The sequence below is a fragment of the Rhopalosiphum maidis genome, chromosome 3, assembly GCF_003676215.2.
Source record: "Rhopalosiphum maidis isolate BTI-1 chromosome 3, ASM367621v3, whole genome shotgun sequence".
NCBI classification, from domain to species: domain Eukaryota; kingdom Metazoa; phylum Arthropoda; class Insecta; order Hemiptera; family Aphididae; genus Rhopalosiphum; species Rhopalosiphum maidis.
Window position 1 is genome coordinate 65,939,475 of NC_040879.1, and position 72,089 is coordinate 66,011,563.

The window sequence follows — 72,089 nt, forward strand, 5'->3', positions numbered from 1 at the left end:
ATTCGAATAAAAATTACAATATCAATTTTTATGACAGTAGTACCTAAACATTTTTACTTTTGATTTTTTTTTTTAAATAAATAAAAACCAGGCTTTTTCCTTGACTTTCTTTTATTATGATTCGTTTTTATATTAATAAGACCTATTTTCATTTCAACGTACTAAATACCGATCCAAGTGATCTATCTAATTACCTACGTGATATAATATGTTTTTAAAAAAAGTTTGGATTCCTTATATTGTATTATCGTCTTATTTATATTCCTACTCATCCAAAAAGCAACTTTTCAACAAATTTGAACATTTAAATATCAAAACCTGACTTTTAAATTGTAAAATTCTTAATCATTAATGTTATGTACAAGTACAATTATGTTCGTGCCAATAAATTATGGTCTGAAAATGATATTATCAATGACCACTACGTACAACATGGTTACGTGATAACACTGATAAAGCGTTATCTGGTGTACATATTCAGAGGAAAATCAGAATCCATAATCTTATCACCGCCTTCTTGCCTCTCGATATCAATTATTAATATTCACACTACAATATATTAATTATTAAGCACACTTCAGTATTTTACACATTTCAAAGGCTAATCCAAGTTTTTTCCTGAGGTTCAAATTTCCAGCAGAGTAAGCAATAATTTATTTTAGAATTTCAAACCACCGCTTTATAGTGCTTTAGTAGGATACAATATTTAAATATTTTAAGACTCATTTGTTCGAAGCTTACTATTTTAAAGTATTGTTTTACAATACTGCGTTACTGTGATTTGTTCATCATAGTGACACTAGTAGTTTTGAGACAAATTTGTTTTTACCTTAGACCTTCATTAAATTGTAATTGTGCCATAACTTATCTATTGACGTAAAATTAACTTTATCATTAATTATAATGTAAATAATTTTTGTTAAATTAATCAGTTTGATTATAATCATGCGTTGATTAAATACATATTTAACAATCTATTGTTAAATACTATTTTATTTATTTATTTTGTTTATTAATTTAGTTTTTATAATTTTATTTAATGCGCATATTTTTTTAAGTAAAGTTTATTAATTATTTATCTGTATTGTAAAGAATGTGAAGTATAAGGTTATGGGTTTATTTGTATAAATAGGTTCTGAATTATTTACAATAGATATCAATTTATAAATGTATAATTAAATAGTATGTACTTAGAATTAAAAATGAGAAGTTTTCCTTATTAATATCTTAAATATTTATCAATGTTAAAGTTGTAAAAAAATTTAATTTAAAGGTTTTTATTACAGTATGTTAAAATCACTAATATTACTTAGAGGAATACATATATCCAGTACAAACTGGTCATCTACCAAAGCACAGCTTTTAAAATTGAGAAAGAAAACAGGATATCCATTTGAAAGCTGCAAAAAGGCTTTACAATTAAATGATAACAGTTTAGAAAAGGTAAAATGAATTAATTTATATAATTTGGTAGGTATAATGTATATAATAATACATATTTTTAAACAGTCAGAAGCATGGTTAAAAGAAGAAGCTCAGAGGCTAGGTTGGGCAAAAGCCAACAAACTTGCTAATCGTGCCACTGCCCAAGGAGTTATTGCATTTGCAATTGATAGTCAAAAAGAAGTTGCTACTATGGTGGAAGTGAATTGTGAAACTGACTTTGTTGCACGTAACAAGTGTTTTCATTCTGTTGTAGAAGTAGTCACTTCGTCTTGTTTAGATTTTGCTAAACAACAAAAAGCATTAGAAAATTCATTTTCAAAGGTACCTACAATCATAAATTTAAGCTAAAAAAATTTTGTTATGATATAATTTATTTTATTTAGGTTAATTTAAAAAGTGGTGATTTAATGGAGTTAAGCGGTGCTGAAGGTAAATCGTTAGCTGATCATGTTGCAGTTACAATAGGTAATCTTGGAGAAAATGTTACTCTCAGACGTGCCACATGTTTAAACACTAGAGACACTGGTTTGAATATTATGGGTCTTACTCATCCGGCTAATATAACTGGATCTCATTTTTTTTCCGGTAAATACGGATCACTTCTAATTTACCGTAAACAACTAGATGCTGAAAAAATTAACCAAAGGTCTATGGAGAGTTCTCATGATGAAATTCTTCGTCAAATGTGTCAACATGTTATCGGTAAATAATTTGTTTACTTATTTATATTTAATTTAAACTAATCTAATTTGTAAAAATCAGTTTATAACTTGAGGGGCCTAGTTTCAAAGTGTACAATATCCATTTTTCATGAAAAATGAGATAGATGTTGTGTCATATAGAATTGTTATCGCTGAATTCAAAAAACATATTATTGTCAAGCAAAATGGTTAAACTCCAATGTATTTTTAACATTAAAAATAACAATTAGTTTCAAAACGTACAATCTCCTTTGACAAGTATGTTTAATGTGTTTTATTACTGTGATATTTTTTTGGTTTTCTGAAAATTCAGTGAACTTGGGCATTGTACACTTTGAAACTGGACCCTTCATTTATATAAAATAAATTAAAGCATTTATTTTATTTAGGTATGAATCCAAAAAGTGTTGGAGTACTTAATATACACGAACCCATAAAATCTCAAGAAGTGGTGGCTCCTAAAACATTGAATGAAAATGATGATTCATCCATGGATAGTATAGATGAAAAAAGTTCGGAATCAACTATTGAAGAAGATGGTATGCTTGAACAAGCTTTCTTATTGGATCCATCTATAACTGTAGGACAAGTAGCAACTGATTATGGTATTGATATACTAGATTTTGTGCGTTACGAATGTGGTGAATCATAATTACTATATATGTTTATGCTAAGTAATTTAAATTTAATTTTAATGTAAAAAAAATTTTCAACTGCATTTTATTATAGTTTGACAATTTTAGAAATTATAAGATGTTTTATTTTTTATTTTTAGTGTTAGAAAATAATTTTTTATTATTATGATTATGACGGTTATACCTTTATTAATCATTGGACATCTTGTAGACTAAGAACTGATTTCTTACTTACAGTGTCTTCATATTAGAGTCTTATTTTCTGTGCTGCTTTGATTATTCATCAAAAATTGTTTTTCAATTAATTTTCATTAGAAAGCTTAGGATGTAAAGGTATGTTTCCCTGCAACGTACAATAATGGAACAGCACAGCATCTTGACACTGGGGTAAACGTATCTTAAAAACAGATCTTTTAAACATACATGTATATTGTATAAGATTGTATTTTCGTAATTAACCCACAAAATATTACTCGCATAGTTTTGGAAGTCGTAAAACAAATTTTTTTTTTAAATATCACTACAAATGGTAGTTTATAGAAATGGTAAATACATCATAATAATTTGTTACATAAGTGGATTTTTATAACTTATCTATAAATTAATTTTTTCTAAAAAATTTGTAATATATTGATTTAGTGAATGCTTTTTGCATAGTCTTAATAATTTTTGTAACTTTAATTTTTTATTGGTCATAAAGTAAACACCATTCATTGCGTCATTTTCAATATAGTCGTTTTTAGCAATTTTGCAGATACTTTGTCGATGAACACAATTTAAAGATTATAAAGGTTTTTATAAAGTTAATAAAATAAAATAACTTTTTAACATTTTATTATCTAAAAGAGAATCTAGTTTACAAATCTACAATCTATGGAATAATTTGTTTATTTGTATGTATTAATATTTATTTTTAATAGTAAATATATAGATTGAAGGCATAAATAGTTTCAGATGAAAAATAAAAGAAACTTATCTACGATCTATCAAGGCGATTATGTGTTGTATCAATGTATCACACAATTTAATTATTTAGTACAATTAATTATTAGGATTTAAAACAAACTAATTTAACTAAATTAATTTGTATCATGATCCTTATGACATGCCCATTGTTCAGAAATGTACTAAAAGATTTAACTTTAAGTTATTATTTTTATCGTCCCTTCTACCTTAAAATAAATCAATGTTTTACTTAGAAAAACATTAAGTAGAAACTTTATTAAATTTGTAATTTAATAAATTATAGTTATATGATGAAAAATTCAGCCCATCCAAATATTTTAACCAGCCATATTTTTCTAATAAATCAAATAATATAATGCAACAAGCATTAAAACTACTAAAAAGAGTTAATAATAATTATAGCAATTATAAATTAATCAAATATTATATACAATTTATTATATATTATAATTTATAATATATATTTTATTTAGAAATGTTAGTTACTTAATACATTTATGGCAAATAACAATGATATGAATGTTTATTAATATATACAGTAAATTCCCATTACAACAAATACCAATGCAACTAAAAATGCCATTATAACAAAAGTCATAGAAGTCTCCTTCCTAAAAGCAGCGCTTATAATGAGCTTATTCAAATTTTCGTTATAACAAAAAAAAATTTGGTCCCCAGGAGTTTGTTGTGACGGGATCTCTCTGTATAATAAATTGTATTTAACTGATTAAGCAGGTTATACTATTAGTAATTAGTATATATTAAATACCTTTAAAGTTTAAATTTTTAGTATTTGTTCAATCAATTATTTTTATAATACATATAATTATAATTTGCATCCTTAAATTTTATTACTTTATATTTTGATGGTTATATGTTTAACTTATCTATTTTTGTTTTGTTAATGGATGTAAATATTTATTTAAAAATAGCACTAATACTTCAAAAAACAATAGCAGGATCCTATTTTCTTTTGACTACTGTAAATACACCACTGGATATGTAGTTAAATAAATAAACTTAATATTATTAAATTGGAACGCTATTTTCAATTAAAAATTGATTAGAATCATAATATTCTCATAAGTCACATTATATTTAAAAAATTATTTTATGAGTAAGTATGGGTGGCACTAGATCTAAAAAAGTTGATGCACAACCATAAGAACATTTTATACCACTGCAATTAGAAAAAACATTATTGGTAGTAAAACAAAATTTAATGTCTGAACGTGAAGCAGTATTAGAGTTTGGAGTTCCAAAATCTACCATCTACCGCAAAAGAAATAATAAAAATGTATTACCAGTCGGTTGGAAATGTGTGTTTAATATTAAAGAAGAACAAGATCTTGTTAAAGGTCTCATCAGTACCAGTAAATGGGGATTTCCTTTAACTGTTATGAAGCTCGTTTCATAGCAATGAACTTTTAGGAAATAAGGGGATAATTGAAAAACAATTTTTCTGGTTATGACTGGGTGAAAAATGAAAATATTGCTCAAGTGTAATAATTTAATGTTGACAGTACGATTGTCAAAAAATATTAAACGGTCCACTGTCCAGGTCAAGTATAAGAGTTGAAATTTTATCACATTTTTATTATGAACTGAGTGAAACATTAGATGGTATAACTTCAGATTGCATACTAAATATTAAATAATAACAAAACTAATCTAACAGATGATACAGGTAAAACAAAAGTAATTTGTTGACATGGTGCTAAACATATAGAATATTTGATTCCTCCAAGTCAATCATTACCTTGGTAATGTTTTGTGGTACAGCTTTTGGTAATTTTCTATATATATATATAGTTTGAAAGGCAGAACATTTATAGCTTAGTTGGATTTATAATGCTTCTTAAGGCACTCACTTCAATAGATTCAAGAGCGCTTGGTTCGATATGAAAGTTTTTGGTAAAAGTTTACCTTTAAAATTAAACAAGTAAGAAGTTATTGTTTTGTTGAATGCTTTAATAAAGAAAATTCACAGTTAAATTAATTATTGTTTAAGTTTTAATCAAAAAACCTAATGGTGTTAATAATTTATTTTTTTACCAACTGAAATTATCTAAATACTCTTAACAAAAAGTATAAATGTAATAATATAATCTGTTAATTGGTATAGTAAGTTCCTACACGGTGGAAAAAATTAAATATGTATATACGAATTTTCAAAAATAAATATATTATGATGATTAAAAAATATAATAAAAATCGCATAGCGCATTATCACAAATAAGTATAATTAATAATAATAAGTAAAAACCGTAGTTCGAACTTATTGTCTTATTGAGACATTCTGTACTAAAATATATTGAAGTGCCATAGCACCAACAGGTGCTATCAATATAGTATATAAATATATCATCAGTACTCAGTGGCGTATATCTATGGTCTCAAATAATGCAGCTGCATGAGTAGTCACAACTTTAATTTTTAAGGAAGCTAAAAATTAAATTTTCTAGAACATACTTTGGTCTGTAAGTGGGTGTATATTTGTTGATGTTGCATGGCCTTTTAAAAAACCTATATACACCACTGATCAAGTTAAATTCTTATAGTTTATATTGCTTTGTGTTTATAAGTAAAATGAACCCACAAGGTCATAGCAATCCTGTAAAGTACTTGAGTAATACTGGTAAGAGTATTAAAATACTATTTAGGAAAACAAGGGTCGTTTAAATTCCGAAAATAGTCATGCAAATTCATGTTAATTAGTGAACTATTTTTTTTTTTTTTTTTAATAAGTTTATTGAGGGGGTCAGTGTAATGTACACATAACACGGTATTATCAATATAATATTGCTATCGCAAATATAATTACACGTATTATAATATCGACGGATATTTTGAGAATAATACGATATGATATAATATTTCGACTTGACGTCATAGCTATACATTATTAATTATATTCACCTATATATTATATTATATTATCGTGTATACGAATTGATTAGTAATAACAGCACTGAAACGAACTTGATTAGACGCGCCCGACATTATGCGATGATTTACCTTTGACTTTTGAACCATCGGATCGGATCGGATGCGGGTATATAATAATATATTATATACAATTTATACATACACAATACTAAAATATACTATAGTATATACATAATACATTATTATGAACCACCACAATGATAGACGCCGCTGCACATGGAAAATAACAACACTCGAATATACGTAAACTTCGTAACCACACAATTGATTTTCTTGTCGCATCAATGCATATCGCGTATTGTATTACTATGTACCTGTAATTCATGATATACCTACGCATTTTCTTATTTATAATATATAAATGTATTGAATTTAAATAATCATTTTGATATAATATTATGCATTAGAAAATACGCTTAACCAATTTTCACGTCCAAACCTAATTCCGTAAAAACATTTTTTTCCATAAGAATTATTTGAAAACCTACAAGTTATGTATTTCCCCACACGGATACCATTTTATATAAGCATATATTATTGTGTAATTCGTATTTTATATAAAACGATTTGTTATAATTCACAACCAAATAATCACAGAAACTTAAAGTTTTCACCATTTTTTATATATATATATATAGAATAGTTTTCAAAATATTTTAATTTTTTTTCAGTTATTTAAATACACAATTGAAATTTTTGTTGAAAATGTATAAATAGGTAAAAATGCTTCAAAATTGAATATAAGATTCCAACAAGTTTTTCATTTTTTAATTAAAAAATATCAACAATTTATAATTTTATAAAATGTACAATATTTTTTTATAAGCATTTAAATTAAGAATTTTTTAAAAAATTGTCTAAATATCAATAATTACAAATTATGTAGTATAATTAAAAATTCATAAAAAAAGGTTTTTTATCATTATGATTAAAAATTTAAAACAAGGTTCTTTATACATTTTTCAACCTATATAAAAATTAAATTTTAATTAAATCAAGGACATATTTTATGACTGTTTGAATTTAAAAATTTTACAACAGATTTTCATTTGTTTAATACCTATTAATTCCCAAATGAAACCGTTATTTGTTTCAATTAAAAAATGAAAAACAATTAACAGTATAGATATTTAACATTTTCACAAAACATTTATATTATCATGATCTATACATGGCAATATTTTAAAACTTTTTTTGAGCTATTTTTTGAGCATGTCAAATTTTTTATATGAATGTTGTCAAAAAATTATTCATTAGGTCAAAATTCTTAAACATTTAATACGGGATTTCTAATAAGTTGTTCTTATCTTGTAAAAATTCAAAATTCAAATGTATTATTATTTTCAATTTTTGTTATCTACCTAAATGGTTTTAAATCGATTACAATATTTTTTACTCCATGATATGTAATTTGTTATTTTATGACCGTCTTAAGTTGTATGCTATCTTTTCCTAACAATGTTGGTATACTAACCTCTCTTTGTACGGTCAGTCCATTTAGTAATGTGTCTATGTAAAAACCACGTTAATTTTTAAGATTTTTAATACTTAGAAATAATAAACTTTTATTATTGTTTCTATTATATTATTTTAGGTGAGTATTTTAAACATATTAAAACATAATAATTAAAATGTATTTAACAATAAAACTTATATTATTTTAGCAACACAAGAAATTGTTTATTATTAATTATTATCGCCTACCGCTTACGTTATAATAAATGCGCCGAAATTAAACATCTTATATATTTACCAGGAAAAATAAATGTTATAGGAGACTGTCAAGGTTAAATGTTAAATTAAGCGAAGAGGAAGATATACAGATGAGAGATGTAGTATTTGTAGTTATATATAATATACAATTTAGTGAAGAGAAGTTACAACTGTATTAAAAAGAAACTATTTAAGATAAAGATCTGAAATTAGTTCATAAATATTATTTTGATTATTATTATTTTTAAGTGGAAATGAGAATGAATGGAATGCTGTATGCCCATATGCTGTTCTAAATGATAACAATAACTCATTAAAGTTTCACAAATTGTGTAAACATACTTGTTTTAATTGTATACAAATTATTGTTAATGCTTTTTATGCTTTTTTTTTTTATATTTAATATAAACACATTACGAGAACTAGTTATAAGTGAGTCTGTAGAAGGACAAAAAATTATGTTTAGTATGGCTTATCTTTAATAATTCACTTGCATGTTTAATAATTAATACTTCAATTTATATTTTGTCAGGCGTAGAAAGTATAATGTTTCAATTTGCTCAATCCACTTCAATAAATTCTTCTAGTTCACAACCCGAAAAGCCTGTTAATGAAGCAGATCCGATCTCTGAAAAAATTAAAATGGAATGTAAAAATATCCTTCTTGAATATGAGCTACTGACAAATTTAGATGTGTGTATTTAAGGCTAAAATATTTAGAGTATAACAATTTATAATGTATTGTTTGAATTATAATATGTATTTTCTGATATAGAATATAATTTATTCATTATCGGAAGATGAATCTTCGGTAATTCGCACAAGACATGAAGAATTTGTGAAATCAATGTCACTTATAACTTTAGATAATAATCCAATCACTCGGACAACTGTGGTAGGAAAAATGTTTGCAGAACTTTTATCTAAAAATATTCTTTCGATGGAGGCCATAACTCAAGGGTGAATTTATTTTTTACAAACTATATAACATACTAATTTTATTGTGTATTTTTTTTAAAGAATTGATGCTGTCCTTAAAAATTGGAATGATTATTTGATGGATAACCCTCTGTTTTTCTCCTATATTGCTGCCATTATTGGTAACTTTTTATTTATACACTTAATTAATTATTTGATTTATATGAGAATTTTAAAAACAACATTTTTTTTTTATAGCTCCATTATTATTATCACAAAATGCTTCCTTTGATTTTAATAATTTAAAAGATTCGTGTACATCAATACGGCCAGGTAATTCTAGTAAATTTTTCGTAGAAGTATTAAATGAAATTCTTAACTCCAAGGAAACACAAAACATAAAAGAAGTAAGTAATAGTATTAAATTCTGATTAGAATTAATATTAGTTTCAAGAGTCTAAAACAAACAAAAATGTTTATATACTTTTTTTTTATATTTAGATCAGAGGTTTCCAAACTGTAGGTGACGTTATATTTTCAAAAAGTACATTTTTTAATCATCTATTACTTTTTGTTGATGTTCAAATTCAGTTTATCTACTAAAACAACAAAACAAATAAATAAAGGTCATTCATTGATATTGTAGGTCACCAAATTTAAAAAAAAATATAGGTCGTACAATAAAAAGTTTGGGAACCTCTGGTTTAGATATTCGAAGTTCTACCCAATATGTTTGAATATTTAAATAATATTATGCTTTTAGTTGGTCAAAGGATATGAATTTTAAGTCTAAAAACTTTTTTGTTATCATTCTGTACCTAATTAAAATTAAACTTTAATTAATTTATAGAACATGTACTATTCATTCTGATGTGATACATAATGTTTCTATTGAGTATAAGATTAGCTTAGCATTTAGACATCTTCTCAATATTATTTGTAACTTATATTTTGTTGTTAATTTAATCATTTATTTCACTATATCTAATACATTTTTGACCTGTATGAATGATATTTTTTTTGTATTTTTAGCAACAAGGGGGTATATTGTGGATTTACAATAAGTGGAGGACGTCAAAATATGTTTCTCTTGATGTATTTATGCCTAATAACCAAATAAATAAGTTTTTTAAAAATGATGTAAGTTTTTAAATCTTTTTATGTTATTTTTATTTTATTTATAAAATGTATTTAATTTTAGCGAATTGGAGCATTCCTTTTATCTATTGCTATGTATGATAAAATGAAGCTGACTAATAGCATACTACAGTACGATATATTAAATAATTGGATAAATGTGAGTACAGTAATTAGTGATTTAAAATGTTGCACTATATTTTTTTATGCTTTTTGTGTTTGATATGGTGTTATAACTTAATTTTTTCTATTTAATTAAGGTTAATATCAGTGAAGAAATAATAAATTGTCCTCAGTTTGTGCGAGCATTAACTATAGCTATTGTCATAGTAAATTTCAGTAAGTCATTATTTTTGATACTATTGTATACTAATTATTCAAATATTAAATTTGAACTTTTAGAACCGAATCATTCTTATGAAGATTTCTTTGACCATGCTAAAATGAAATTATTGAATTATTATATTCGGGCTGAACCACTTCCAGAACCTGAAATCCAGGCTCGAGAAGTTCAATGTCTGTGTGGCATTCAAATAATATCTGCTGCACTTGGGCATTCTGGAGGTAAATTGCTATTGATTTAATTTTTAGATGTATTATTAATTCAATTGTTTTTCCACTAGAAATGGTATTAAGACTATTCCATAACCTCTATCAGGATAGTATTATAAGTCGAGAATCGTTTGAACTATGGAAAAAAGAAGACGAATTCAAAGCGGGATTTGATGAAGACTTGGAAACAAAATCCATGGCTGTTGAAGTTTTAAATTCATTCTTCCTTTCACTAGCAGTAAACGATTCTGATTCTGATGAAACATATGAGTAGTGTACCAACACATCTTGTAGCTGCATATATCCATCAATCGACGCAAATTCTTCTATTTTTTTTTATTTTATTGTAGATACCATGTTGTAACAAATTTATAAAATTAAGAAAAAAAATTCTAAATACTTAGCCATTTTTCAATATATAAATTTGCAAATATTTGTATACAGTGTTTTTTTTGTTAAGGGTTTTATTTTAATTTATTTATCTTTTGTACGTCTGGTTTTACTTTATATTTAAGCTAGTTTTTTTAACAATAAAAATAATAAATTACTTAAATCATTACCTCTCCACCTTTCTCTTTTTGACAGTGGGATTATGACAAATTAATTTTGCTGGTATATTTGTATGAATTATAATATATAATATAATTGTGTGTTTATTATCTACATTAGTTTTTAATACATGCAGTCAGGGCAAGTGAGGTAAGCAGCGCATGTCCGATAAAAGTAAAAAGAAAGGGATAGGTAATATAAAATGTCATTGCTCGTGATTTAATCAGAAGAATTTATGAATACAAACAATAATATAATTTATAAAAAAAAAATCAAGAAAATGTTTTACTGTGTAGGCAACTTAATATACATAGTCAAGCGCTCAGTTTTTTCCAGACTACCTATGCTGTAGTATTAGAATGACTGGGTGTGGTAGAGAGGGATAACGACGATTTTACATGGTCCTCGAAAGCGCTCAGAGAAACGCTTCTGATGCGATTTGATTAGCCACCGCCACCATCACATTATATCAACACGTTCTTAACTATGGCATAATTCGTGGTAGTCGGTAGAACCGGTCATCGGCGATGTTTTAATTCTTATTAATTCTTATCTAAAAATCCAAATTAGAATCAAAACAGACGTATGTGTACTTTTACTGGATTTTGTTTATAAATAATTTTGATTTTATTTAAATTTACAATACTTATAATACTTGTTTATTTATTATATTTTATTTAACAATAAACTTGTTTGGTAATAAATATAATATTCAGTAAAATATTAACATGAGTACATTTTTATTGGATTTTAGGTAGGTAGGTATACTTATTTTAACGCTTGCTGGTAATGTTTTACTACCTCACGCCACTGAATACATGTTTTAGTAAATATGGAGACTATGCTATTTAAAAATTAAATTAAATTTAATGTAATGTGTCTTGATACAAATTCTTATAAAAGTTTCGAATTTACAAAATAATAAATTTTATGAAGATAATTCATTTGAGAAAATAACTATATTTTTCTATATATGTTGATACCACTGTCGGACTATTGTGTACAGATATTATAAATTAATAATGTATAAAGTTGCGTTTAATGTTATTTCTAATGTATTATGTACAAAAAAAAAAAAAATGTAAAAAATAATTGACTAAATATTTTAGTTTTAAACAGGCTCTTTTCAATATCTGTATATATTTTGATCATAAATGTATACTATTTCCTGCCTGATTATAAATAAACATTTAATAGTTTATTTCTAATTTTTATTGCTAAAAGTGACCATTTTCATGTTAATCATGGTCAATATGTGTAATCAGTTGTTAAAGTGTATTATGCTTGAGCGATGTAGAAAATTATGATCAGTGGGCAATAATTGTGATAAAAAAATAGAAAAACAGTTTCTAATTAATCTACAACTATTTAATCTTATGTAATATGAATGTTTAAAAATAAATTCGCGACATAATATGTCTTAAAAACTTATTTATAGTACTGAAATACTTTATTATACAAAATGATATATTATGGTTATAATAAACTATTAAATTATTTAACTTCTATTCATTTCTGTACTATTTAATTAACTTCACCATACAATTATAATATGTTTTCTCTAAGAATATTACATTTTTATAAAATTTCTATATTACATCTCTGGCTTAGGTTTTTATAGGCATACCCTCTAATAAATCTGTCGATGCAAATGATTATCCATAGAATATAGATACAGAAATCTAACTATTACTTTGACACCAACGTGAGTATATCGTTGACTGTCTTCAGCTGCTTAAACAGTGGTTTTTAATTTTTATACACGGCGACTAGAAACCGCGTCTACCGTTTTGCTTACACATATGCATGCGGGTTTTAGTGAGCAGAAACAGTCGACCGCCCGAAATTAAACATAAGCGGGTTTTCTCATACAGATATACGTACAAATTGAATAACCCCATGTTGAGTTGTAGGCGGATATAAACCACTACGTATGTAACCAGCTTTACAATTACGTATCCCACTTCACTACTTAGTACTCAGTACTTGTAATTTGTATAGTTATATACTCGTATTATTATATTTGGTTTAATTAAGATACCTACTCGGACACTCGGTGACTGACTTGTACGCAAATGGCAAGCACACTTGTGTGCTTACAAATAGTTGATTTGTTTCTGTGATAGAACTGACAAACGGGTGTTCTATGACCACTGTCGTCAAACACCTACAAAGCCACCGATTACGTAAAATTTGAAGTATTTGAACAGAGATATGGATGTCTTAAGATTTATTTCGCTTGCAACTTAGTCCGGCAATACAACCAATTGATAAAAACAGATTCGGCTTTGCTTAAAATGTATTCAATGTAAATTATTCACTCTGAAAGTAAATTTATCGACAGTTTTAGTAGAAACCCGATGTTTTATACTTTATAATTAGGTAATAGTTTTAAGAGTAGTAACAGTACACACCAACTGTTTGGCTCCTGACCAATGACCATTATATTGTTATTCGTGTCAATTTAATTGATGTAAAGAAATTTCTATGTACCAAAATAATGTACACTGTCCCAACGAGAGAACATGTCGCGGCTTGCCGAATATTGGTTCTTTTTCAATTGAGCGACACTCCGCAGTGGTAAAACTGTTTTCTACGGCAAGGGTAGTGTAATCGCGTTTGGATGCGTAGAAGTGATTAAAATGTTAATGTATTATACAATGTGTTCCGGGGGGAAGTGACCGGCCGACGTCATTTGAAAGTATACCGTATAGGTACCTAAAATGATGAAGAAATATCCTTTAAAGAGGGGGTCTAACTTTAATATTTTTTAAGTTATGGGTAATTTAACTATTTTTTAAATAAAACCAAACTTACCGCGCAATTTTTATGTTTCCTCAAAACTTTTCAGCATTTTAACATAATTTTTTTTTAATTTAAAGCTATTTAATTATCCTATTAACCAACATACGCAATTAAACAAGAATTATGCAAATTATTATTATTAAATTGAAAAAAGTAAACTTTTATTTATCAAAATTTAGAATTTTTAAAAATAAATCTCGTATTACTCTAAATGACTCAATATTTAGTATAGGTTTTTTTGGTTGTATATTATTTTACTGATTAATACCTAAAATACTTTATAAGTTTGGTTTTTTATTTTCCATAATTGCAGAGTTCTACGCGTTGTTAGTGGTTATACTATCTTCATTTTTTTAGAATCGAATATCGTTCGTTAAAACAAAGAAACAAAAAGTGTTTCATTTAGAGCACAAGTTGGTTTATAGTCAGGTGGGGAACTTTGAAAATCTGATTAACTAATTAAATAAACATATTTATTTCTTTGTTATTTATTTTTATATTAAAATTAAACTACTTTATTATTATTTTGTGTTTTTTTTTTTCATTAATTAGGTTCCATTTTGTATTTAAAAAATAAACTAATACTTATTATTTTATTAAACTATTTATATTACTTCTGATGAGTTTATACCTCATGTTTAGTAAAATTATAAATAGCCAATAATTACAATTACAAAAGATCTGTAATGTCGTTGCGTATATAATTCTGCAATGATGGAAGACATAAAAACCAAACTTAAAAGGTACTCTTAGTATGCGTTTTGTGTAAATCGATTATATTTAAAATAACAAAAAGTTGCCAACGTTATTATTGTACATTAACGTTCGCTACTTGTGACTTTATATTTTTAAACTAACGTGTAAATATTATAAACATTTACGTTGTTCGACATGCCAACGAAAATATTGTTTACGCATGACTTTATATTGTACTATATTAGTACCTATAGGTGTTATTTGTATACAGCAATATAAATTGAATATGGTATATTTGACAATTTTTATTTCAATATTTTTTTCGTCACATAAATCGGACGTACGGTTTTCGAGTTCTTTGTACAAATCGTATTACATACCTCTATCAATAGTGGTCTCTAAACTACAAAGTATATATTATATTATATTATAATAGTATTGCAATTTGCGAGCAGTATGTCGTTTTCGATTTGTTATTTGTATTAACTATGAGTATTAAGTATAAATATATTACATTATTGATTTCGATACTGTTAAATTTTGTCTGAACGTAGTTATATTTTTTGTAGCTTGAATATTTTTCTAAACATTAGCGTAAATTAGCACGGCCATTTTTGAAATTTACCCGAATTTTATTTACGAGTAATATTTATAAGAAATCATGAAAGCGATGGAGTAATGTTACTTTAGACCTCCCCTCCCCCCCATAAATTTAATAAACACTTTTTACCATTTTTTTTTACTACATATATGTTATTTGTTATAGTGTTATTGTTTATAATTGTCATATCAGAAATTCACATTTTTTACTAGGAGATGCATTTGAAATGACTTAATCAAGTTCAGTGGCGTATACCTATGGTCTCAAATAATGCAGCTGCATGATGGGTTGTCACAACTTTAATTTTTAGGGAAACTAAAAATTTAATTTCCTAGAAAACACATTGGTCTGTGAGTGGGTGTCTATTTTTTGGTGTTGCATGGCCTTTTAAAAAATCTATATACACCACTGTATATAATAATTTCAATTTTTTATTGAAACTTTATACGTTGGTAGGTATAGCTAACTAATATCATATTAGTAATAAACATTCAAATATACTTCATTTAAATCAAAACGTATATGAAATTACGTTAAAATACGACAAGCTACAAGCTGATAATAATATCCCAACTCAACGTAGGGTGAAAGATAAAATATTTTATTATCTATATTTTTTGACAAACAAAATATTTATTTTAATAATAACAATATTAATTAAATATAATTAATATTCGTATTATTATATTATATTTATTTGTGGCAATGCGCTATGCGATTTTTATCATATTTTTTAATCGTTATATATTTATTTTTGAAAATTCGTATATATACTATACATAGTATGTATCTTTTTCTGCCCTGTAGGAATTAACATACGTACCTGGTTTTTACCGTGTAGGAACTTACATATTATGTACCTTTTTCTATCGCGTAGCAACTAACGTATGTATTTTTTGTACCTGTTATACTCCGTTGTAGGAACTTACATTCGCCCCTATACTCTACACTAGGTTTCGATGAGGTATCTACCTTGACCCACCTTGAGTTGGTAATCTACCTACTAGTGACACGACCTATCCGATACATCAATGACATTATGTACGTGACGATAATATGATAAATATATGACCGATAACTTATGTAAGCTTAGGGACCACAGTTGTAGATTTATATACGAAAATCAACAATATTTACCTTCTACATTCTACAACCATAGTTTTTGGTTTTGTTAGGTTACGTATATTCAAAAGCCTATCATTACCGTTAGTCTGTCGCTTAAATATTTCGTTATAAAATGAGTACAATACACGTGATACAATTGAAGAGAGACATATGGAAATGTAAAACTGTGATGCACAAACGGCCTATAAAAAGGTTATTAAAAACAAAATCTATGGGAAAATACCCTATGCCTTTTTTTAACAAAAGCGATGCGCAAACGTCCTACGCCCGTTTCGAGCGTGTCGCCGTATGTAAATTGGCCATTGGGAATGATATTTCCACGGGTTTTATTATTTGTTTTTTTAGATAGGTGCTCACGACTAATGAATAAGTAAAAAAGTATATAGTTGACAATAAAAAGTTGGTCCATAGTACTATAGTAGTCGTAATAGTTTGCTGTAAACATAATATTATTTAAATTAAACAATTTTCAATATTTACTGATAATTAAAAGACATTTAATAAATATCGAGTTGTTATATTATATCATGTATCAAAGCCCAGAGGTATGCTAATGAACTATAACATTTGTTTTTTCAAAGGCCGAGTTTAAAGAAGACGGGTTAGCGATTGCCATAGTCATGCGTCAGGCATTTATCAGGCAAATGCACTAGTATAATATGCGTTGTATATTTGTACATTATTACACAGATATTAGTTAATATAATTTTTTTATCGTCTGTCAGCTATTCACTGATAATACTAATATTACTATCATAATATAAATAATTTACTAATACTAAAATAAATAGGTAGGTGCCTATTTTACAGATTACGAAAAATACATACGTATACGAAACACGAACAGTGTATGGATCTGTATACTGTATTATACTATGTAGGTATACCTACTTCAGTGTTTGTGTACAATGTTTAGAACCGATGCTATTCAATATTATATTTATGTGTGAGCCTGTAAGATATTATCTATTAAGATATATATCTTATATACAACTGCGAGAGTATATTCTTTATTATATTATTCGTTTTAAACTCAGCAATCATACGGGGAATGTAACATAGCCGATTGAAATCAACCACACCTAAAACGGGTAACAATAGACCACTGACAAACTAAGAAACGAAGAGCCCATCTTATCCCCCCATCAATCGAGAATTTTATTTCACTCGACCTAAACGCTATCTGAGGTAGGTATTTTTGATCAGCGGCAATAACAGGCTTTATGTGAGCATAATACCGGGTTGTCCACCAAGCACGCTCACTGCGTCCACCCTAATCTATCTTATAATAATGAATTTATTCAAATTCTACCTATTTTTTTTTTTTTCTGTTGCAATTTTTAAGTATACTTAAGCACTATATTTTCGAGTACAATATTTCCATATACCTTCATACAATTTAAGAAGTGTACTGCATTTAAACATTCATTATTATATGAAAAAAGTGTGGAAGAACGTGCCAAGTAAGCTACCACCCTGTATTTGTAGTACACCGCCTATATAGTTAAAAAAAAAAACCAGTTACGAGTCGAACCCTCCGAGTGTGCTCGAACAAACAACCCCATTCGCATATTATGTTGTTTCATTTTGTTCATTAATCATTATGTATTTTAGTGCACTTATACTTAGGTATTTCATAAAAAAAAAAAAAAAAACAACATGCCAATATCATCCGAATTTAATATATAGGTGCCTATACAACAAACAACACTCTCGCAGGCGTTGATTCATCTGAATACTTATTACTTACTACATTTTCATATTGGAAATTTAAACATAATTTTGTTGTGTAGATTAAAAATGTACCTACCTATTATAAAAAATTATAAAATTCAAAACCAAAATTATCCGTGTTTTTTGTGTGGTTGATTTGATGTTTTGAGTAAAAAGTAGCAAAAAAAACAATTTTTGAATTTTAAAATAAAAAACTTGAAAAACGCGAAAAGAGCACAGATGACAGATTGATAGTTTCATCGTTTTTAATAACCTAACCCACAACAAGTAATGATAATCAACAAATATATGAAGTGTACGTGATAGACGTAAGCAGTTCTGACTCCTGCCAACCAGTTTTAAACTTTTACACAAAAATATTGTTAAATGGTGATAAATATTTTTATGCTCATCCATAAGGCATAAATCATAAACATTCAATATTCTACAATAAATTTCTTCATAAGTGGCTCACATACAATATATTGTTCTAATTTTGTGATTTTAATAAATTAACTGAATTTTTATCACAAATATGTAAACATTAAAAACAAAAATATAATATAATATATCATATTCATATACATTTTATATTAATATATTATACATTATATTTATTTTAATTTTTACAATTTTGTTTTTTTATTTGTTGCTAATGATTTTACCTCGTTCAGCCATAGCTCATAAACTCTAAAAACAGGAAAAACGTATCTTCGACTTCTTTACAACTTCATAATTTTAGACCAAAAAACGAATTAAGCCGCTTTCCTGGGTTATCAAGTATATTTTAAATATTTATTTGGACAAGAATGATGTTAATACATTAAGAATATTATTTTATACCCATTATGATCTAGTTTATTATCAAGAATTACTAATAATTCTCAATGTTGAAGCATTTATGTCGCTTCAAAACGTGGTTATAGACACAAAGAGCAAAAAACAATATATTTCTCGTTCAGCTCATAATCTTAAATTGTTTGTGTTTTAACTATTGTATATTTCTATAACGCGTTACGATGATTAAGGTAACTTTAATAGGATACCAAAGTCCAAAATTATATACAGGTAAACTGTTACGACCTGAGAAAATAAATAATTTTCACCAAAATATAATAGCAAATATTGTTTGTCACACATATATTTATGATAAATCATGCAAACGGGGCCACTATTTAACTTTTTTTATAAATTTCATTATACATGTTAGTGAAACATAATATAATCATACTGTGAGGTACCTATAGTATAATACACTACTAGGCTTTAAATATACGCAATAGGCCTTATCAAAAGGTACCTATTTAAATGTTAAGTTCCGACACGCTGATCATCGCAATAATGATACGTGATGTGTAGAGGTCAGATTTATATTCTCTTAAGATCCTTAAATTATGATGTTTTATGTTCTTAAAAATGCAAAATATTCTATCAGTATTAAAAAAAAATATTTAGTTTAAATTTATTATTTATTAACTTTTGGTATTAATTAATTAATTAAATTAAATTTACAATAATTTGGTTTTAAATTTATTTTAATTAATTCATTTTCCGATAACAATTAATAACCATATATTGTTTCATATGTTCCGGTGTCACTTTAAGTACGCCGATTTGTAAGAATGTTTTTGTATATATGCAGAAGGACCGTTTGACATCGACCGAAGTCACTGGAGAATATTGCAAGTCGGGCTACCATAGTCGGTGAATAATTTTTCCGGAAGTTGTACTGTGTTATTTCCACTGAGAACTTGTCCTATATTTTTCAAAAATTTGTATCCTTTGTTTTTTTGTCGAAGTTGCAATATTTTTGTTTTTACTATTTCTCCTTTTTCTCCTAGTACTTGATCAAGTTGTGTAAAAGTGTTTTTGATAATATTTATCATATAAACTAAGGGCGTATTTGATTTTTCCAAAATTTTGATAATTGTAACAATTTGATAAGGAATATCTGGTGATTAATTTATATTAAAACCCAGAAATGAATCGTATAATGAATATTCTATTTGTCAAAATGCCGACGTACGTGAAATATATTGATAATAACGATATTACAAAAATAAATATATTCCCTAATATTCCTTAACGTGTTGAATATTCTCTAACCACTAAAATATGATTTTTTATGCAAATTAAATTTTTTTTCTATAAATTCTGTGTTTCATGAATCGTAATGATATCTTACTCCCATTTAACTGCACACACTAAAAACGAATGTGTAAAATCATAAAATCCGACCTCTAGTGATGTGTTAAGCGTAAAAAAATGTTTATTTAACGACGTTGACTTAGAATACAATAATATACAATATGTAAGATATATAAGCATTATAAGCTGGTATGTGGTGTTACGACCCGACCCCGGGTGTTGTTTTACAACTTGCCCTTGAAAATGCCTAAAATATTTAACCATCTGCACAGCTATTTCATGGAACTCCCTTGTATAATACAATCAGATCATAAATGTGGTGGTCGTTTTGGTGGCGTCTATACTGTCACAGGGGGTCTGGTAACATGATTAAGTATGCATGTCGATTCGTATCCTTATCCGCGGGACATCGAGTTTCGATTTTTCCAAGAAAAAACGGGTGAATATACCTACTTTAATGGTAAAATTAAATAATGCAATGTTCACGCTCTTCGTCGTGTGTTATAGTTATATCATTTGATTTATATATATATATCATAGGGTTCGTGACATAAATTACTAACGAATATCCAGCACAAGCGTATCAGACATCTATAATGACGATACATCGACCAGCACTTATATGATATCTATTATAGTTTAGTCTGTTTTAAGCCGTCAAATAACGATACACAATGTACACGATGGCATTTATAATACCCGAAAAACGGAGGGTCAAAATGTATAAACTCTTTATAGTATGTTACATTAGTAATATTGTTAACATCCTTTTGCTCGCAAGAGTAGAATTCGTTGAATATGAACAAATGAAACACAAAGGAGAAAAGCAGTTAGATTTTTCCATCTGTATGTCATTATTTAAAAACTGTTGTATTTGGCTAATCTTTATTATTTATTGCATTATATTATTAAAATAAATATTTTTATTTTTTTTATTATTCATTTAGATTTTATTTTTTTCGACCGTATATGTGTATTTTACGTATATTATATACTTAATTATTTGATTAATATTATAACATGTGACATCTATTAAATTGAATATATTAATACTATTAAATATTTGAACCACTAATTTTTACAGATTAGTTATTCTGGCGGTGGAGTATATCTTATCGCCCGTGTTATTCTTATTAATTTTAAATTTTGATTGCAATTATATCGGTCGGAGGATACGACGTTAGCAAGAAATCAGTTGTCGACTATCCGGTCTCTATTAATAATAAAATCAGGGGCGGAGCGTCAGGGGAGACTTTGAGACTGCGTCTCCTCAATAATTATAACATTGCAATAAAACTAATTTTTAAGGTATTTTAGGTATTTGTGTAATCCGTGTAGGAATAATACCACTTTTGTCAACTATAATCACTATATATATATATATATATGTGTGTGTATAAATATTCTCTCCGTTGTGGTGTGTGCATACGTTATACGTTTTAAGAAAATAGCACTAGGTACACAATTCTTGGAATTAACGATAATGATTAACGACGGGCAATGAGGTCGTAACACGAATGAGACAGTCGTTCAACAGTCTCCAGTCTAATATTATAGATGGCATATAAAAGTTCGGAGGGGAAATCACAGCGATAATGGTTTTTGTATAGAGTCCGTGAGACAAGTCTCATTAGTAATATTTGCCATTGCCCATTAGTATATACGTAATCGGTGTGTATATTTGTAAGAGTGTCGTACGCTTATAAATTTAAAAATATGGAATTAAAACATTGTCCTTTAAATGAGTTATTGGACAAAGATTTTCATTTATTTACTTATGATGAAAAATGTAAATTAAAAAACAAAAAGCCTACTCCATATTTAGCCATTGAATATAAAGACGGAAAATTTACCCGTAAATTTCAAATCAGTTGGTATAATAAATTTACAAGGCTTAGTGGCTGTGATGAACGCGACGAACAATGCAATTTATCTATATTTTTTCAGTAGTTCAAATTAATAACTTAGAATGAAGTTGAATAAATTATCTATCAAAAATATAGATAACTATATTCGGAATTATTTAACAAATTTAATCAGTTATAGCATTGATTAAAATACTAATATTTTAAGTAAAAATGTATATAAATAGCTAATAGTTAAACAAAAGTTAAGTTTCCCCGTAAATTGTATTCACGCACCGCTACTGAATAACATATATTATTGTATTAAATTTGTGATCAAATTTCTGATGCTCTTTAAATATTTTTTTCCACAAATCTCAATTTTTGGTATTATAAATTCCTGAGATGAATGTGTTACATTTGATTCAACGATGTAAACGAAAAACGATCCTGAGCGGAGACGGTCTAATAGCATATTATTATACTAAATATATTCATGTTATGGTTTTTGTTATTTCTTATTAGGTATAGACGGTAAATTATGATTTATTTTATTATTAATATTAAGGAAGGTTGAAATATTTTTTGGCGAAATCATTGTGTTCGAAAACATCATTGTGGGTATAAAATATAATAATAAACGTAAATTGTGTATGTCTTCGCGGCTCGCGAAGTCACAAATAATGTCTTGTAAACTTTAATAAAATAATGAGTACTTATTGTTATTTATAATTTATAAACATGCGATTTCGTCCAAATTTTAATTTTAGATGATTATAAAAATAAACTGTATGGCATCTATGCATTTTAAATATTTGAACATAACTATTTGTATAAGACGTTTAAGAACAACTTATGTGGAATATTGTATAAAATTGTCATGCATTTTTACTCTTCCCCGCGAATTTTTTTTAATGACATTTATAAAAATAAAAATTTCAAATGTCTATTAATAGCTAAAAAAGAATCAAAATATTTTGAAATTTATAATATTTAAAGGAAATGATAACATAAACATTTTGTGATAATTTTAAGTATTTTCGGGATATTCAATATGGGTTACTTACACCTTACACAAAAAAAATCAATTTTGTTAAAATCTGATATTTTGTATAAAAATATGTATTTTTCTTTAATTAGTTTTTGGTTTTATTCAATTATTTTGAAAAATACTAGGCATTTTGCAAAAACATAATAGTTTAAGTTTCCACGAATAATTTTTTAAATTATAACAAAATAATTAACATATGACTATTTGTTGTTTTTATTAAAAAAATTTAAAAAAAAATTAATTTCGACAAATTGGAAATTCAAATGTCTAAAAAATAATAATTTTTTTAAATTTTTATACATTTGTCAGATTTTACGATTTCAGTAAGAATTACTTAGGAAGAATCTTTATAACATTTTCAAAACTTAGATATAAAAAGAAATTTATCTTATGAATTTTTAACTACAACATTTTTTACTAATTTTCGCGATTTTTATGAATTTCGACCAAATTCTAACTTTATTGTTTTTAAAAAATATTTTGATTATTATGCGTAGATTTTAGACATATTTAAATTGAGAAATAAAAAACTTATGAGTAACCTTGTATTAATTTTTCAAGCATTTCTACTTAGCAAATAATTTTTTATCAAAAATCTAGAAAAAAAATAAAATAATTGAAAATTTCTTATACTTATAAAAATCTCAATAATATGGTAAATAAACACGGTACATTAACATTTGCTAAAAAATTCAAGTTTTTACGGTTTTCGTTTTCGAATTACATGAAAAAGAAATCGATTTTTAAAAATTAGATTTACGTAAAAATTCTAGTTTTTCATTAATTTTCGGTTGGTTTTTGCTTTATATAACTGCTATTTAATGCTAAGAATTATTATCCAGTCTGACCTCTCTATAATACAAAATAAATACAACTTGATATCCAAAATTTTCTATGCGGATGTGATTTCACAGATAATTATCAAGACAAATCAAAATGTGCTTATTGACAGAGTACAATAAACGGACAAGATAATATGCCAGACCTTGAAAAAGATCCAAATGCCAGTTATATTTATCGACGATTGTATGAAAATGTACCAACTGGTATTTATGAGTGCAATCAGACATGCAAATGCAACAGTTTGTGTTTAAATCGTGTTGTACAACAACCAATACCTAATAACTTACAGTTGTTTAAGACAGAGAAAAAAGGTTGGGGCGTACGTTGTTTAAATGACATACCACGAGGAACTTTTATATGTTGTTATGTAGGAAATATATCAACAGACTAATGCCACAGAACAAGGTAAAAATCATGGTGACGAGTACTTGGCAGATTTAGACTATTGAAGTAGTTGAGAAATGCAAAGATTATGAAGAATATGCGTATTCAACTGAATAAAACACTAAATCTCAAAACCTGTCAGAAAAAACTATAGATATATTGAAAAAATAGCCTTTCATGGTAATAATTTCTATTCAAAAAAATACTTATAATATATATTTAGTATTTATTTTTTAAATCATTGTTATGAGAGAAAAAGCATACAGAGAAAGGAAGTGGCTTGTTATTGTGGTTCAGCTAAATGTAAAATAAAACTTATTTAAATATACAAGCATTTTTTAAGGAAAATAAAGTTGTGAATTTTGGTAACACTAAATTAATATAATATAATTTGTTAAATACAGGGCAACAATTTAGCTAAAAATGTATTCTCTTCATTGGATATGAATTTGTATTTATAATTCTTGATTATCAAATGTGATATGCTAATCTATATTTAACCAGTATTGTGGAATTTCAATTAAATACACTTTAATAATAGTTTAAAATTTTTATAATTTTAAATATAGTTGATATTTTGAAGATATTGTATAGAATATAGATAATAATTCTGGATGTAATTAAAAAATAGTTTTTAAGCTTTTAGAACAATTTAATTGTATTGAACTGAAAAAATCATTCTTTCGTTAAATTTAAATCCAAAATCTATCTTAAATGCTTTGTGTAATTAAATTAATAAATCAAAGATAATTCAAATTTTTACTTCATAAATATATTCAACATTTTTTAGTCTTTTGATTTTTAACATAGTAATACAAAATTATTAATATTTAATGTAGTCTTTTCCAAAAAAAATTTAATATACATCAATAAACTTTTAATGGAACATTAATACAAAATTTATGGAAAAAAGTTTTTATTAAAAAAACAGTTAGCCTATCTTTCAAGTAGGTAAAATAAAAAAAATAAATCAATATGTATAAATGTATGAATAAATAAACTTACTAAATAGATGTATATAAATATTTATCATGTTTTTGCTGAGATAATTAATAAAAATTATATTAAGCAATGTTTTATGCCATCTTTTTAAATAAACATAGTAAAAATTGTTTGTAAAAATATTAACGACCATTGTTATATCCCGGAAAGAAATACAAAAGTGTGTTAGCCAATAAAGTATTTATGTTCATGCGATAAGATTTTCCCAATTCAGCTCTACATGATGGGCAATGGTAAACTTCAGAAGCAAATGATCTTTTCAAACACCCCTAAAAAAAAAACCATAGGAAAACTAATTTTTCAAAACAAAAAATAAATATTAGTCACAAACTTACTTTACAAATATTGTGGGAACATTCTAATGTGATTGGTTCAAATACAATATCTTGACAACATATGCACATAAAAGTTTCTTCAACTCTATCCAAAAATGCCTATAAGGGTAATATTAATAAATAAAATATGTCAGCAAAATTATCAATATTAAAAATTAAATAGGTAAATACTTTCTGGCCATCTTTCAACAACTCCTTACAATCATCCCAATATTTTTTATTGGCAGCATCAGCTTTGATGAATTCTTCTCCTTCTTTTTCGAGTTTAAACTCTATTTTTGGTTTTTTTACAGAGTCTTTTTTTTCATCTTTCTTTCCATCTGATTCATTGTTTTCAGTGTCTATATCTTTTAGTGTTCTTTTTCTGTTAGACTCCGGTAATTTTGTATTGTCAAGTTCAGTAGGAGGTATATAATTTTCTGGATACTAATAAAACAACCACACAAACAACTGAATAGTTAGATATTTTATTTTTTATTTACATTAATCAACTCACAATTATTTCAAGACCTAGTTCAGCTATACGCTTTTTGCCTTTTGCTGTCCAAGGGGCTGGAGTAGGATCATCTCTTTTCAATACAAAACGCCACACAATAAATCCAGATATTCCAGTTTCTGGATAATACTTCACAACTTTGTAAAGACCATCATAACTTTAAAATAAATGTTTTCTAATTAATCAAACTTATATAATGAAAAATGTATTGTTTTGGAATTATTAATTGACATTATATCAAGCACCTTGATGTTTGGTTGCAAATTTTTCTTGCATATCAATTATATTTATTTATAAGTATTACTTTAAATATAAAGTATTCATACCGGTTGCCCACTTCAGGTGCATACTTGGAATGTTTATGAAGTTTATAGTTCCGTACAACTCTAACCGGTTTGCCTTTTTTCCAATCTACAGCTGTAGCTCCTTTCTTATCATTGATTTCTGCATTACAGTTGAGAGCTAAAGCCCTAAAATAAATATAACAATAATAATTGAGATTGACAAATTTTTATTTAATAATTGTACTGTGAATTACCTGTTGTAACGTGTCAATTCTTGGTCACAACTCTGCAGAGCGGTGCGTTTGTTACCCGATAGATCTCTACCACCTGAACCAGTATACATGAAATCATCACCATTGTCAATGTCATCTTCATAACCACCACTCAATACAATACTAAATGCTCCTTGATTATCACGGCCATGTATTCCTCCAACTGGTGGACGGTGAATACCACTTTCAGATACCTTAAGAACAACAATATAAAAAAAACCATTTAATATGCTCCAAGAGAGATTTTGCCAAAACTCACTTGAACGCGGAATAACCACGTAGTGCCGACTTCAACACCAGGAATGGCACCAAAATGGTTTGGTGGAACAATGTTGCATGTTTTTGTTCTACCGACACATGCCATACCTTTTCCCCAATCACGTTTTGATGTTGACGCCAATGTCTTTTTTTTTGAAGCCTTCAATTTTCCACCAGCTTTTACAATTTCGTTTTCATCATTTTTGCATTTTGGGCAATACCTAGTACAAGTATTTTGCATATTAACATATTCATAACAGTAAAATTAATTAATGTTAATACAATGAAACCCAACTTAACGGACACCTATATATCAGATCCTGGCAAAATGATAGGCATTCCAATGTATTTCGACCTGTCTATAACGGACTCTTTTAATTAAGGACACGGACACTAATGTTTTACCCCAGTGAAATCATAACGATAACGGTAAAAAATCCTAGTTCAAATCTAAATGTAATATCATATTATGAATATGCGTACTAAGAAACAGCGTCAGTACAGAACGCAATTAAAAACACAGATTTTGACAGATTGCAATATAGTCGATTTTGATAACGTTAACCGTGAGTACCTATTGAATTTATGAAGTTGAGATACAATCAAACAGAAATAAACTGTAATAATAAGTATAACAAAAAAAACCATAAGTAATTTTAATGTTTTTATTCAGTTTCTATCAGTTTGCATTCAGAGTTTACATGTTTTTCTTAGCAATGGCACTTACCATACTGCGTAAATCTTTCAAGTTAAAACAAAAAGTGAACATTATTAATTTTAAAGAGTCTAGCAGTGTGTCTATTTGCTAACTTGCTGATAAATATTAAAATTAAATTTATTACGTAGGTATATGTAAAATAAAATAATATAATAATAATATGTACAATATTAATATAATATATATACAACATTTTAATTTTTTCTTAAACAGATATATTTTTAATTTTACTTATAAAACACTGAAACCTGTCCATAACGGACAATTTTTTTGGTCCCGTGATTGTCCGTTATGTATAGGTTTCATTGTAGTACTATACCAACAATTTAACATTTGTCACTTACCAATCATCATCTTTGGGGATTTCTGTCAAGGGTGGTGAAAGACATGTTATATGAAAACCTTCATCACATTCATCACACATTATCTGATTATCTTCATCGTGTTTGCCACCACAAATACTACACCCACAGTCATAACATAATTTATTAGCGTTATCTTTGCATTTAGTACAACTCAAAGCTCTCGCTCCTTTTCAAGAAAAAAGATTAATTTAATAGTTTTTTAATAAAAAAATTTGGTTCAAATTTGTATTCTTACTTTCAACAGAAGGCTTTGTTTGCATGATCGCATCATCTTCTTCTGTCCTCTCTGCAACTAACTTAAGTGGTTTTATTTTTAAGATATCATCGAGGAACATCAATCGACAATCATTCAATACTGCTTTATTCGATCCAAGCGTTACATCTCCTATTACTTCTCGATTTCGTCTATTAACTGTTATTTTTTTTACTTGCACGTCATACCAATAACCACGTTCTTTAGGATGTTCAGAATTAAAATTCATAAGAACTTTATCGTTGATTTTTAGTTGATCAAATGGCAAATTTTCAGTAGAATATGGTCTTATATCTTTCAATGTAACTTTGGCGGGTGGGTCCTTAGGAGCTCTAATAAATATTACTTAAATGGCTTAAACATACAAATTAATTTTAAATAAAAACATTTAAGACATACCCTACATCCTCTACAATATAAATAAGTCCATCATTTTCTTCTTGATTATCAAAGGAAGTTTCTTCATTTTCTACAGATATATCTTTTTTTATCTTCACTATTTTACCCATGTACCATACACCGTATTCAAAATCTCGTACATCAACATAATCGCCTAATTTAAAATACTTGCTTTCCTCAGAAATATCCTCTATATTGTCCTAGAATAAAAAAAAGTTATAGCATATGAAGATTTTATTATTATAAAATATTTACGTCTTCTGTTATAGAACTGGTGGCTGTAGAGCAACTTTGAATACATTTTTCATCTTCTAAATTCTTAGGAACCTTTAACTCTGATTTTTTTGTAGAGTCAGTTTCAGTAGTAGATACTATAACTATTAATTGTATTACTTCGTTTATATTAATACTATAATCAAAGAGGCTATATTGGTTTTCAAGCTGAAACATTTACACAAAATGAGGTACCTATTATTAAAATAAATATTAGGAGCATTATTTAAGTTAAAACAGTTTAATGATCCTAGTAATAAATATCCATTATTAGTGTTGTCAATAGTCAATTTAGGAATCTAGAAACTTAACACAGAAATGTGCACAAGCGCGTACACAAAAAATATATTTCAGAGGGGGGGGGGGGGTGATTTAGAGAAATTAAATACTGTTAAATGAAGAATTTATGAGATATAATAGCTTTAAACGAGGCATTAACATTTAAAAATGCACTAACAATTTAAAATTATCAAATATTCACAACTCCCTGCAAAATGAAGACATAAAAATAATTAATGAGGTTCATTATTTTTACTTTTGAATTTAATAGTAATATTAAGCTTAAAAGAGTTAATATATTTTTAGAAATTTGCTGTTTTAACTTTATAAGATAGAGACAACGTACAAGAATGTTGCATCCTTTTAATTATTAACTAATTGAGACGAGCTATATCACTGATCAACTAAAATAATAATTGCCTTGTCTTCTATGGTTCAACTTTCAAGACTTACTGATTTTTGAATTAAAATAGTTTTAAATTGACCTTTTATGGGGTAACTGAAATTGCCTATGATTTAAATTATCAGTCATCGAATTTTCAATAAAATACATTTTCATTTAATTGTAATAAATCTTAGTGTATGGCGCGTGGGGGGGGGGGGTGTCAAAGTCTAGAACAATTAATACAATTATTTTCATGAAAATTTTGAAATTTTTTTTCCATATAGATTAATTATTTTTTTTAAATAATAGACAATAGACCATTTGTTAATTATACATTTATACCCAAAAAATTAACCAATTTACTTATAAAATAAAAATACTAACTATTTAATATATTTCATGAATTAAAAAAAAAAATTAGAATTTCAAATGAATTACATTTTTAATAAATACCATTTGCATTCTTGCATTACATACCTACATAATACCTTATATACCTATATATTATATTATATTATATAATACAATATATTTATTACAGGAAGTTAAAAACTAAATATTACAAATTTTTAATACTATTATTACACATGAGTATATGGCTAAGTTGGAAACTTTACTACGGCATACGCCTACCACCTTATATTCTATAAAAAAAAATTGAAAAATTGATAAAACATGAAAAATTTCAGTCGTAGAAAATCGTTACTGAAAATTGTAATGAAAAAAATGCTTACAGCTCGACGAACAACACGACGAGCGGTTGATGATAATCACCTGTTTGCCCGCGAAGAACAATCGCTGGTTTTCCGGTTTGACGTCGAACTTCTTCTCGACGAGTGTCTTTAAGTCGCCGATCTTCGTCGTCCTAGACGTGGGTATCGCGACCGACACGCCGGTGTTCATCATCCTCACTAGCACGTGCATGACGACGACTTATTCTTGGCCAACAACGACGTTTTCTCTGCGCAGTGTCGGTACGTACTTTTAACGGCTACGGTCGAGCGCACGCGTGTTTAAATCACGACTTCTAGTCGCTTTGCTCGGTTCTACGCGTTTTTACGGCGTGGACGACCGGGTTTAGTCGGAAAAACTAGCGTGAAACAACGACAACTGGGTACCCGCACAAACGACGCGTCTGACGAATAATTATGAAAGCATGCGAGTATCGACGACGGCGACGGTCGTCAGCAAACGCGGCTTTTGGAACGAGTAAACGGCAGTACGGGACGAGAACACACGAGTCGTACGAGGTGTATCGTGTACCGCGTGGTCGCCGTCCGATGTTAGCGCTGTGTAGACAATTTAAACAAGTGCACGACTAATGATTATTATCGTGTGCATGTGCGTGTGTGTGTGTGCTATCGATAATATTTTTATTACGAGCTAATGATTAGCCGCTTCGCTATTAATATACCCGAAAAACCCGAAAACGACGTCGACGGGCGACGACACTCAACCGTCTCGGACGCTGTCGACAGCGCAGGAGTGAGGCGCGGGGGCTCGTCACGATAGACGCGTTACAGTGTAATAAAATAATAATATTTAGTATTTACAACATTTACAACGCGATATCGCGTTCGCGGTACCTACGCACTCGCGGTCGCGCCTCATAATAAATTGCAAGATCACGATATCTTATAACATAATGTTTGTGTATATTATCGCATAAGTTTACACCTAATGTCGGATTTAACGGGCCAATTGTGTCCGAGCCGTCCAAGAGAACTCGCTATTCACCGTTGATTCATTGATACAATATTCATTAATATATTTTAATGGTTATAGTCATTGTGTATTTAGTCTAACAATATTATTGTAACAAATAATACGCATTTGTATTATTGCGATTATGATAATGTGTACCTAGTGCCGACCCGCATGGGATACGACGGAGTGATTAGGAATTTTCCATTTAGATGTAGTGGGTCCAGATAATTTTCCAAATACTTAATGGAGGACTTCGCACACTACCCACCCAATTATGCACTATATCATTATGCAGTGGCGGATCTAGGATTTGTTTTTGAGGGCTAAAGTTTTTCATATTATTTTACATCATACCACATATAATTTTGTAAGCATAATATTTAGGATTTGATGTTAGGTCTTACAAATATAATATAATATAACTATCGGAATCCGCCACTGACTATGTGTCGAGTACACAATATATCACGAAGGCATGAACTTAGTTATACCATTCTACACCTCTAGGGTAGTACCGTAAGTAAGTAATGACTCAAAAATGGCAACAATATTACTTATTTAAATATTATATGATGTAAATGTTATGTACAATATAATAATTAAATATTAAGAGGACACTGGCACACTGTCGGGCGCCGGCTCCCCTCGTGTATAATTTCTCAGTTCTCTGTCTTCGTTAGGTAAATCAAAATTCTAAGATCTTTATTGGTTCTACTGAACATAAATTAGCTGTTGTATATAGTATATTACAATATTATTATATGGTAAAGCACTAAGTAAAACTATTAATAAGACGGAGAAAAAATGTGAGACGGCGACCTTTTAATCGTATAATAAATGTTACGTTTTCGACAAGTTGAATACCATATTGTCCATATAATACTTAGTAAAACAAATTACTATAAATTATAATATCAACATAAAATATACTTAGACACTTGGCCTTAATGGCTTAATAGTATAAGCTGACAGATTGTCCTGCTTTCCCGAGTCGTTTTTCATATGCAATGATTGAATCAAATTTGGCACATTTATTACAGAAGTGACTTACTCAATGAAAAGTTAGTAAGTTACAATTGGAGGACCTAGTCCTACTGCTCCTTTTTACCTTATAAACATCCAATGACATAATATTTATATTTTAAATACCTGTACAAATTTGATACAAAAAAGATCCAAAATATTTTGAAAATCATAGATCTAGAAAATACTGTTACCTATTTTAATTAATATTCAACTATTTACGGTTATTCATTTTTGAATTACAATAAAATAACAAGATCGTTATTTTAAATGCGAATATCCGATTTCATAAAAATTTAAACTGCAGATCGCGACGCTTATAAAAATATTTTAGGTTTAATTTAACTTTGTTTTTAATTACAATAATAATTTGTTACAGTGCTAATTCGTATTTGTAATGAACAGCGAACGAAATCCTTCCCGTAATCCTGATACCAAATTTCCATGTTCAGGCCTATCTTTTTCGTCAAATTTTGTATACAAATTAAATTATTCATTTTCTGTATTCAAGAGAGCAAAAAATTGAACGAAAAATTGTTATCATTATCCGTTTTATGTACTTATTGAAAATAATATTTCGGAAAACATTATTCATAAATTTGTTATAAAAAAAGAATGGGCAAGTGGATATCGTTCTGCTGTATAGACGTATAGTAGAGATGGAAAGTAGGTCACTATAATGGATGTGTTAAATTTGAATACAATGTCGGGTATCATTGTATACGGAAAACGATTCTGAACGGAGATGATTTGTCAGTCTAGGATATATATTACCTATATTGAAATTGTAATAGGCATATCGTTATTTTACGCGATTTTGTAAAAAATTAAATTTTATACGCTAATAAATTTATTATTAGATTCTGAACGGAGTGATGAATGTATTGATTTTACAATGATGTATGTTTTTTTTTTTGTGTCTGTCATCATGTTTTGGAGTAGTAATAATGCTTCGATTTTTGACTTCAGTCCCTCTTTGAAAAGGAAAATTCATCTAGTTGGTACTTTGGAGGGGTCAGAAGTAAAAAAATTCCAGTAGTTTTCAAAAGCGTCAGAAAAAACGGGAATTTTTACGCATAACCACTTTTCGACAAAATCGATTTTTTGATTTTGCTGTAACTCAAAAACGAATCATTGTAAATACTTAAAAATTTCACCAAATGTTTATATTAGCGTTATCTATTTACGATTAAGTTTTCAAAATATTTTGACATTTTTTAAGCTACTTATAGACAATTGAAATTTTCGACTTTTTTAAGTTTTTTTTCTCGAAATGCCGATAAAAAAAAATTAAGCTTTCCAAAAAATCTTTAAAATTTAATACAAGGTTTATTATAAGTTGTACTTATCGTAGTAAAAAAAAATCAAAAATCGTTAGACATAATGTTTGGTTATAAGCATTTGAAGTTCAAATATTTATGAAATATATCAAAATCGCGAAAATTTGCAAGGAATTTTGAAGTTGAAAATTCATAAAATTTTTGTGATTTAAACCTAAGGTTAAAAAACCTAATACAAGGGCATCCATAAGTTTTTCTTCAAGTAAGTGTAAAAATTAATTCCAGCGTCAATATAGAAAAATTTTTATAAAATTACATTTGTATGAAATTTAATTTTATATAAAATCGCGTAAAATAACGATTTCTTACAATTTAAATATAGGTAATAATATAATATATCCTACTAATTATCATTGACTGACAAATCATTTCCGTTCAAAATCGTTTTTCGTATACAATGATACCTTTCATTGCATTCAAATTTAACATATCCATTATAGTGACCAGTGACCTACTCTCCACATCTATTATACAGCAGAGCGATACCCACTTGCCCACTTTTTTATATTGACAGTAGAAATTTTTTTTAGAGTAACTTGAAGGTAAACTCATGGATAACCTTGTATTAGGTTTTTTTTACCTAAGGTATAATGTATAAATCACTATAACATTTACGAATTTTCAACTTCAAAATTCCTTGCAAATTTTCGCGATTTTGATATATTTCGTAAACATTTAAACTTTAAATGCTTATAAACAATAATTGTGACTAAGGATTTTAATTTTTTTTTACTGCGATAAGTACAATTTATAATAAACCTTGTATTAAATTTTAAAGATTTTTTGGATTGTTAAATTTTTTTTATCGGCATTTCAAATAAAAAAATTAGAAAAATCGAAAATTTCAATAGCTTATAAATAGTTTAAAAAAATTCTAAATATTTTGAAAACTTAATCGTAAATAGATAATGCTAATATAAACATTTGGTGAAAATTTCAAGTATGTACAATGATTCGTTTTTGAGTTACAGCAAAATCAAAAAATCGATTTTGTCGAAAAGTGGTTATGCGTAAAAATTCCCGTTTTTATCTGACGCTTTTGAAAACTACTGGGATTTTTTTACTTCTGACCCCCTCAAAGTACCAACTAGATGAATTTTCCTTTTAAAAAAGGGGCTGAAATCAAAAATCAAAGCATTATTTCTACTCTTAAATGAGATGACAGACAAAAAAAAAACCACACATCATTGTAAAATCAATACGTTCATCACTCCGTTCAGAATCTAAAAGTTATTAAAGAAAAATAGTTTGAATTCCCAAAAGGCTTAAACATATGTATACTTACATACTATTATTTATTTCTACGGTTTTTATTTTAAATTAATTTAATGATTTGTTGTTGTTATGTTAAATTTTATTAATTTATTGTAGTGCTTTAAATTTAATATTTGATATATTGGACATTTTTTGGAATTATCAATTAATTTCTACAGTTCACACATAAAAAACAATTTACATGTTGATCTTAACAGCATTATTATAGCCTTTGCAAAATATTTTATTTAGCTTAGGTCGTTTTTATTAGTTTTCATTACAAACAAATATAATATAAATTATATTTTACATAATTGATTTAGTTATATTGTATGCAATTAATTATTTAATAGGTATCTATATAAAATAAATGCTAAATACCTGCAAATTAGGTATGTACCTTGAATTTTTATATAATCCCTACGTGTTATTTTATTCGATGAAAACTTGTCAATAACGTTTCCAATGAGCTCCTGTTTTTATTTTTAGTACGTAAAATACCATAATATATAATTAATTTTGATATATAATGTTTCAGTATTTTTGATATTTTCGGTATTCCGTTTGATAAATTTTAAATTTAACTACTGTATAATACCGGTATTACCGTCAGCAGTTTGTAGTTTACCTGTTCGTAAAACCTTCTTCGGCGGGTGCTGTTTAGGAATAAGCAAATAATGGATGGGATGCACCGACCAAGGTTTTTGGAAACAGAGGCGTTTCGCTTTTGTTGGAGACGCCAACTACTTTGAACGACATGACTACGTCGTCTTTTTTTATCAGTGCATCAGTGCATGCGCGCCAGTCACATTATTAGAAACATCTATCAACACCGGATCCTACGATCGACAACTGAGTCTCTTTTTAAACGAGTTAAGACAGTTCTGTATTTATTTGAATTCACGTGTTCAGACTGTTCAAAAAGTTCTTAATTTGTGTCACCTTAATATATCACTACATAACATAAATATATATGTACTGCTCCGAGTCAGGTAAGGCGTGTGATAATAATATATTTTATTTTATCATTATAATTTATACTTATACTTTATATTATTATTATAATTTATACATATATTTTATATTATAAGGAGTACTTTATCATATTCCCGAGCAAATGTAAACTGGGCTCGTGGTTACCTTTTTTGTTGTAAACTGGATCAGGAAATTTTAACTATTAAAAATAGGTAGGTTGTAATTACGGCCCAGAAATTCAAGATCATAAAAAGGTCGGTAGAAAACTCGGCTCGATAATTTTGACCAATAAATAAAATAATTTAACAATTTTACTTTATTTTTTGTACTGAATACTCATATTCAATACAACATTGAAACATTTTATCTACATTTTTACGAATTTTATACCATAAATTATAATATGAAAAAATGAAAATAATTTTTGGAGGATAATGAAAATTATACTTTCATTTTTATTCCGATCGATATTACATGTCAATAATTTTTACCTGAAAAAAAAATGGCCTGAGTTTACAATAGATCTTTTGAATATATTTTTTTCCTCGGGCCTAGGTACAATCGCGATACCCGTTTCACCAAAAGTGAACCTTTCCCTTTTTCACCGTTACCTGTTTCCACCAAAAGTATACCTCTCCTTTTACACCAATATCCGTTTCCATCAAATAAGATAATTGACCACGTTTTCACCAAAACAATTGTAACTACGCTGATATTAAATGCTATAACACAATTTATTTTAACGCACGCTATTATGTAATGCACAATTTAAACTGTGCAACTTTTTCACTTATTCATAAAGTATTATCTTGGCTAATCAACATTAAAGGTAATAAGTACGGCAACGGTTTAACGTAAATCAAAGTTGATAAACGTACAATACACAATTCAGGTACTGTTGCCGTGATAAAATTACACCGGCTATAGGATTTAGTATTAGTGAACCGTATGATGTATAGAATAAAATAAATAATTAATTTTGTTGTTTTGATATAATATAAGTAATATAAGGTTAATTAAAATGCTTTTAATTATATTGCAAGAGCGGAGTCAGCACCTTTATAACTTTAAATACTTTCCGCGACTGACTATAATAATAAAATCAAAAACCCATCGGTACCCTAGACCGGCTAGGCCGATAACAATATCGAGATACAGATATAATTGATATAATATAATATATATATATAATAATATGGTTTGACAATATTGATATCTATACGTAACAGGTACATTGATTATATATTTGTATGTGTATATATACACTTTATACATCAATCCGAAAAATTAATGAAAAGTTTATTTTACAATTTAAAAAAATACGTCATCCAATTATATATATATTTATATAAATATATAATATATGAGTACTATATACATAATAGTTGAAGTATCCTATACTATAATAAATAATTTTTTTAACCCAGCATTAGTATGTCAAATAAACTTATTACTGTATTAAAGGTTTTAATGTATGAATAGTATACAAATTGTTTTGGTAAATACGTTGTTAAGTTAGGTGGTTCACATTTGGTGGAAACGTGTTACGCCCACAATCGCCTATGTTCTCGAATACACGACCTCGAGAGCCTTTCGAACATCAGGAAAAAGGTAATAGCGTTAACTTGAGATTAATATGGGGTTGATTTTATTTTTTAGCATTTTTAAGTGTGAGGAAGACCTGGGCCCATTACTAAGAGGCCTGTGACCCTTTTACCTTTTAACTTTATTTTTAAATTTATATTTCTTTCCTCTTTATATTTTTACGTTATATTACTATAAGTGCCAAGTGGCACTCATTATATTATTATAATTTTTTTAAATAAACTAAAAGCTGATCAAGATCAAGTAAATCTTACAAAAACTAAATACCTATCTTATATATTTTTTTATAAGAATAAAATAAACATTAAATACGAACATTTTTACATGTCTAGTAAAATTAAAACGTTAATTAAATCTTAAAGAATTTATAAAACATAAATAGATTTATAAGGATATATAATATACACTCATATTATTCATTATAAAAATCAACATATTTATTATAAAAATATAATATTTAATTAAATATTTAAGAGATTACTAACACACACACACTTATATATATATAATGTATAACATAATGTAGATAATAGGCATAGAGTAATGATTATAGGTATAATTATTATTATTAATATTTTTTCTATTATTTGTTATGAAAAAAAAACCATTCGTAAAATCATTATAATTATATATTATGTACTAACATAAAAATAAACAAACAAAATATAGTAAAATATATCAAAACAAATATAATTAATAATAATTAGAGAATACATCATACGAAATACATCACATGTAGAATAGTGACAAAAGTTAATTTAGATTTCATAGTATATAATATTATTTCTACAATATTCAACAGACTGAGTTTATAAACTATTAAAAAAAAATCTTCATTGAAATTTTTTACCGTTTAACTTTATTTAAAATTTGTATTTCTATTAATTCTATTTTAAAATTATTACAGTGTATACTTACATATAACAATAATTTTTATAACATGAAAAATTAGGTAAGTATCAAATTAATAACAATCTAAAACTATGTTTTTTTTATAAAATATTTTAAAAATAGGTAAATAAAAAATAATTTTATAGTATACTTGTCTTAAACAACATGCTTTTTTTATTTACCTTTTTATAAATTTATAATTTATTGATTGATACTTATTGATCTATTATATACAAATTTACTTATTTAATTAAAAAAAAAAAAAACAAGCAGATAGAACTCTGATTTTCGGTAAAACAATTTAAAGTAGTTATTAGCTTTGGAAATGGACTATACGTATCTACGTATCTCGAATCTTCAAGATTCTCAATAAGAGTCTTTTATTTGTTCAACATTAAAAAAAAAAATATTTTTAAATCGTCAAAAAGTTGAATTCCATTTTAATTATAAATCGTCCTTTAATTATATGCTATATTATTATAACGATGATTTCGTAATGTTTTAACTTTTAATAAATTGTAAATTTTAATATTCTACAAAAATATAAAGTTTACTAATTTCTAAATTGTTCAAAACTTTAATTTTTTCGTATAATTGGTTGATCTATCGACTATCACTATTAAAAAATAATTTTGATAATATATTTTTGATCAGTAAAAAATGTATGTGTATTTTTCTTTCATATTGAAACGGCTTAATTATTTTTAGAGCTCTTGATTATTTAATAATTGCCTGAGTTTCGATCTGTTTATATATTTTTTTGATAAATCAAACTTATTTTATAAAATTATTAAAAAAACCTTTTAGACCACTTGACAACTGAACATGCCTCCGCTCGAGGACTGATGTATAATATATGTTTTTTATTCATTATTAGTTATTCTATTTATATACCAATAACAAGTGTCCACTATTCGTGTTCTGAAATGAATATTTTAACCTCATCATATAAAATGACCTAGAACTCAATATACCAAAAACAAAATAAAAGAAAAAACGATAAATTATCATTATTCATTAACATACGCTGTACGTTTTGTATGGCAGTGAAAAAATCGTTGTCATATTCATACTGTTTATTATAATTTTAAAATGTACGTATGGCAAATGTGGGGTTTTCACTCCGCAACAAATTGAAATTTGTGCACAGGTAGATAGGTCTACTTTTCTATTTTTAAATTATTTTAGTTATAAATATTTTTAATTTTTGAAAATTTAAGGTTTTAATAGGAACGCATTATTTTATCATTTTCCATATTTATTGAGGCTCTAGGAAAATCCAATTTCCTCCAGAATTTTCCAACATTTTATTTCTACATATTGATATTTACAAACATTATACTACGATAGTTGTATACTTGTATGTATTATAAATTATAAAGAAATCAAAAATGATTGTTCATTATAAATTTCGTTTTAAAATTTAATTATTATTAATCTGAAAACTTTTATGTATTGTAAATAGGTATATAAAAAATGCACATGCATGCGTAAGCAGCGGTATTGTACCATCATAAGCATAAATAGTATGTCATTTTTTAGGCGATTAAATTTGTTTTTATATTACAGATTTACAAGGGAATCTCCTCTATTTATCCTAATAATAAATCATTTAGTATTATGAACTAAAGTTCATATAATAACAGTATATCTGTGATTTAAAAAAAATAAGTAAATATTATTTAGCTCATTACATATCTAATATTAAATTAATTCAAAAGTCTATTTATTGTTAAAAATGTATCAATAATTATTTTAGTTTTCAGTCTATTAGTTATGTCTCCTTCGATACTCATTATTGATGATGAATTTAAAAATTATTTTTGGTTCATTGTCGTTTTCAGTCAGTTTTATTCGTGTATTGGAAAAAAAGATATTTCACAGGTTGTTGAATTAACGGAAATACTGAAAACTACTCGTAGTAATATTTATATAAATTTGGATACACATCTTCAGTACTATTTAGTTCTTACTTACATTACATATGAAGCTTGTTAATGTTCTGTTGTTTATGATAGTTCTTAATAAGTGTTTATGTGAGCCATTTTTTATATTACTAGATAGCAAAATTAATTTATAAAATATTATTGATTAAGTTGACGTTTATTTTTATTTGAAAAATAATTTTAAAGATTCTAGTTTTAATAACGAATAAATGACTCTCAATTCGTAATATATCATCATAATAATATTTTTTAGCGATGGACAGGTGGGTGAGGGGCGAACAAATATTTTAGGGGAGGCTTTGTTACCCTTTAGCTTAACGTTTATGTTTATGCAGTTTGCGCACTATGTAGATCGAAATTGGTTATTTATTGCAGCAATGTAAGCGAACGCACGATTATAACTACCTACCAGAATTTTGAATTTTCAATAAAAGAATTATAATAGTTATAATACTAATGCATATTATTTATTTTTTCAAATTTATAATTCATATTCCTATTCGTTCCGTATTATATGCAAAATAAAACTGCATATTGTAGAGTTGTTAAAAACCGATATTTTTTAGATTTTGAGTGGAACAATGAATGTAATCATTTCGTAATTTTTCTTTTTTTTTTTGTGTCTGTAACAAGTAACTCTACGAATATGTCATCATCTTTAGAAAAAGTAAAAATGCTCAGATTTTTAACATTGATAACATTGGAAGTACTTTCTGGATCTTGTTACTTTTGGGTCAAAAATAAAAAGTATTATTTAAAATAGCCGGTAAAAAAAATTAAAAAAAACTAATAAGCTTATGCAAATCCAGTTTTTGATATTGACTTTTTTATTATTATTTTTAGGCTATTTATAAACAATTAATATAATTTTAAACTTTAATTTTAATTTATTTTTAAATAACAAAAAAAATGTTTTAGTTAGGTAAAACAAATTGATTATTTAAGAACTGATAATTTAATAGAGATTATTCCTTATAATTAGTTCAAATTAAAATTAAAAATTCTAAGAAATATATAATTAACAGTTTTTTAAAAAAACAATTTGAAGTTTAAAATTTGACGAAATTAAATATTTAAATGAAGAATAACGAGTTAAATTATTTCATCGGAATACAAAAAATATTATTCACGGAAATTATAAAAATGTTCGTTTATATCTACAGTATTAATATATACAAATTATAACGAAATTTTCTAATTGATCAGTCGATCTTCTTTGAGGAAGTAAAAATGATTTATTTTCAACGTTAACCGTGATTGCTAGTAGTAAATTGAATGTAGGTACTACTGAAGTACTTTGTTTAACGATACTTATTATTTTGCGTACCTAGTTTAAAAATATTATTTGTAGTAACCTAAAACTTTCACGTATGTTATGAATTTTACTAAATTTAATGAAAATTTCAAAATACGTAGATTAATTTTAGATAATACCTATTTATACCATTTATCTATATTCTCATATTGTTTTTTAGTAAATGATATTGTCTTAAAATTAAAAGTTAATAACTATAATATAACATAGTATAAAATATATATTATTAAAACAATTAAATATTATTAGTATTTATAAATGCAATGTTTTCGGAAAAAATTTAATCAACCTATTTACCTATCGTAATAATAATGGAAAAATAAAAATTTAACAGCAATATAAAAAAAAAGATTATGAAATAGGTATACGGTATATACTTACTGATTAGTTCCCGCTCAATTGTTGTTCATATGCATGTAAAAATAATAAGTATAATATATATTTTCAATACATGAATAATGATAATATATCATTGGATTCAAATTTAATACATCTATTACTAAAATAATTTACCTAATACACACCTACTGCAAAGCATAGCAGAATTCATGAAGCAATCTTCATTTTTCATTTCTTTATAAAAAATTGTAGTCATAATAAAAAATAGGCAAGATTTTCTCTGTAATATAAACATTCGGTAAATCTACTGTAAATATTGTGTTCGTAAGTTTAAATAAAGCACAAAACTTTATTTTTTACATAATCTCATTATATTATTTACATATATTTAAACGATTATTAACGATATTAATTATTTTTTCATAGTTTAATTATGATATAATTTATATAATAATTTATTTATTCGCGGGAACTTAAAACTGTTACGTTGGTATGTTATCGGTATGATTTTTTACTATATGCATAAACACGACATTTTTATAAGCATTTAAATTATGAATTTTGACAAAATTTATATTATCTCAATTATTATTCTGTCATATTGTTTTGTAATAATAAAAATAAATACAATTTTTTTTTATATCTGCAGATTTGAAAACTATATAGAAGATTCCACATTAATTTTCTACATATAATATAACATCATAAATAAAAAGTTTTTCAGATAGTAACATAGATTTTTTATGACCATTTAAAGCTCAAATTTTTATGACATTCATTCGTATAACAATAATTAGGACGTCATACCCGAATGTGTTGTCTCTGTCTTACGAACGTAAAATATAGCAAATTTGCGTTCAGAAGATTTCATTTTATAATATTAGCTTTAATATTAGAGTCAATTTACCTTTTACCAAACTTAAAAGTAATAATATTATCTAAGGCATCTCATAGGTTTTTATTGATATCTTAATTTGAGTTATAGTTACGTAAAAGATTAAAACTTTAAAATGCTCGTAAGTCACTTAAAAATTAAAATATCAATAAAAGCCTATGAGACGCCCTAGATAATATTATTACCTTTAAGTTTGATAATAGGTAAATTGACACTAATATTAAAGCTAACAGTATAAAATTGAATCTGCTGAACGCAAATTTGCTGTCTAACGTTTGTAAGACAGAAACAACACATGCGGGTATGACGTACTCTTAAACGATATTTTGTTTTTTTGTAATTCAATAGGTATACAAAATAATCATTGATACTTGGAATATTTACCAAATTTGTTTGTTAGCATTTCCTACACATAGTTTAATTTTCTAACTATTTTAATTTTTTCTGAGCTATTTATAAAAATTTTAAAATTTTAAGTTTTTATGGTTATTCTTTTTTGAGTTATAACAAAATAAAGAAACAATTATTTATCTTGTCAAAAACGAGTTTTGTGTAAAAATTTCAGTTTTTTTTTTAATTTAATTTTTTTACTGGATATTTTGAAAAATGTTGGGTACTTAATACTTTCGACTCCTCGAAATACCAAATAGATCCAATTTATTACCAGAATTCATCCCCAAAGTTGAAAATCTGGGCATTTTTACAACTGTCCATCGTCATACATACCTTTTTGTACGTACACATATTATTGTAAAATTAATAAATTCATAACTCTGCTCAAAATCTTAAAAACAAAAAAATTATTTAATAATTAACCTTAATATATTGGCTGTTGAAAATGTATGCTATACGGTTTGCCTAGATGACGTTCTACCTATGGGCTATGACAGCGATCGCAGATAATTATGAGTGAAGAAGAGTGTAATTTATATTAGTAATTTAATCTAATAAAAACTGATATTCGTGTATGCAAATCTTCGAAAGTCAAAATAAATTTCTTTACCCAAATAATGCTTAGAATAAATCAATAAAGTATTTTTTAAAAATCGGTTTTTCGATGATTTTTGTATTAGTTTTTAAAAGTTATGAATATGAAACATATAAAATATTTGAAAATGCTCATAATTCACTTAAAAATAAAAATATTGTAAAAAACCAACGAGAGAACATAGATAATGTTCTTACCTAAAAGTTTGATAATAGGTCAATTCAATCTAATATAAAACCAAAATTCACACTATTGAAACTAGTGAACGAAATTTTACCATGTCGTACGTGTGAAGACGGAGACAACACATATGGGTATGACGTCCTCTAAAGGCGACGGTCCCTTGAACATTCTAGCATATTTATGTAAATCCAAAAATACCTACACTGTGAAATAGAAGGAAAATTTGGTTTATTTGAAAAAAAAATACCGTCAACATGTGGCCGTGATTATTAAAATAAAAAAAAAAAATAGACCGTTTTTCGGTTTTTATATGCTTGTATTGTATAGCCGGAGATTTTAGTAGTTGTTACAATGACCACTGCACAGCGGTGTCATCCTGCCTTATGGTGACTTGCGTTTAACGGGGGTGTATCGTCAATCGTTTTTGTCTGCTGCTCGCCTACTCCAAACGTGTTTAGTAGTGTTTACTGTTATTCCAAATCCAAACGTGAAGCTCGGGCTGCATTTCTCACGGACTCTATTTTTTGTTGTCTGACGATTTTTTTAAATATACACCACCATACTTCAGTAAGTATTTTATAATTATAATTATTACAATGCTCTATATACATTACTATATTTTAATATAAAACGAATTTAGGGAAATTTGTTTCTATCAAATATTGAATTTACTAACGTTTCATTCGCAGAAAATATTAAAATAGATATATGTATTTTGGTTTTTGAGAAATATAAACACAATTATGTTTAGTCCCTAGAATATTTATGAATTTATGATTAAATGATGTACTTATGTCGTTCAGTGATTTAAATTATTATTTTCATAAATTTCTTCGATACATTTGAACAATAAAAAAATAATATTAATTTTGGTAATCAATTCGATTACCAATTGTTCATTATTTCGTGAAAATACAAATCAAGTCATTATAATTAGAAACAGATATACTATTTTATACTGCATAGAATGTAAGTACCCATAATAACAATTTAGTGATTTTATATTATTTAAGATTTTAAGAAACATGAGTGATTGACGTAAAAGTTGTATGTGTAAATTGTGTGGTGTGAGTTATTTAACTTTTAATTATTGATAATTGTATTTGTTTTAGTCATTTCCATTAAAAAAAAATGCTTCTATACATTTTTAGATTTTGAGCAGAGCGATTAATGTATTTTATGTACGGTGGATTTTTTTTTATCAGGAAATACTTTTTAGTTTTTACCGTGAAAAAAATTTGTTTAAGTTCAAATTTGGTCGAAATTATTTACATAAATAACTCTATTGGTTATCTTGTTGTAATTTAAACATTATGCATGGAGATTTGAAACTTTATTATTGCATTATACAATATAAGTATTGTATACAATTTATATTTAGGTTAATACTTAATTTAAGCCTATTTATATCACGAAGCTATTTACATATATTATTTTTATGGTAAGTCGGTATTGTTTTTATTGACTAAAAAGTTAAAAACGATTTTAATAACAATGATGTAATTATATTAATGTTAGATATAACATACCTGTTACATAACTTGACCTTATAACTGATATTTTATTAGATTTTTAGATATAATTAAGTAACACATATTATTTTTACTATTTTAATTACAAAGGTAAAGTCATTGGTATTATATGGAACTTTTTCTGAGGTTGGGTAAATGTTAATAATTATGATACATATCAGTGCCGTATTGTTTTTTGGGGGCGGCGGAAGGCACTTATTTATTTTTTTAAATGTTCGCAATGTTAGTATAACTAATTATTATCTTTTACTTTATGACCCGTTTGTTTATAAAGTGTTAACTTCACATCTACTTTTCTATTACTATACTTATGCTAACAACACTATGGACTATAGTAGCCATACATTTGACATATCAATGTAGAAAATAAAATATATAAATTATAAATAGCTATAAACCATAGATTAACGTACTAATACATATGCATAAGTATATAGTATATCAATATATATGATGTAAACATAAAATTTCATTTTTTGTTGTTCGAATATTATTACTATTCACTAGCAAGAATACATGATCATAACTTTTAATTTTTATTAAATATATATATAATATAAGATCAGTTATAGCTGACCTTACACGAATAGTATAGTTCAAAATAAAGGAGATTATGATAAAGCAGCTATACAAATTTAAATGATATACAGTACACTCTAGATCATCGGCGGCGGTCTTCTGCGGAACGAACCATTTTAGTATACTATAGTATTTATAATTAATGATTATAGATAAAAAAAATTATCTTTATCTTTATAACACATATTACTATTATGTACAGCATTACGGCTTTATGAAACAGTCTAATTGGGATGCGATAATTGATACCCGATAATGGGGTTGTACGTTAAATGCATTTTATCGTTACTTAGGCCTGGCACACGGTTTTCATAATATAATTATTGGATTTTCGTTTTAATTTGAATTTAGTAGATTATCCGTGGAATTCGCTTTTCCGTGGATGCCACGCTATACCCTATACGCGGATAATCGAAAGTACAGTGTACATAATCATGTACGTATAGGTATGTATAATCGCGTTCACAACAAAAATGTAATCCACGTGTATTTTTTTATCTAAAATTCATGATTATCATTACTATTTGACATTTGTGAATACAAATAATTTATCGTTATCATAGATTTACATTGAATCGTATAAATATGTATATTAACCTGTCGTTAGTGTCGCTAATATTTTTACACCGTTAGTATCGTGTTAGCGTTTCGCTCACATAGTCTCATATTAAAATGCACGTGTGAGCATAATAAATATACCATGAAAATGACAAATGTCAATATTAGACTGCTATAGCCTAATAAGATAATAAGATAATAATGAAATGACAAGATAATAAACCGAAAATAAAATCAGTATGATTATGAAATATACGGCGAGGCGATCAGTGACGGGCGAGGTAAGTCCTAACGCTAACCTAACTACACGGTATTATTACGTACACGGCAACATTGGACTCCGATAACTTTATATATTTATTTATAACTTTCAATATTTTTCCGTAATCATTTTCGTAAATAACTCAAGGAAACATTTAGGTGTATAATATTGTCAAAATCCAATAATATTTAAACCAGTGGTTCTTAAAATGGCAATTGTGTGAGTGAAATGCTCATAGCGATACCAACGACGGGTTAACGATATAGGTAACTTATAAAAAAATTCTGTACAATATATTACGGTCAAAAATGTATATTTTTTTTTTTGGTGGGAAGTGGGGTGTCCCAAGTGCTTCCCAGCAACGACACTGATATACTAAATATTATATAACCTATATATAGGTATACAACCCTCTTTTTGCCATCCAATTTTATAAGTAATATATAGGTTAGGTTAGGATTTTTTACTAAGAGTTATTAAGTAAACGATAGAAGAAAAATATATTTATTAATAAATCTGGTGATATATTGTAAGTACCAAAACACGTGTGTGGGTAATGTCATAGAGCCCCCGCTGACTCCGTTAAGATACTCAACCATTAGATTTCTATACAGTAGAATGTTGTTAATCCGATACATATGGACGATATTACTGCCAGATTATCAAGAAAACTGAACTATCGAAGAACTCAGATGATTAAACGGAAATCGGATGAAAACCAAAATGTTTTTATTCTCATTATATTTTTATTAAATTACGCGAGTAGATTTTATTAATATCATCGATAATTTTATAAAGTTCATTGAAATTCCAATAATATTATTAAAACAGTTATTCAAAAATTAAATAGTAGCTCGACATGGTAAATATATATATGCCGGTTTATTGAGGATGCCGGACAGACGAAGTGCCGGAATATCAAGACATTATTGCACTATAGACAACATTGAAAATACTCACGGTATGATGTGAAACAAAACACTTGACCATCATATTTTAAAACATATAATATTATGCACATTGTGTATATAATATTATATGCATTGTACAAACGTGCATTATGTGTGATAATAACAGTTGTTTTATACTTTAAAATACTTTAAATTTAAATTCGTTTTTTAATAATATGATTTTGTAATTATAAATTATTATCATGCCCGTATCCGAGCATCGTATGAGATTAACGGACGTAACAACTAGGATAAAATCGGTTTCATCAGTTTTCTAACTTAAAAGTAATTTTTAATGTTAGTAAATAACGTTTAATAACGAAATTAATAATTACAAAAGTAATTATACATTTTATTTTTAATAAATACGTAGGTATTATTTTATTACTTAGCGGTTTAGCTTATATTTACTTCAATAGTACGAGTACTACTCTACCAATAGTATATTATAATTTCTCGATTCCGCTGCATACATTTTCCACTATTTGAATACATCCTGGACACATTATACACCTATATTCTTCAACAGACACCCAATCTTTTTTAAATAAAACAATATCGTCTAAGTTTAAATTTACATTACAATACAATAATGCTAGCATTGTTACCATTCCCATTCACGCGTCCCTATAAAGTTAGTACCTATATATAAACATAAATATTATGCAAATTAGAAAAATAATAATATGTATGATAGTGTTGATATATATTATCAGTATAAAAATATTTTTATTTAAATTGATTATCGGACTATATTCAATGACTGAAACATTGTTGATTTATGAACCTACATGTTATTCTAGATTTGTTAGCTGAATTCCGAAACATTTTTTAATGTACTTGTTGTATTCCAGGGTTATTTTTGAATAATGGTCCAGTCTATTAGTGGGTCTAAAGCACATTGAAGGGGGTGAACAGTTATCATAGGCGTAATTACATGGTAATTCATTATTTGCTAACAAGACTGAAAACAAAATCGGAGAAGAGGATACATATTTCTTTAATACTATACACTATTTTTTTGTGTTTTTTCTACTTTTAAATTAATTTCCAGTGAGTTCAGTTTCCTGACATTTTTCTTTTTATTCAAAATTAATACAATCATCTGAATGTCAGTGGCGGCTCGTGGCTTGGACGACGGGACGATCGCATCCCCTACTAAAATTAATTAAACTTAAACTGCAATTTTTAAATTTCTAGTATATTTTAGCATATTTCGTCGTATGCGAACATTAAATTTGTTTCCTTCAGATACCAGGAGCATATGGTACGCGTGCATACACAAACAGTGTCGGACGACCGGCAGCGTCAAACAATAATCGAAGGATCATAAATGATCGTGTCATTGTGTATGCGTGTATATTTCAACAGCGGTCTTATATATGCGTTTTTGACAAGTGCTAGCAGGGGCGGATAGGGCTGTTTTATATTACCGCGGGAATTGAATTTAAGAGCCCAAACATTTTATGATCGCTTCGCTCGCAATACATTTATAAAACAAGTCTATATAATTCTTACTCTAATACTATTTTATTTTAATACATCACTTTATGCAGCCACCTTATCAATAATATCATTAGGGTTAATTTTAGTTAACATTTCTTTTTTAATACCGATTAACATTAAACTTTCTAAATGCTCTTGTGACATTGAACGTTTTAAATAATTTTTTATTTACTTAAGAGAAAAAAAACCCAGTTATTTTATTGCACATAGAAGCGCTTGTCATTAAAAGATCATTCTTGTTATTTTTTCTTTTCTGAGCACCACTCATCCATACGATACATTATAATTAACAGGTAGTAGTAATATAGGTATTCATTATCCATAATATACATAGAAAACGGGCATGAACCAATTGCACCTAAAACAAAATTTTCGTTTAGGGTCAGTATACCAATCGCGCTTGTATAATATATACTAAAATGCTTGCAAATTAAAACTTATTAATTGATCGATTGATTACTGTTTAAGTGACTGGGTAAATACCCAGTATAACAATATCAGGAATTTTATGAAACGAATTATGATGTAATATAACTGGTATTTTATTTTGAATAATTAAGAATCAAAAAATAACTTGTACAATGCGAAAAAAAATTAATTATTTATTTATTCAACTTATTATTATATAAAGGACACACTATAGAAGTATTTAAAAACATAATAAAGTGTTTATTTTATTTAGACTGGAAAAATGTTAAACAATATTTTCAAAAATATTAATAGGTCTGAAAATAAAGAGTGTCGACAAAAAAACCACCCTTTGGAATAATTCGTGATTAAACTAAATTAAAAAAATAAAAATTATTGTTCGAATCATTGATAAATAAAATATATAGAAATAAAAATATAAACATAAAATATAGTAAATACTAAATATAAAATTCCTTGTACACGAATGGAATAATACAACCCCTCAAAAAGTAATCATCTTATAGTGTGTACCTACTGTGTATCTGTATAGCTTATATGTCGAGTCTCAGAAAAAATAATTTTGAATTTATGAATATTACCTGTTATGTATTGTTACTGTTTTCAAACCACGGAGTGGACCACCATAAAAACCTGTTTGGTAAGTTAATTCTATATGTTGAGGATGCCACACCCTTATTTATTATCCTCGTCTGATCGGAGCGTATTATACCTAGAAGATCGAGTTTAGCATCGAGAGTTTTAATTTTTAATATAAGTGTAAATTTACTTTGTCAAAATTTAAGTTAATAATATTAACTGTGTTTAAGTTTTACGATGTTTTAATTTTTTATCATATTATGAGCATATTGAATTTAAATTATCAATGTTTTACATACTATAAGGGTATATATTATTGGCTCGTTTAAAAATATAAACACCAAAAGTAAACCGACTACCGACGTACAGACATAAAAAGAGTTGTTTTCTTTAAAATAATACATTAAAATATTATCACTAATCAAATATGAACTGTAGAGCGTAAATTTGTAACCTAACCTTACCTAACGGAGATCATAAGTCAACAAATGTGCAGGTATAGACGGTATAGTATTCTTTTAATAATGTTAAATTCATTGGCGTGGTGAACGACGTTCGTCTAATGCAGTTGTATAGCCCTAGACATTTATGTTGAGTTTCAAAATTAAAATTTGTGTGGATAAATGATAGTTAATTAACATATCATTTTTTTTATATATTAAATTGTTGATGATCCTTTAATGAAAATTATAAATTACCATAGAGTTTTAGTTTATATATAATGTTTTAGGGGGTATAGTCATAGTGGGTGGGTCATTGTTAAAATATTTTGCTAATATAGTTATATAGCTCAAATTATACTCGCCACGCCATTTACGTTAATCAATTTTATAATTTACAATTTAGTATAAATGACGTGAAGTAAAAATAGTATTACATACATAAAATAAGTATTAATTTGATTTCCATAATTTTAATTCCCATATATATATAAACAATAAATAAATGTTTGATAACGAATCAAGTATATAGTGAGCTAAAGTGATTCGATTAAATTCATTAAAAATTGGTAAACAAGTAACTGTCTTTATGCAATCCAGCATTATACCTATACGTAGTGTTATTATACTATTATTAACAGATTTAATGCTTGAATTTAATTCTAGTACAACATTCCACAATCATCAATCGTTAATATCAATCATAATATACAAAATGAATTACTCTAGACATAAAATCTTTAGTCCAATTATTAATTTGATTAGCTTTAAATAAAATAAATTCTAAATATGTCATTGTAAATTATTATAGGTAGTAGGTACTATAACAAATACTGTTTAAGTATAATTCACTAAATAGTAGATGAAAGAATGATACATAATTCCTGTAGTTTTTTCTGTCCAATAAGTGGTATAAGTAAAAAAAACCTTAGTTGTATAAATAGGTGTTATTAACTTAACATATTATGGTGGACACATGTATAATATTGGCATAATAAATAAATCACGATTAGAAAATATGTGCATCCAAAAAGCAATTGTTAAATACGAACAAAAAATACCAAATTTCAATAAAATTATTAACGACATAAAAGACGATCATTTCTCAAACTCTTTTTATCTGCAATGCGTCGTTTTCGTTTAAACAGGTTTCGGGCATAATAAGGTATTGTTGTTAATGGATCGCTGTCTCATGTGTACGACAGTGAGGTGGTCATGGGGGGCGAATGAATTGTATGCTTTAACATGGGAATATAGAATCAGATAAAACATCTACCGAAAACCCGACATTATAGAGAAACCTTTACGAAAGTAACACCCACTGCGGAGACATTTATATCATTATATACGACTTCAAACTGTTTTTAAAAATCATCAATTTAAATAATGATGTAGTGTATTGCCTGAGTAATTTATGCACCCGTGTATGGGTAGCCGTATATACCGATATGGCCATACACGATACACATCGTAAATTTAATATGTATTTGATAAGTGTTATTTATAACTAGCGCTTTTAGATTATTGATTTTAACTAGCTATTCAATTTCTCCAAATAATCGAGTTGTATACATATAAAAATTAATTATCTATTTAAATATAATTTAGCTGAAGCTCATAATTGTTCATTTGTTCCACATTGAATTTTAGTGAATTATTAAATTAATACATTTATAGTAATAGTATTAGTATTTTTGTAGTAGTCATTATACTGACCATAAGAGTATTTAACATCTAAGGTATAAATTAAATTTCTCTTAAATAGTTTTAAACAAAATAGTACATTTAGTAATTATTGAAATTTGGAGATAAATAAAAATACAAATTTTACAATTAATTTATCTAAAAAATACACATAATTCTAGATCTCAGAAGTCAAAATAAATTTTATAAAATATATTGAAAAGTGAAATTAAAGTCAGTGGTGTACGGGTGGTGACAGAATATCTGAATACAGCCATCTCTATGCAGTATTTACTTACCTACTACGTTAGATTGTTTCCGTGTGTAGCTTGAGAGGGCGTTATACTTACTAATGTAGATCATACCAAATTTTCGTTGAGCAGAACACATTTTGTGATGTTAGCTTTAATATTAGAGTAAATTTACCTATTATCAAATTTAAAGGTAAGAATAATATCCAGGGAATCTCATAGGCTTTTATTGATATCTTAATTTTTAAGTGAGTTATGGTTATGTAAAATATTAAAACTTTAAAATGCTCGTAACTCACTTAAAAATTAAAATACCAATAAAAGCCTATAAAATGCCCTAGTTAACATTTTTACCTTTAAGTTTGATAATAGGTAAATTTACTCTAATATTAAAGCTAACATCACAAAATGTGTTCTGCTGAACGAAAATTTGCTATGATCTTCATTAGTAAGACAGAGACAACACATGCAGATATAACGTCCTCTTAAGTTGTTACACTGTTTAAGAAATCACGATTTTCAAAGACTGGCAATTTCACCTTAGAAAATAATACGTATTCTAGAAGTCAGATTGATATTCACTATTATCATCTATATAGAGTTATAGGGAAATATAATAAATACTAAATAGGATGTCAGTGTACTGTTCATTTTCTCTTTTTCCCATCCGCAATATTGAAATTCTGTGTATAACATAACCAATTTTGTGCTGTTAACTTTGATATTATAGTTATTTTATCAATTATTTTCTTTATCTTATCTAACCTTCGTATTATTTAGAAAATCTCATAAGTTTTTGTAATGATTTTTAATTTTAAACGTGTAATATATTTCATAGTATATAACTCACATTAGATTAAAATATCAATAAAAGCATATTATTCGATATATTATAATTCTTACCTATAAACTTGATTGCAAGTCAATTCATTTTGATTTTAAAGCTAACAACATAAAAGTTCAAGTGAACTTAAATTTTGCTCGAGAAATGGAGAGAAAATAAACAGTTTTTTGATAATATTAGGAAAACAGTTAACATTTAAAGTTAATACATAAAATATAGTAAAAACTAAAAATTCATCTCCATACTTCATTTATTGTCTTTATATTATTTATATTAAAATAAAATAAATTGAGTCCAACTAAATTTATTAAGCTCTGCCTATTCTGAATTGAATTAAATAATTATCGTATTTTTCGTACAATTCTACTCGACTATTATATCGTAGATGTAATTATTTTTCTCCAACTATAATACGTACAGGCGGAGTAATTGGTATGATAAGAATAAGTGCCGTATATTAATATACTGTATGTTTTCTTTAAAAGATTATACGAAATATTTCAATATAATAAACTCGGGTCTCGGATTGATATGCAATGGTTGTGTAGAGATAAAGAAATACACATATTTTGATGATTTTAAAATGTTTAGTCCGTTCAGTTATCAGTGTACACGTGCAATTTTTTTTTTTAAGTATCAAATGTTTTTGATCTCAAAATCGAATAAGCCGATTTGTTTAAATAATGTTGACATTTTAAGCATTAAGACCAGAGTTGACTGGATGACCACAGTGAGTTTATGTTTTAATTATTGTAAATCATTGAAACACAATGAATTTTATTCTTTGAACGCGTCAATTATCGTTAGATAGGTATAAACTGAACAGTTGCTAATTTTCAATATTTAGGTATTTTAGTTAAATAAATACTAATATTTTTTGCGCTTATTTAATGTCAGAAAAAAAAAGAATGAGTTGTTTTAATTTTCGACTATATAAACTAAGTTTATATGGTCGAAGGTTTTAATATAATAACTTTTTATAAATACTTAAATAACTAAATAGTTATCATACTTTGCTCATTATTTACACAATTAATATATTTGTTGTATAGGTAAACATAATAAAACATACAACAGGTACTTATTTTAAAAATAAAACATACCTATTTAATATATTAAAGTTAGTGATAACAATTTAATGATTTTTCGTAATTTTGCTTTTGATTACATTAATTAACACATCGTCTCATGTTTAGAAGGTGTATGTTAGTCCAACAAATTTTATTTCAGTTTTCCCGTGTTCCCGTACTTACCCCGTGTACCTATATCATAGACTTAAGACTTTTCACGTGAGTTTTTTGATTTATGTTTATTTTACGTTACCTACTGCCGATCGGCTGATAGAACATTATAGCTTTGTTGTTCGTAGTACTACGCGCAAGGTACGACCATCACCATCAATTAGTTGCGTCTCAATTTTTTAAAGGTGCTTTATCTTACTTTTTAGTTTTCTTCGTGAGAATTTTACGGTGACCGCCATAACCACGATTCGAGTAATACGGTTGTCCGGCCAACTAATAATAAGATGGTTTTATGATGAGCATTTTTAGTAGAATAATTCTTTATAGGTATTCATTGCAAAATTATTATGGATAATATCGCTATGAGGACTGAAGGAAACCATGTTTTAAGGATTAGTTTTTAGGCATTTCATATATATTTTTTTTAAGCATCAGATATTTATATACTTGACAGAATAACATATTAAATAAAAAATGTAATTAACTTATCTATCTCTTGTAAGCTCATATACTTGTATTGGAAATAGAGTTACAAAACGATAAAATTAATTACAAATTATCATATAATATAGACATAGCATTAATAACATAAAGACATATTATACTATTACTCTTAGCGAGAAAAAAAAATAGGATATAAAACAGAATTACGTACAATATCAGAAACAAACCATGTATATTACATGTACATTTTAGCTATGTCAGTGTGTGAGAAATAGACATTAGTGTGTGGTGTGTGTGATCCATTATCCCATTTTTTGCGACAAAATTTGAATTCCCTGATTTACGATATATAATCAAAATAAACCATGCCGTATGATAGTGGCGGCTTTAGTTCTTTGCCTGAGGGGGGGAAGGCAATATTTTTTTACAAATTATACATAATTAAATCAATAAAATATTTGACAAAATAAAGAGTAAGATGTCTTTGGGGGGGGGGGCATGGCCCCTATACCCCCCCTGCCGTACGACAATTCGTTGGAAAAAAATGCATTATTACTTTTTTACATAACTATACAATAAATATTAATTTATAATATAATCGCGTGGTACCCACATCATAGAAAAATAAATTATAAATAAAGAATAATTTTCATAAATAAAAATGGTAAGTATATTATTTTGCAGTATTTATTTTTGATCACAAATTTTTTAATAAACAATAATAATAATAACAACTAAATATTTTTTTGTTAAAATGATCCTTTTTTTATTTCCACGACGTCAGTCTTTTTTGTATTTCATAGTTGCAGCAGGATACGTAATAAACTTGAATATTAAAAATTTCAAATCACACTGTTTGTACCGGGGTTATATTGTACTAGGTACCTACCTATTACTTATTTTTTTAAATGTTATTTTATATTTTTTCATAATTTATAAATAAATTAAAGGAAAGCAATATAAATTAACAATTTTCCAATAGATATAATGAACTGTGTTTTTGCATAAAAATTTTATTCTTATATGATTTTGCTCCAGGGTACATACAAATTTATCCCACACAAATAAAATTTGCATTTCAATCAACAATACCATTTAATATACGATTTTATTTTATTTTAAAATTACAATTTTTATTACAGGTAGCCATGGCTTCAAAAAATCAATACTGTTTAAACCCAATTTGTGAATCAGTCAAAGACTTGAAAGAAGCGACCAGAATGGTGTGTGATCACTTCAATGTTACGTATAAACGATTCCTAAAGGTACATTATAAAATAATTGATAATTGTTTTGCTTAACTTTAGAATTTAATAGTGTATATTGACTAGTGATGGATATGTTGGTAAAATATCAAAACTTTTCTCAGGGGGCTATTGTGGCTAGTAGTGAGTAACTGGTTGTTACTTATTAATTCTTATTTTATTGTAATTAATACAACTCTCTACCTCCAACACAAGCTTTGCTTATAGGAGGTAGATAAACCATAGAAATTGTATGATGTTTGATTATAAATTGTAATAAATGGTTATTTTTAAAATAAATAAAAATAAAAATAGAAAAATATATACTGAATTATATTAATATTGAAAATATTATTAACATTGTTAAAATAAAAGTAATTTATTAAATAAGATAAATAAAATTACCTATCTACATTTTTTTAAATTTAATATTACATTATGTTTTTGTCAAGTGCAAAATATAAGTTATTTTATTTCAATCCCCAAATAAAGAAGTCCACAAATTAATTATTATTGTCTGTATGTAGTTTTATAAAAGTCTCTTATTTCTATTAAAAACATGAATTGTCTTTGAAGCTATATTAAACAATGAACACAGAACTAGATATAGACTAATAGCCATTCAACGATATGGACATAAATTTGAAAAATTAAACTTGAGGTTGGAACAGATATGGCAATGGTAGTATCAAGTAGCATCGGCCTAACAATAAATAAATAAAGTCATCAAGATCAAAAGTTACGTAAACAAATTAATAACTCTGAATTATGTGTTTGTTAAAGAGTAATTCAAGTAAAGCATAATATTAGGATACAAGATTATACACAAAATTATATGGTATTTAACCAACCCCTCTCCCCTACAATGGAAATTTTTTTTTTAAACTTCATTCTGTATACTATATTATTATAAGTGAAATAAAGAAATTTTGTACAACAATTAAACATACACTGTAAATTGTATTAAATTGACAAAATTCATAAAATGTTGTATTATTTTTTAAAGATTTTTATGAATAGTTTATTTGTTTGTGTATTTAAACAAAGTTAAATGTTAATAAGTGTATGTATTCATTTCAAAAAAAGTAATGCCTGCAGTGTACCTATTACATAATAATAAAATTAAATATTAGATTTTTACAGGACTTTAATTCTTGTAATTTAATTCTATGAGACTTTTTTTTGCTATACTTTTAGGTAAATAGAATTTTATTTATTTATAGTCATAAATATTGTCTGAAATCTTGTTAAATACTTGAGTTTATGACTTATTAAAATAAATACTAAATTTATTTTCTAATAATTGGTTTAGTATTTTAAATATATTCTCAAAGTATCTGTATTCAAAATCAAATAAGACATTTTTAAATGCTTTTTCTTTTTAGTTTTTATATAATATTTTCTACTTAAAATATAATCATGAAAAATAGAAAAATGCTGATAATAAGTTTTTATAATTTAATAATACCTAAATACCTATATTATTTTATTATGAATTATAATATAAAAAATTCAAATTTTTCACAAAAGAAATGAGTGAATAATTTACAGTTTCACCAAATATTAATTATAAAATGTTCTATAAAATTAATGCAAAACATAAAAATACTAAGAAAAATTGATTCAGTTAATTTGAAAGATACAATATTTTTGTCAAAACTTACTTTGAATTAGGCGGTTTTAAGTTTCTATATACTTTTTGTTCAAACAACCAGTAAAAGTTGGAATTTGTTATTAGAGAAATTTGTCTTAATAATTTATATATAATTCCCTTAAATTGTATTAATTCCAAAGTTATTTCTTGTTGTAATCTTAACTTGTTCGTGTAATGTTGGCTTTAAAATGTAATTTAAAATTGGACTTTTAAAAGCTGCTTACAGTCAGAGTTGAGCAAAATATTATCTAGATAATTAATCAAATAATTTTCAAACATGCTAAATACAAATATATTTGAATTCCTTACTTGCTAATTTCTTCTTTAGATAGTTCTATATTTGTTTCATTTATGGTATTTTTCTATTTATTTCAATTAAAAAAAGATCTACTATTGTGAACTTAAAATACAATGCTAAGTATTGTTTAATTACCAAAATGTCAACCATAATATGTTAACTATGATAAAGTTACTAAAAATTTTTTAATCGAATAATCATAATTACAAATTATTCAAATTAAATATTATCTAAATAATATTTTATTTGAATGATGTCCAACTCTGCTCAATATTGTATAAATTATAAAATATAAATATAGTTACATAGATAATTTAATATTTAGTATTTTCATTTGATTTTTAAAATTCTGTTATTTTAGGTATTTATAGAAGTGAAGAAGTTTTGGTGATTTGTGTTTTTCTGATGTTTTAAACCGTTATAACAAATGGCAATTTATAGTCCTTTATATTATGTGCATAGAGTAAAGAAACGACTGATTTTATTAAAATTTATTAAGAGGACGTCGAACCCACTGTGTTGTCTCTGTTTTACATGTGCGACATAGCAAATTTTCGTTCACCAGTTTAAATATTGTGCTGTTAGTTTTGATATTAGAGTGAAATGACCTGTTATAAAATTTAAAGTTAAGATTATTATTCAGGACCCCACTTAGCTTTTTATTGATATTGTTATTTTTATGTAAGTTATGATCTTTTTATAGAACTGTACATTTTAAAATGATCATAAGTTACTTAAATAAACAATATTAATAAAAGACTATGTGGGGCCTGGATAATAATCTTACCTTTAAATTTTATAATAGGCCATTTCACTCTAATATCAAAACTATACTTACGTATGTAAGACGGGGACAACTCATGCGAGTACTACATCCTTTTAAATATGACCTAGTATGAAAATTTAAATTAAATTATCACAAAACAACTTTTTTATTTGTTATGTTTTACCGTATAATGAATTTTATTGAAATAAAAATAAAAATTTAAAAATCTATTTACCTACTGGATTTCTCAAATTGTTTTTATTTTGACATTAAATATTAATAATATCACCATCATCTTTAGCACTGAAAATAAATCAATTTAATGAAATTGATGAGTTTTAAATTAATTACAGACGTAATATTTCTAAAATTTAATCACATATATCATACTTTTACATTTGAATTTTTAAAGGCAGTATTAATATGTTATAATAATTTCTTTATTATGGGAAAATATTTTAATTACAAATTTATTTTTTGTATAACATTATATAGAACAACAATAAATAATATAATGAAGTAATGAAGAAAATATACATTTAAGTACAAAAAAAAAGTAAATTAATTTCTAATACATGTATTATATTTTTTAAGATCTAAACAATAAAAACTAAGTAATTGAAAAAAAAAATTAATAAACTTGATACAAGAATTACAAACAGATAATTATATATTTGTATGAAAATTTAACATAATATTATAACATGTAGTAAAATTTTTTTAAAAATAAAATGCATTTTAAATGTGATAATATTAGTTGAATTAATTTTAAAGTGTATGTTTTGAATAATTTCCAGACAATCAATCATATCATTTAATATTTTTTTATTTGTTAAATCTGCAACAGCAGTTGTTGCCGTCGCCATACGTATATTAATAGGGATTAGTAGATTCTTATTGGGTACACTTATTACATTAATATATCCTTGTATGGATAAATTACTCATTTTTAGGTTTAATGGCTGATTTTTTTTTTTTGCATTGGTATTTTATACGAGTATGGAAAATAAATACATGTAACAAAATGAAAATTAAAAGTTTATCTGTATCAGTAGTTAATGATTCTGTAATACAATTAATAAGATATTTAATATAAGTAAAAATTGTAGTCATGGGGTCAGTGATCAATTTTTAATTTAAATACTGCTAAGTTAAGAAATTTTCATTTGACTCGTTATACTTTATTCATATAGTAAGAAGTAACCAGGTACCAAACAACAGCTCTTTACTCCAAAATAGATAACTCAAAGGCACGATATAAAGGTTTTATAGATATCATTACGCACTCAAATTCATTAAAAATTCTTCTAATTAGACTTAAAGTTGTTATTACAACAAATTTTATCCTAATAAGCATGAAAATTTAATTTACAATCAAACATATCAAGAATATGAATGCTAAAAAGAACAAGGGATTACCTTCATGAGTATGATGATTTATATATTAGTATATTACACTATGAATACTTACTATATTCTCGAGTTCTACAGAATGACATTGAACGTTTTTAATTATTGAGTTTTAACTCAAGATTATTGGTTCAGTTTATTATGGAATTAAAATCTTCTTGAAATAAAAACAATCCAAGGATGAAATTAAATTATAAAAATATCTTTAGATTGTCAACAAAAAGGAAAAAACAGTTAATAATAGATCTTCTAATTTAATTTTGTACATTGAAAATCCTCAATATTCACATTATAAAACAAATAAATATAAGCAATTAAAATTATTTATAAATTTTAAATTGTATTGACTGTTCTTTTACTTTCTATGCTCTCTGGTCTGTTAGATTTACAAGTTCTAAAAATGAGCATTATAGTAACTTTAAGTTACACATCCCTACAATAGGATATAAATGATAACAACTATTATACCATTTATTTTAAAAGTATCAACTTCACACAATTTACATAACCATTATTTCATAAAACAACTTGTGTAGGTAATAAAAAAATTAATTGGACAACTCAACATAACAATAAATTAACATATATCTATAAAAATCATATTGTGAATTGTTTGTTAAATATTACTTAAAATTTGATTTAAATTTTTTTTTATAGGTTTGTGTGCATTGTTTAAGGAAATGTTTGAAGTATACTAAACGTCACAAAATGGAATTTGAAGCTGCAGAAAGCTTGTCTTTTAATTATGCTTCATATTCTGTTGTTAAATCAGAAGATGAAAATTCTATAAGCACTCCTGTGGATATTTCAGTACATGCCAAAAATGTTATTACTGGAATTAAAGTAACTAAAGAAAATGAAACTTCTAAGCATACCAAAAATTATAAATGTAAATTGAATGATATTACAACTGATAGTTCAATCAATAAAATAGAATACAAAGAAGAATCGTGTAATAGTAAGTTTTCAAAGTTTTGTCCGTCAACAGTAAAGCGAAAGCACAAATCAAAGATTCATGTACATTTAACTAAATCTAAACAGACTTGCTCAAATAAAACTAAAGATGAAACAAACCATAGAATAGTAAAAAATGTATTTAAGAAAAATTCATGCGGGAATGGCTATATAGACGATGCTATACAACATATAAATATTAAAAACACCCCAATTGGAGACATAACTAAACCAATAAAAATAAAAAATGTACGACGTCAAACTAAATATACCTTGTCTTTACCAAAAATCATTCTAAAACCAAAAACATATGCAATTCACAAGTGTAATTATACTTGCGTAGAATGGACTGACTATGACCAGAGTAAAACAAAAAAAATTAATATGTTGGCAATACCATTATATTTTGGTTTCAAAAGACATACAACAAATGGATATAGCGTTAATAAATCAATAACATATTATGAAACTCCTTGTGGAGTTTCTATTCAAAATATAAATGAAATGTTGCACTATCTTGTAACGACTAAAAGCAAAATGACAATCGATCAGTTTGATTTTAATAGCTCTGTGAACCCATTGGCAAAATATCGTATTTTAAGACCCATCAAGTTTTTGGACGATTTATCTGAAGGATTGGAATTTAGACCAATAACTTGCGTGAATAGTATTAATGATGAACTGCCACCAAAAATTAAGTATACGATTACTAGACAAGCAACAGACGGTGTCAACATAAATGTGGATACTGATTTTCTATGCGGATGTGATTGCACAGATAATTGTCAAGACAAATCAAAATGTGCTTGTTGGCAGAGTACAATAAACGGACAAGATAATATGCCAGACCTTGAAAAAGATCCAAATGCCGGTTATATTTATCGACGATTGTATGAAAATGTACCAACTGGTATTTATGAGTGCAATCAGACATGCAAATGCAACAGTTTGTGTTTAAATCGTGTTGTACAACAACCAATACCTAATAACTTACAGTTGTTTAAGACAGAGAAAAAAGGTTGGGGCGTACGTTGTTTAAATGACATACCACGAGGAACTTTTATATGTTGTTATGTTGGAAATATATTAACAGAGACTAATGCCACAGAACAAGGTAAAAATCATGGAGACGAGTACTTGGCAGATTTAGACTTTATTGAAGTAGTTGAGAAATGCAAAGAAGATTATGAAGAATATGCTTATTCAACTGAACAAAACACTAAATCTCAAAACCTGTCAGAAAAAACTATAGATATATTGAATATAATAGCCATACATAGTAATTATTTTCATTCCCAAAACTTAAATAAAACATATTTACATATATTTATTTAATATTTAAATTTTTATTTATTATTTTTTTTAGATAAGAACCTGACCTCAAACAATGCATTACAATTTTTGGAATCTAGAAATCTCAAACATAAGTACTTTCCTTCAAATAGAAACGACTATAAACCTCGAAAATCAGTACGTAATTACTATGATAATTGCAATAGTGTGTATACCATAAATGCAAAATATAACGGCAACATTGGACGATATTTCAATCACTCGTGTAATCCTAATTTATTTGTACAAAATGTATTTGTGGACACACATGATTTACGTTTTCCATGGATATCGTATTTTTCGGAACAATGTATACCAGCAGGAACAGAACTTACTTGGGATTATGGTTATGAAATAGGAAGCATACCGGGAAAAGAAGTGGCTTGTTATTGTGATTCAGATAAATGTAAAAAGAGACTTCTCTAAATGTATAACTGTTATTTAAGAAAAACTAAGCTGTGAATTTTGATGGTATTTAATTAATATGACATAATGTTATGTTCATATTACTATCTTCAAACCCATTTCTGCCAGAATGTAAATAATGTTTTTTAGTTTTAAGATTTACTAACAATAGTAATACACTAATGCATAACTAATTTTGATATTATAAATATTATACAATTTTAGTTTATTACCACAATATTATCGCATTGATATTTCTCATCTATTGTTATGAAATTGTTGCATTTATTTTTTTGTTTAGTTAATTATAATTAAACAAACTATATAAAATGTTATTCTATATTATTATTTGTATTGTATAGAAATTAATTTTGGATGCCAATAAAAATATAAATTATTTTTGTTTTTAAAGCATTTTAATTGAATTGTCCTAAGAAAATCACTTCTTTGATAAAACCCAATTTTAAACAGTATCTTAAAATGTTATGAAATTTTGTGTGATAAAATTAACAAATCAAAAATAATTCCATTTTAACTTTATTAATACATTCAACCTTTTTTATTAAAATCTTTTAATTGTCTAACATAAATAATAGGATATTAAATTACTGACATTTAATGTAGTATTATGATAATTAATTTATCATTAAAAACAATGTAATATAGAAACTCACTAAAAAACTATGAATTGGGATCTATTAATATTAAAAATCTTGAAAAAAAAAACATAATTTCCTTTAAAGAGTTAACTTTTCTCTCAAGTAAAAAAAATATAAATCAATATGTAAAAATGTATGAATAAAAAACCTACAAAATAGATGTAAATAAATAACTGATTTATCAAATGTATGAAGTAAAAGTTGTTTGTAAAAATATTAACGACCTTTGTTATATCCCGGAAAGAAATATAAAAGTGTGTTAGCCAATAAAGTATTTATGTTCATAAGATAAGATTTTCCCAATTCAGCTCTACATGATGGGCATTGGTAAACCTTAGATGCAAATGATCTTTTCAAACACCCCTAAAAAAAACGATAGGAATACTAATTTTTCAAAACAAAAATTAACATTAGTTACAAACTTACTTTACAAATGTTGTGGGAACATTCTAATGTGATTGGTTCAAATACAATATCTTGACAACATATGCACATAAAAGTTTCTTCAACTCTATCTAAAAATGCCTATAAGGGTAATATTAATAAATAAAATATGTCAGCAAAATTATCAATATTAAAAATTAAATAGGTACATACTTTCTGGCCATCTTTCAACAACTCCTTACAATCATCCCAATATTTTTTATTGGCAGCATCAGCTTTGATCAATTCTTCTCCTTCTTTTTCGAGTTTGTACTCTATTTTTGGTTTTTTTACAGAGTCTTTTTTTTCATCTTTCTTTCCATCTGATTCATTGTTTTCAGTGTCTATATCTTTTAGTGTTCTTTTTCTGTTAGACTCCGGTAATTTTGTATTGTCAAGTTCAGTAGGAGGTATATAATTTTCTGGATACTAATAAAACAACCACACAAACAACTGAATAAATAGTTAGATATTTTATTTTTTATTTACATTAATCAACTCACAATTATTTCAAGACCTAGTTCAGCTATACGCTTTTTGCCTTTTGCTGTCCAAGGGGCTGGAGTAGGATCATCTCTTTTCAATACAAAACGCCACACAATAAATCCAGATATTCCAGTTTCTGGATAATACTTCACAACTTTGTAAAGACCATCATAACTTTAAAATAAATGTTTTCTAATTAATCAAACTTATATAATGAAAAATGTATTGTTTTGGAATTATTAATTGACATTATATCAAGCACCTTGATGTTTGGATGCAAATTTTTCTTGCATATCAATTATATTTATTTATAAGTATTACTTTAAATATAAAGTATTCATACCGGTTGCCCACTTCAGGTGCATACTTGGAATGTTTATGAAGTTTATAGTTCCGTACAACTCTAACCGGTTTGCCTTTTTTCCAATCTACAGCTGTAGCTCCTTTCTTATCATTGATTTCTGCATTACAGTTGAGAGCTAAAGCCCTAAAATAAATATAACAATAATAATTGAGATTGACAAATTTTTATTTAATAATTATTCTGTGAATTACCTATTGTAACGTGTCAATTCTTGGTCATAACTCTGCAGAGCGGTGCGTTTGTTACCCGATAGATCTCTACCGCCTGAACCAGTATACATGAAATCATCACCATTGTCAATGTCATCTTCATAACCACCACTCAATACAATACTAAATGCTCCTTGATTATCACGGCCATGTATTCCTCCAACTGGTGGACGGTGAATACCACTTTCAGATACCTTAAGAACAACAATATAAAAAAAACCATTTAATATGCTCCAAGAGAGATTTTGCCAAAACTCACTTGAACGCGGAATAACCACGTAGTGCCGACTTCAACACCAGGAATGGCACCAAAATGGTTTGGTGGAACAATGTTGCATGTTTTTGTTCTACCGACACATGCCATACCTTTTCCCCAATCACGTTTTGATGTTGACGCCAATGTCTTTTTTTTTGAAGCCTTCAATTTTCCACCAGCTTTTACAATTTCGTTTTCATCATTTTTGCAATTTGGGCAATACCTAATACAAGTATTTTGCACATAAACATTTTCATAACCGTAAAAAGAATTTATGTTAATACCTACAATTTAACATTTGTCACTTACCAATCATCATCTTTGGGGATTTCTGTCAAGGGTGGTGAAAGACATGTGATATGAAAACCTTCATTACATTCATCACACAATATTTGTTTTTCTTCATCTTGCTTGCCACCACAAATACTACACCCACAGTCATAACATAATTTATTAATGTTATCTTTGCATTTAATACAACTTAAAGCTCCTGCTCCTTTTCAAGAAAAAAGAGTAATTTAATAGTTTTTTAATAAAAAAATTTGGTTCAAATTTGTATTCTTACTTTCAACAGAAGGCTTTGTTTGCATGATTGCATCATCTTCTTCTGTCCTCTCTGCAATTAACTTATGTGGTTTTATTTTTAAGATATCATCGAGGAACATCAATCGACAATCATTCAATACTGCTTTATTCGATCCAAGCGTTACATCTCCTATTACTTCTCGATTTCGTCTATTAACTGTTATCTTTTTTACTTGCACGTCATACCAATAACCACGTTCTTTAGGATGTTCAGAATTAAAATTCATAAGAACTTTATCGTTGATTTTTAGTTGATCAAATGGCAAATTTTCAGTAGAATATGGTCTTACATCTTTCAATGTAACTTTAGCGGGTGGGTTCTTAGGAGCTCTAAATAAATATTACTTAAATGGCTTATACATACAAATTAATTTTAAATAAAAACATTTAAGACATACCCTACATCCTCTACAAAATAAATAAGTCCATCATTTTCCTCTTGATTATCAGAGGAAGTTTCTTCATTTTTTACAGATATATCTTTTTTTATCTTCACTATTTTACCCATGTACCATACACCATATTCAAAATCTCGTATATCAACATAATCGCCTAATTTAAAATACTTGCTTTCCTCAGAAATATCCTCTATATTATCCTAGAATAAAAAAAAGTTATAGCATATGAAGATTTTATTATTATAAATTTACTTCTTCTATTATAGAACTGGTGGCTGTTGAGCAACTTTGAATACATTTTTCATCTTCTAAATTCTTAGGAACCTTTAACTCTGATTTTTTTGTAGAGTCAGTTTCAGTAGCAGATACCATAACTACTAATTGTAGTACATCGTTTATATTAATACTATAATCAAAGAGGCTATACTGATTTTCAAGCTGAAACAACAAAATATACACAACATTAAGGTACCTATTATTAAAATAAATACAAGAAATGTGTTTTTAGTTAAATAGTTTAATGGTCCTAGTAATGAATATCCATTATTGAAGTGACTGTCAATAATTAATTTAGGAATCTAAAAACTTAACATAGAAATATGCATGTGAAATATTAAGGAAATTGACTATTAGATAAATAGTTTTGTTCAATTTTATGTCAGTTAAGATGTGTTAATCTAAAGAAATATAAATGTAATTACTAATTAATATTGATTAGTATCACATTATTTGGTCTGATAAAAATTAATGTTATTGTAAAAATCAACTCTTTAGGCTGCTGAAAATACTTTAAAGAGAATAAATATATTTAAAAACAAGTTTGGATACTAAACATGTGTATAATTTTAAATAATAAGACCATAAAAACTTGTTTACAAATAAATTTAAATTGCTTTTAAATATAACCGATATATTAGAATTTTAAGAAATGTAGAGCACCTACCAGTATATCAAGGATTTCAGAACCAACATTAATTATAGTATCAATTTTTGTAAAGGAAGAATTTTATGAAATAATTACTTATATAAAAAAAAAATATATATAAAATAGATCATTAAAAATTATTACAAAAATTTTTAATGATCTACAAAATACTTGTTCAATGAAATTATTGTACTACCTACTTGCTAACACGTTTTTTTTTAGGTACCAAGCTTCTTTACTTTACATTATCAAAAACAACCTTACTTTTAAAATCTAATATATAATGGTTTGTGGGGGGACGAAAGAGAGTTGACAAATAGATGTTGCCTGGTTGCCTTATCCTATACATACTGGTTATAGGATTGTTGGATATAACATTACATGTAAAATTATAGCGTTTATTTGAAAATCCATTCAATATTGATGAAATAAATATTGACAATTCTTTATAACTCAAATATATTGAGTTGAAAACAAATTAATTTTTCCATGATGAATTTGAAATGAAAAAAAAAATATTTTATAATTTTATTCAAATCTTCCAGCCAGATTTTTTTTTATTATAATCACTATTCTTGTAACTATTATCATTGTATTTTTGGAATATTTAAAAGAATTAATAAATTAATAAAAATCATATTTTAAAATAATTTTAATTTTTTATTAAAACATTTTGTTTTATTTTAAAAATTTGTTATGGGCCACAGGTTGGGTTTCACTGCTTAGGTGTATAAAACATTTTCAAATATCATTATATCAACTATGCATATAAGAATCTACATATTCTATGTACTTTTACACAGGTTAACAATTTAAAACATATTATTAATAATAATTAAACATCTCTTTCAAAGTTCTTAAAAAAAAATTACAGCTTGGTTACTGAAAAACAAAATATAAAATATGTTGGTATGATGTGATGGTTTATTTATATATATTTTTAATATTAATTTTATTAGCTCAATATTTTTTAATAGATTTTGTATAAGTATAATTGAAATTATATTTTTAATTATGCAAGAATAAAACATATTATTATTGTATTAGGCAGTATCGGGTAACTATCATAGGTATTATATTTAATATCTATTTTCTTATTAAAAATTATTAGCTTTTTTGTATAATGCCCATTATGTCATTGAATATTAATAATTGTATTTGTTTTAAACGTACGGCTATAAAATTTTAACACTGTCAATGAATCAGACTGAAAATATATGATGTTTATTTTGTTATTTTCAGTTATTTTAAATTTTATTTAAGGTACCTATTATTTAATATAATTGATAAAAGCCTAACTTATAAAAGCTATGATACTGTTTAATTAGTGAAGGACGTGTAAGTGTTAGAATAATTTCTGTCAATGATAATAATAATTATATTAATAATAGGTAACTATAGGATATTCAGTTAAATAAGTATTTGGAATAAATTTAGTAATATTATTATACCTCTCATAGACGTATTATTATGTTTTATTGTTTCTTCAAATTGTCTACATTCTGCGTTTATATTGTAGACAATAAATTAGTATTTACTACAGGATTTACTTGTGTATAACTCGAAAATTAATGATGAAATATGAGTTTAATATAATTAAAAGTATAATGGAATATAAAGTTTCTTGTCAAGATTATAGTATATTATAATGGTTGATATATTTATGTATATAAACATTAGCTTTTGTTATTAATTTATGAGCCCGCAAAAAAATAATAAATATGCTAGAATTACTATATTATATTTATAATTATATCAAAATTTAAAACTCTTAATATGTTACAATAGTTTGGAAACTAAAATATATGAATTTTTAATAAATACAAAAAATACACAATATTTTTCTTAGTCATAATTCAATATTTTATAGACACTATATAGATTATAACTACTTAAGTGAATTAATGACGCATGTAACTTTACTTTACCATAATATGGTCATATGGATATCAAACCATATAAAAAAAAAAAAAAAAAAAAAATAAAGATTATAAAGGAGTTTTGGTATAAATGCAGTTTAGTTTCCACTTGATTTTTTTCTTCCCAAAATGTGTGTTTTAAAACACTAGATACAAAAGTCTAATTCAAAAATTTTTGCAAATAATTATTTTGTAAGTTCTTTCTTTCCGAAGTTTACGATTTTACGCATTCACACATGCATGCGCAAAACACTGTATACTTTGCTTTCTTACGTTTTCATATTAATATCAATGATTATTAATACATATTTTAGTTTTTACCCTGTGACCTACATGAGATGGTTTTGCATAACAAGTCTAGGTATATTTTTGATTTGTGGAGCGGAATAACGAGTGCCGATACACGCGTAGTCACTGACTAGGGATATTCCGATATTGTGATATTGTTTTTGTTTGTTTTATCATGAAGAATTTTTTCACAAAAATAAAACATTATTATTTATCAGTTTTATTGCCTTTTGAAAGTCGTTAAATATAATAATCTAAATTTTTCATCAAAACTACTTTAGATAACAATATTATAACAAGAAAAAAAAAATTAATAAGAGCCAAGAAGCGACAATCCAATACGAAAACGTAGGAAAGCAAAGTAGAGTATACAGAGTTTTGCGCATGCATGCGTAAATGCGTAAAATCGTTAACTTTAGAAAGATATAACTTCCAAAATAATGACTTGCCAGAATTTTTGAATTAGACTTACGTATTCAGTGCTTTAAAACATACATTTTGGGAAGAAAAAAATCGAAAAAATCGTGTGGGAACTAAACTGCATTTGTTCCGGAGTTTCTACAATTTATTGTTACAAGACATTTTTGGACTTATAAGAAGAAATAGTATAAAAGTAGGTAGGTATTAAATAAATTAAACTCAAAACATGAATAGCGTTCGAGAACAATTACCTGTTTGCCAGCGAAGAACAGGCGCTGGTTTTCCGGTTTGACGTTCAATTTCTTTTCGATCCGTGTCTTCAGGTCACCGATCTTCATCGTCCTGGACGTGGGTATCGCGATCGTTTCGCGCGTGTTCATCATCCTCACTAGCACGTGCATGGAGATGGCGTTCTTATTCTTGCCCGGCAGCACGTAGGGCAGCAGTGAGTGACTGTAATATTACAGTGTAAAGTGTTTCGGTCCCGCGTGTTCGCACTTTCACTGCGACTACCAATGTGAGGAAAAATTATGAACGACGAAAAACACTCGGAAGTTGTGTGGGTCCGACACAACGACGTCAACGAGTGAAACGGATAACGAGCAACGGGACGACGTATACGAGTATAATCGGTAATGATGTGTTTGTGTGTGTGTGTGTGTGTGTGTGTATATATTATCGATATTTCGTCTCGCACGCGGCAAACGACAAGCCGCCTCGCTATAAATATACTCGAAAAACCCGGAAACGTTGTTGACGGGTGATGACCGGCAATCACAGGAATTGTTTACGTTGAAGTGCGACGGGGCACACGACGATTTATTAATACAACATTAAACGAATTTCGTACCGAAATCGTTAATTATAATCATACTCTTTACACACGTACTCGCGCCTCACGATTAAAGATAAAAATACGTTGATAGTCGTAAAACCACTAAAACCTATTTATCGCTGTAAGCATGAAGACCAGAACAATTAATTAATAAATAAGTTCTGGTCTTCATGGCTGTAAGCAATTTGCAGCGGACCGCTAGGGCACGGAATATAATATAAATATATTACATTTACATAATAATATTGTTTTGTAAGTTTTGTTGTATTATATTTACAAATAAAAATAAAAGATAAAACTAATTACACGTCATTCTGAACTTATTTTTAATGGAATAGTTAAACTAACCTTAATAAAATATGTTGTTTTTGCTACAAATTAAAAGTTTAAATGTTGCAAAAATAA

General features: G+C 26.6%; 5 protein-coding genes across 6 annotated transcripts; 3 read left to right on the forward strand and 2 right to left on the reverse strand.

Moving 5' to 3' along the window:
* The first annotated feature begins 500 nt into the window (after nt 1-500).
* Nucleotides 501-2,915, forward strand: LOC113557149 (elongation factor Ts, mitochondrial). The gene is made up of 5 exons (XM_026962481.1): nt 501-641; nt 1,287-1,443; nt 1,510-1,767; nt 1,830-2,148; nt 2,537-2,915. The coding sequence occupies exons 2-5, from the start codon at nt 1,288-1,290 to the stop codon at nt 2,797-2,799; spliced, it is 996 nt and encodes a 331-aa protein (XP_026818282.1). The 5' UTR covers nt 501-641; nt 1,287; the 3' UTR covers nt 2,800-2,915.
* A 5,228-nt stretch (nt 2,916-8,143) lies between these two features.
* LOC113557529 lies at nt 8,144-11,414 on the forward strand. 2 transcript variants are annotated; one of them, XM_026963100.1, is made up of 10 exons: nt 8,144-8,291; nt 8,943-9,103; nt 9,186-9,370; nt 9,431-9,510; nt 9,587-9,735; nt 10,361-10,468; nt 10,530-10,625; nt 10,726-10,804; nt 10,868-11,029; nt 11,089-11,414. In XM_026963100.1, exons 2-10 carry the CDS (start codon nt 8,957-8,959, stop codon nt 11,289-11,291), a joined length of 1,209 nt encoding a protein of 402 aa, XP_026818901.1. In that variant the 5' UTR covers nt 8,144-8,291; nt 8,943-8,956; the 3' UTR covers nt 11,292-11,414. The 2 variants fall into 2 exon arrangements, with proteins under 2 accessions (XP_026818901.1, XP_026818902.1); XM_026963101.1 differs by lacking the exon at nt 8,943-9,103 and having other exon boundaries at nt 11,089-11,291.
* A 14,390-nt stretch (nt 11,415-25,804) lies between these two features.
* On the reverse strand, nt 25,805-31,019 carry LOC113556461 (E3 ubiquitin-protein ligase UHRF1-like). Its single transcript, XM_026961416.1, has 12 exons — nt 30,870-31,019; nt 29,414-29,599; nt 29,159-29,358; nt 28,742-29,091; nt 28,486-28,672; nt 27,425-27,644; nt 27,148-27,359; nt 26,936-27,079; nt 26,610-26,766; nt 26,285-26,539; nt 26,114-26,212; nt 25,805-26,047 (listed from the first exon to the last, which is right to left on the reverse strand). The coding sequence occupies exons 1-12, from the start codon at nt 31,017-31,019 to the stop codon at nt 25,901-25,903; spliced, it is 2,307 nt and encodes a 768-aa protein (XP_026817217.1). The 3' UTR covers nt 25,805-25,900.
* Nucleotides 31,020-57,002: 25,983 nt separating this feature from the next.
* LOC113557353 (histone-lysine N-methyltransferase SETDB1-like) lies at nt 57,003-64,064 on the forward strand. Its single transcript, XM_026962822.1, is given in 2 exon segments — nt 57,003-57,119; nt 61,884-64,064. Coding segments are annotated over 2 exon segments (2,172 nt in total). The 3' UTR covers nt 63,939-64,064.
* A 536-nt stretch (nt 64,065-64,600) lies between these two features.
* Nucleotides 64,601-71,250, reverse strand: LOC113556494 (E3 ubiquitin-protein ligase UHRF1-like). The gene is made up of 12 exons (XM_026961463.1): nt 71,101-71,250; nt 67,550-67,735; nt 67,298-67,497; nt 66,880-67,229; nt 66,624-66,810; nt 66,318-66,537; nt 66,041-66,252; nt 65,829-65,972; nt 65,503-65,659; nt 65,174-65,428; nt 65,003-65,101; nt 64,601-64,939 (listed from the first exon to the last, which is right to left on the reverse strand). The coding sequence occupies exons 1-12, from the start codon at nt 71,248-71,250 to the stop codon at nt 64,793-64,795; spliced, it is 2,307 nt and encodes a 768-aa protein (XP_026817264.1). The 3' UTR covers nt 64,601-64,792.
* Between the last annotated feature and the right edge of the window lie 839 nt (nt 71,251-72,089).

Bases quoted from the DNA above. Each gene is read 5' to 3' on its own strand.
- LOC113557529 (XM_026963100.1), top strand. From the start codon at position 8,957: ATGTTTCAATTTGCTCAATCCACTTCAATAAATTCTTCTAGTTCACAA. The intron at 9,104-9,185 runs GTGTGTATTTAA...TTTCTGATATAG, and splicing joins AGCTACTGACAAATTTAGAT to AATATAATTTATTCATTATC. The intron at 11,030-11,088 runs GTAAATTGCTAT...TTTTTCCACTAG, and splicing joins TGCACTTGGGCATTCTGGAG to AAATGGTATTAAGACTATTC.
- LOC113556494 (XM_026961463.1), bottom strand. From the start codon at position 71,250: ATGCACGTGCTAGTGAGGATGATGAACACGCGCGAAACGATCGCGATA. The intron at 67,736-71,100 runs GTAATTGTTCTC...TTGTTGTTTCAG, and splicing joins TGTTCTTCGCTGGCAAACAG to CTTGAAAATCAGTATAGCCT. The intron at 65,429-65,502 runs GTGAGTTGATTA...TTGTTTTATTAG, and splicing joins AACTAGGTCTTGAAATAATT to TATCCAGAAAATTATATACC.
- LOC113556461 (XM_026961416.1), bottom strand. From the start codon at position 31,019: ATGCACGTGCTAGTGAGGATGATGAACACCGGCGTGTCGGTCGCGATA. The intron at 26,767-26,935 runs GTATGAATACTT...TTTATTTTAAAG, and splicing joins GCACCTGAAGTGGGCAACCG to TTATGATGGTCTTTACAAAG. The intron at 26,540-26,609 runs GTGAGTTGATTA...TTGTTTTATTAG, and splicing joins AACTAGGTCTTGAAATAATT to TATCCAGAAAATTATATACC.
- LOC113557149 (XM_026962481.1), top strand. From the start codon at position 1,288: ATGTTAAAATCACTAATATTACTTAGAGGAATACATATATCCAGTACA. The intron at 1,444-1,509 runs GTAAAATGAATT...ATTTTTAAACAG, and splicing joins ATGATAACAGTTTAGAAAAG to TCAGAAGCATGGTTAAAAGA. The intron at 2,149-2,536 runs GTAAATAATTTG...TATTTTATTTAG, and splicing joins AATGTGTCAACATGTTATCG to GTATGAATCCAAAAAGTGTT.